The sequence below is a fragment of the Oncorhynchus nerka genome, linkage group LG7 (assembly GCF_034236695.1).
Source record: "Oncorhynchus nerka isolate Pitt River linkage group LG7, Oner_Uvic_2.0, whole genome shotgun sequence".
NCBI classification, from domain to species: domain Eukaryota; kingdom Metazoa; phylum Chordata; class Actinopteri; order Salmoniformes; family Salmonidae; genus Oncorhynchus; species Oncorhynchus nerka.
The window spans coordinates 49,207,556-49,279,644 of record NC_088402.1 but is presented as its reverse complement, the minus strand read 5'-3'; the positions used below and the strand labels follow the sequence as shown (position 1 = coordinate 49,279,644).

Sequence of the window (72,089 nt, the reverse complement as noted above, 5' to 3'; positions counted from 1 at the left end):
AATAAAAATGTATCTATATATATAAATAAATGGTGGGACCGGACCAACAGCAATAATAATAGTCGTAGTGGACATGGGATTACCATTAACAACTTCAACAACAATATTAATGAGAACAACAATACATTAAAGCAGTGGTAGTAGACCAGTGTCAACATGACTGAGAAGACACATGACATGGTATGAAAGACAAAACAAAACAAGATGGGAAATATTATCGACATTACTTTGCACTTTTCACTGGCTGTCCCTCAGGTTTTGGCATTTTGGCTTTTCACCCTATAAATATTTGATTTTTCTTCATCTTTTATAGTTTCAAATTCTTTGTATTGAATTATAATTTTGGGAAAGAAATATTATCTTAGGTCTGAGTATTTGTCACAGTGTAATAGGAAATGCAGCTCTGTCTCTACTTCTCCCCTGGAGCAGAGTGAGCACAGCCTGTCCTCTCTGGGCAGCCAGGTTTGTCTGTGACGAACGCTCTCTATAGCCAGGCTGTACTCACTGAGTCTGTACCTAGTCAATGTTTTCCTCAGTTTTCTATCAGTCACAGTGGTCAGATAGTCTGCCATTATCTCACATAAACATTCTGTAGAACTGTTGTGTGTAAATACTGGAGTCGTTCCACCAATTCGATGCCTTTTGAGAAGTGTAAGTTGGCAAAAAAATTTTTGTTGAATTCACCTAATTATAACATTGTCATAAAGAGCACATGTTAAAAAAAAATAGTTTTCCCATTTTAAAGTTAAATAAATAAAAAAGTGCCTATTAAGTGTCAAATAAAGTAACAGGGTTGACAATTTCATCTTAAATCAGCCATAAATCCTCTTGTGACAGGAATCTTGTGTGCAACAGGGAGTGGCAATTAAATGCAAGCTTCAACAAAAAATGAAATTATTAAAACAGTTCTAGCCTATCTATGGGTAACAGGGTTGACATGTTATGCTTGACCTGCTCAGTGATGTCTCTCTCTCGGAGGACCTGAGCCCTAGGACCGTGCCCCAGGACTACCTGACATGATGACTCCTTGCTGTTCCCAGTCCACCTGAACGTGCTGCTGCTCCAGTTTCAACTGTTCTGCCTTATTATTATTCGACCATGCTGCTCATTTATGAACATTTGAACATCTTGGCCATGTTCTGTTATAATCTCCACCCGGCACAGCCAGAAGAGGACTGGCCACCCCTCATAGCCTGATTCCACTCTAGGTTTCTTCCTAGGTTTTGGCCTTTCTAGGGAGTTTTTCCTAGCCACCGTGCTTCTACACCTGCATTGCTTGCTGTTTGGGGGTTTTAGGCTGGGTTTCAGTACAGCACTTTGAGATATCAGCTGATGTACGAAGGGCTATATAAATACATTTGATTTGATTTGATTTGTTCTTCCACAAAACACCAGAAAATGGCCAAATATAGTAGAACCAGCTCCCATGATTTTACTATGAATAAAAATCTAATTGTATTGGTCACATACACATATTTAGCAAATGTTATTGCAGGTGTAGCAAAAAGCTTACAAGCATTTCACTATTAGATGTCCAATGTTTCTTTTTAAAAAATCATTTAAAAAGGAACCATTTCACCATATTAAAGCAAGCATTCAGTTCACGTAACAGGGTTGACCTTAAAATAAAGTACAAAACCAATACTGACTGAGGTACTGAGGGCTAAATAACGATGGGGAGCAGGTGTGCGTTATGAAGGTGCCAAGACCGGTGGTTAATACACCGCTGACGTCAAGCATTGGAGAGGGAGTAGGTGTGACACTTGGAGACATTTTGGGGTTAAGAGGTGACACAGAGTTGATGGAGCGACATATCAAAATGCTGAATTTTGGCCCTTCAGCAAGTCTTTATTCATATTAAAAATTAGATTTATTGAATTCTCCATGTTGTCTAAATTAAAGAGCACTTCATATAATATAACAAGCTTTTAAAATGCAATATTGGTGCACGATTTCTACTTGAAATATCAAAGAGATGGAAAAGGAACCCATTTCGTGGAACGACCCACTTACTGTGTAATAAATCCAATACGTTTTCAATGACTAGATGTGTGTTTTTTGGAGGTAAGGAAGGGGTAGGGTGATTCATTACCTTCTTCATAATGTATATGCATGGAAGTTGGGCATTATGGACCCCTGATACATGCAATGACTTGAGGCATGTGAATGCATGCACAAAAAAACAACAACTGATGAACAGCACTGCAGTAATGCAATGTACATATGTATGGGTCAACTGTATTGTTTGAAAGGAAGTCATTGTAAGATACCGAACACTACTCTCTCTGCTCATCTTCATTCCAAAGCATGTCTATTTAGCTTTGAGTCATGTTGGCTCATTCTGGCTCAACATACTCACTGTAAAATGTCCTGATCGTCAACTGCACGTTGCATTGAGTAGAGAAAAAGTATTCCAGTAGATAGGATTTTGAAAGCAAAGCCCATCTATAGTGAAAGTACACACCTGAACTTTGCATATCTTAAAACACTGCCCAAGTGCATTTGTTTTTCACGCTATCTTCAACAATATTTCAACGCTGTGATGAGATTAGTCCTCCAACTATATTAGTAATGGGGAAATATAATTGCTTCATATGTTCAGGTGCATCCAACATGCATTGCAATCAGTGCTAATTTGAAGATACTGTATGTGTATAGCTGTTCCTCTTACTAGCCAAAACACACTGATTGTCCTGGTTTAAATAAGGGGTTGAGGTAGCTGAATATAAATGATTAAACCCAATCGATATCATGTCTGTTATAGCGTGAAGTATTTTGTTGACGTGAAGCTAACGTTAGCTAGCTAAAGGAAACAGAAGTGTCAATGTAGCGGAAGTGGTACTGCCCTGAACGATTCGAGGAGAGAGACGGAGGACGGAGGCTGCATTGTCCAGAGAAAAAGCAGGAATTAGAGCCGTAAAAATTGTGAGTTTGCATACTCGGGGATCCGAGAAAAGTTCATTTTTGTCTTATGTTTTTATTTAGTGTGTTCAATATTACACAGTATATCCGTTTCGGTGTAATTATATTCGTTAGCCATCATGCTAGCTCGCTAACTTTAATTATACAACGCTCCTCGGTGAAGTGTGCTGAACAAGGACTTGTTTTCTAGGTGGCTAGTAAGCTAACTGAGCTCCTGCCAAACTAGCTAGCTAGGCCATGTACGCGAATTGAAAATGGTTAGCTAACTTATCAGCTATAACTGATAAAGCGGGTAACATGAACTAAATCGTAGTGGAAAATAACCATTGACCTATTCCTACTGAAATGGACATGCGAAAAGTCGATAACCGCAGACATCGTATTTTACAGCTAGCTAGCTGTCGGCTAGCGTCTAACAGGCAGAACACAGGCCTTTGCGGCTGACCCGCAACGTTAGCCGGATAATTGTTTTGATTCAATAACAACACATATGTCTAAGCCAGCTAGTCAACTACTTTAAATTATATCGTTTGACAAGGATAGTAACCAACGTTACCGTTTGCGAGTTAAAGTTAGTTACATCAAGCCTCTTACCGCAACGTTAACTAGCTAGCAAATGCCCCGCCATTCAACCATCGTTGCTTTAATATCGCATTAAAATTGGCTAACGTTAGCTAGTAATAACCAACACGTTAACGCTAGATGGCAAAACAATATACATAACATATGCCCCACTAAAGAGGTTAGGTAGTTAATATATACATACACCAATCGACATTAACCTTCCTATATATGTATGTATTTATTGAAATTAGCTATATTTATTGATTTCAAACGGGGTAGCTAGCTAGGGGCGGGTGAAGACTCATCGAAAAGGTTATTAATGTCGATTGATTGTTCTGTCAGAATTGGATAGCAGTAGTAAAGTTAACTAACTTCTACATAACTCAACGATATGTAAAGGTAGCTTGCTAAATTGATGAAATTATTGACCTATTAATATACATCACTGGTTAGCAATTTTATGCATGTAGTCTTACAAGTTATGTAGTGAGTGGTGCCGCCCTACGGCCCCACTACGCATTACTGCCACTACTATCTAGTACAAGCTTGCGTGCAAGAACACATTCAGGACATGAACACACCACCATGCCTAGTTGTGTGGAACTCTTACAATGGCGGCCATGCACCAGTAAAACATTAAGGCTAAGTGTAGTTCTACATAGCTACCTGTTTTAGCTAACATTCAATTGCAATCATTCAAATTCATAGAAAATTGCATAATCATGGCGCAAATCACTGAAATCACTTATTTATCTATATTTCAAATGGCCTTAGTCCTGGTAATATGAAAGTAGGCAATATCAGAGTCCCCTAGACATTAATTCATAAGAATGGCCCAATCTATCTAAAAACCAAAAGAAGGGACATGAACATTAATCAGTTAGATTAATCTACTGCCCTGTGTCACCTCTCAGCAGTTTGAATAAATTCTGTAATTGACTAGTCATATGTAGGGTGCTATAGGTATATCTAATATCAATAGTCCTTTCCTTCATCTGCACAGATATGAGAAAAAGGCCCACCAGACTATTTCGATACACTCCTAACATTCTGCACTCTTTTTTTTCTTCTCACAGACTGAAAAATGGACAAGAACGACCTGGTACAAAAGGCCAAGCTCGCTGAGCAGGCTGAGCGCTATGACGATATGGCTGGGGCCATGAAGTCTGTGACGGAGCAGGGTGGGGAGCTCTCCAATGAGGAGCGCAACCTGCTGTCAGTCGCCTACAAGAACGTTGTGGGGGCACGCCGCTCATCCTGGCGGGTCATCTCCAGCATTGAGCAAAAGACAGAGGGCAATGAGAAGAAGCAAGCCATGGCCAAGGAGTACCGGGAGAAGATTGAAACCGAGCTGCAGGACATCTGCAACGATGTGCTGGTAAGAACTCTTGTGGTCCACCCTCTGAAATATAACTTTTAAATTTCTCTCTAGGTAGGTATGCTGATTTCAATAATTTTTGTCTTCTCTTTCAGGGACTTCTTGACAAGTACCTGATTGCCAATGCAACTGCAGCTGAGAGCAAGGTGTTCTACCTGAAAATGAAAGGCGATTATTATAGATACCTGTCTGAGGTAGCAGCTGGGGATGCAAAAAAGAGTAAGTAAACAAGACAGAGTTTATTTAGTTGTATGAAATACACCAAATCACATAATGACTGCTAATGGATCAGATGTCTGGATAGAGGAATATGTTAAAATATTCCCTAAAGATGTGATGAATTGTACTGCTACACACTAAGTGCTCAAATTCATCCTCTCCCTTCTTGTTGCCTTTAAAGCCACAGTGGATAATTCCCAGCAGGCATACCAGGATGCTTTCGACATCAGCAAGAAGGAGATGCAGCCAACACACCCCATCAGGCTCGGCCTGGCCCTCAACTTCTCTGTCTTTTACTATGAAATCCTCAACAACCCTGAGAAGGCCTGCACCTTGGCCAAGACGGTGAGAGAGCGACTTCAAGTGCCAAATCATGCCGCCTCAGCTTTCACCCCCAAGACAATAAAAAAAGTGCTTCACTCAAAGAATGCAGAGCCATTGTGACATGTCTTATCTTGCCAGTTTCTGCATTTGTAAGAAGGCACTTTGGCTCAGTTTGCAAACATGAAATTGGATCTAAAATTGTGCCCATCCTGCAGTTATTTCAGCATACCGCTATTTTAACAAATGACTGGCGTGACAATAACTTAATGCATTTGTATAGCAAAGGGATAGCTGTGTACTGGAATAACTGGTGGCAATTTAGCATTATATTCTTAGTGTAATTTCTTCTTTACAGGCATTTGATGAAGCCATCGCTGAACTCGACACCTTAAATGAGGATTCCTACAAAGACAGCACTTTGATCATGCAACTACTAAGGGACAACCTGACTGTAAGTCTTTTCTTTCTTTTTTTTGTATAATTATTAAATGGCTTGACACCAATTCCTCTTATTGTAATTTCTTCAAGTCAACCCATTGATGCTTCCAGTTACATGCATATGTTTTGTTCATTTCTATGGCATGGTGTAGAAGATACCAAATTCAGTTTGGGGAGTAATAATGTAACAAACTTTTTTTTTTGCAGCTGTGGACATCGGAAAACCAGGGAGATGAGGGAGAGACCGGAGAAGGGGAAAACTAATGGAATTGCACTGTTAATCTACCTACACTCTTAAACACAAACAGCTTATAAACATCCACCTCCACTCCATCAACCCCTCCCCCCTCTGTATGACAAGCAGCCGGAATTGTTCCTGACCAACTAGTTTATCCCTCTCAGGTCACTGAGGCGACAGGGTAATGTTCAGTTGATAGCAGGTTGTCATTTTGTTTGTGAAAATAATGTGGTTGTATTGAGTAGCGAGTCCATGTTGCTGTTATTTAGTTGTTTTTTGTGTGTGTGTGCGCTAAATTGGGTGTGTGAATGACTGACTGTGTTGGGGGCGGGGGTTGTTAATTCTAATCGTCCTTAATTCCTTTGTTCCACCTAGCTGGTTGTGCATATTTTGTTACGGTCATTTTTTTTGTGATTTGTCATGGTATTGCAGATTTAACGTATGGTTATTAAACTGGCAGTTAATTTTCACCAATACTGTGATGCTAAGTGTTATATTTTCTTCCCCACATCACTATTGCTTTTAAAATTCAGACAGTACAATCCTGTATTTAACTAACAGTGCAATTCTGCTGTGTGCTCATACAGAAAGGAGGCAGGCTGTATTGTGACACTGGCATCTGGGCGTTTTGCTCTATAATCACTTTCACAATTTCAAGGTTTGATTAAGGGACCCCTTCGCCATGTTAGATTTCCCCATTTTAAGACATTCCACCAGAATTGTATTAGGCTTTATGAAAGGCAGAACTATTTTTGAACAAAGTGGATTATTGTCCTAATGGTATAACTCACTGTTCATGATCAAGCGCTGCTTGAACTCAATACAATGAAAATTGTATGTGCTTAAATGTTCCATGTATTTTGCAAGATTGACTATCTTTCTTTAAAACCTAAAGTAACTGAACGTTTTTTTGAAAATGTCTTATCACACTGTATCAACCCTGCTTGCAAAATATTCCTCTTAAAGCGGTTGTTTTCTCCAATGTTTCTGTGCCTGGTTTTCTATTAGACACTTCAAAATGGAAGACTGTTCATGTCGCTTGTTTGACTGCCAAGAAGTTGAAATTAAGCTTAGACCGTCTTCTATTCTCTCTTAGAATCTCAACATATTTGTTATGTTTGTTCTATGGTTTGTAAGGTATGTCATAATTTGCTCTCATGCCCCTAAACTCCACTGCTTTGAACATAAGCCTCTGAAGCCATTGCTGTACAATTTATTGTGAAGCAGCAGATTGGAGACCCAACCCATACCACAACCCAAGTAAGAAGCAGTGTCACAAATTCACAATATCAACACAACCATTACATCTCACATAGTAAGACACTCATCTACATATAGCGGCCAGTCTGCTTTCTTAGAGTCAATTCTCATCTTTATCTGAATAAATAAAATGTGGAACAGGCTATCTTGCTTTGTTTTTACTGACCAGTATTCTTTCTTGACAAAAATGTGCTCCTATAACCAGGTTTCTATCAAACCTTTTCATGTGATTAAAGTATATGTTGGAGAATTGGTTTTAATGACAGGCCTGATGGAAACAGCTGATTTGTCTGTAAACTTTCCAAATGTCGACAAAACAAAATATGCCAGACAAGGAGGGCTCATTTTGTGTCGGTAAAATTGATTGTACGAGATGTGGATGGAAATGCTTTTATACATTAATATCGACAAAAGCATTATATCGAAGTAAACTTGCAGTCTCACGATATGTTGTGTGGTACTCCCACTGACTCAGGAAAGACATGATGGTTGCTGCCTTTTGATAAATGCAAATTTCATGTAGTATAGGCTATCCTACTTGCACTGTATCTGCGAGCTGTTTAGAGCACAGGCGCCAGAATACAATATAGCTGAAAATGTTTTGTGACGAAGTCATCAGTGAAGTCAATCATTCGATGGAAACCCATTCAACTTTTAGTCTTTATTTGGTACATGGGAATTTAAGTCGTTGTTTTTGTGTACTACGTCATCACGCATGTCAATTTGATGGAAACATCTGGGGAAAATGCACATTGTATTTATGTTTTTTAAAATAATATTATGAAAATCTGCCAATTGGGTGGAAACCTAGCTTGAGACCGTCTATTTTCACAGTGGCACATGGTTATCAAAAGTTAGAATAGCTAAAAGTAGCTATTAATGAAATTGGGAAAACAGGTTATAGATTAAATATGTCTTGCAAAAAACATCCCAGTTTCACTTAGGTAATCATTTGTAAACTGTCAAAGTCCAAGTGAAATAAGGTTCTGTTTAAGATTTTTTTTAAAGGCAGAATGTCTTCATCTTTATTATTCAACAGTATTTACAAAGTACATTATTGTACAATCATTGGTTTTTGCCAATTATCAAATCAAATTTTATTTGTCACATACACATGGTTAGCAGATGTTAGTGCGAGTGTAGCGAAATGCTTGTGCTTCTAGTTCCGACAATGCAGTAATAACCAACAAGTAATCTAGCTAACAATTACAAAACTACTACCTTATAGACACAAGTGTAAGGGGATAAAGAATATGTACATAAGGATATATGAATGAGTGATGGTACAGAGCGGCATAGGCAAGATACAGTAGATGGTATTGAGTGCAGTATATACATATGAGTATGTAAACAAAGTGGCATAGTTAAAGTGGCTAGTGATACATGTATTACATAAGGATGCAGTAGATGATATAGAGTACAGTATATACGTATACATATGAGATGAATAATGTAGGGTATGTAAACATTATATTAGGTAGCATTGTTTAAAGTGGCTAGTGATATATTTTACATAATTTCCCATCAATTCCCATTATTAAAGTGGCTGGAGTTGAGTCAGTGTGTTGGCAGCAGCCACTCAATGTCATTGGTGGCTGTTTAACAGTCTGATGGCCTTGAGATAGAAGCTGTTTTTCAGTCTCTCGGTCCCAGCTTTGATGCACCTGTACTGACCTCGCCTTCTGGATGATAGCGGGGTGAACAGGCAGTGGCTCGGGTGGTTGCTGTCCTTGATGATCTTTATGGCCTTCCTGTGACATCGGGTGGTGTAGGTGTCCTGGAGGGCAGGTAGTTTGCCCCCGGTGATGCGTTGTGCAGACCTCACTACCCTCTGGAGAGCCTTACGGTTGTGGGCGGAGCAGTTGCCGTACCAGGCGGTGATACAGCCCGACAGGATGCTCTCGATTGTGCATCTGTAGAAGTTTGTGAGTGCTTTTGGTGACAAGCCGAATTTCTTCAGCGTCCTGAGGTTGAAGAGGCGCTGCTGCGCCTTCTTCACGATGCTGTCTGTGTGGGTGGACCAATTCAGTTTGTCTGTGATGTGTACGCCGAGGAACTTAAAACTTACTACCCTCTCCACTACTGTTCCCTCTGCTGTTTCCTGAAGTCCACAATCATCTCCTTAGTTTTGTTGACGTTGAGTGTGAGGTTATTTTCCTGACACCACACTCTGAGGGCCCTCACCTCCTCCCTGTAGGCCGTCTCGTCGTTGTTGGTAATCAAGCCTACCACTGTTGTGTCGTCCGCAAACTTGATGATTGAGTTGGAGGCGTGCGTGGCCACGCAGTCGTGGGTGAACAGGGAGTACAGGAGAGGGCTCAGAACACACCCTTGTGGGGCCCCAGTGTTGAGGATCAGCGGGGTGGAGATGTTGTTGCCTACCCTCACCACCTGGGGGCGGCCCGTCAGGAAGTCCAGTACCCAGTTGACGAGCTTGGAGGGCACTATGGTGTTAAATGCCGAGCTGTAGTCGATGAACAGCATTCTCACATAGTTATTCCTCTTGTCCAGATGGGTTAGGGCAGTGTGCAGTGTGGTTGAGATTGCATCGTCTGTGGACCTATTTGGGCGGTAAACAAATTGGAGTGGGTCTAGGGTGTCAGGTAGGGTGGAGGTGATAAGGTCCTTGACTAGTCTCTCAAAGCACTTCATGATGACGGAAGTGAGTGCTACGGGGCGGTAGTAGTTTAGCTCAGTTACCTTAGCTTTCTTGGGAACAGGAACAATGGTGGCCCTCTTGAAGCATGTGGGAACAACAGACTGGGATAGGGATTGATTGAATATGTCTGTAAACACACCAGCCAGCTGGTCTGCGCATGCTCTGAGGGCGCGGCTGGGGATGCCGTCTGGGCCTGCAGCCTTGCGAGGGTTGACACGTTTAAATGTTTTCCTCACGTCGGCTGCAGTGAAGGAGAGTCCGCATGTTTTAGTTGCGGGCAGTGTCAGTGGCACTGTATTGTCCTCAAAGCGGTTAAAAAAGTTATTTAGTCTGCCTGGGAGCAAGACATCCTGCTCCGTGACAGTGGTGGTTTTCTTTTTGTAATCCGTGATTGACTGTAGACCCTGCCACATACCTCTTGTGTCTGAGCCGTTGAATTGAGATTCTACTTTGTCTCTGTTTGTATTCGGTCATGTTTCCAGTCACCTTGCCCTGATTAAAATCAGTGGTTCGCGCTTTCAGTTTCACGCGAATGCTGCCATCAATCCACGGTTTCTGGTTTGGGAATGTTTTAATCGTTGCTATGGGAACGACATCTTCAACGCACGTTCTAATGAACTCGCACACCGAATCAGCGTATTCGTCAATGTTGTCGTCTGACGCAATACGGAACATATCCCAGTCCACGTGATGGAAGCAGTCTTGGAGTGTGGAATCAGATTGGTCGGACCAGTGTTGAACAGACCTCAGCGCAGGAGCTTCTTGTTTTAGTTTCTGTCTGTAGGCAGGGATCAACAAAATGGAGTCGTGGTCAGCTTTTCCGAAAGGAGGGCGGGGCAGGGCCTTATAAGCGTCGCGGAAGTTGGAATAGCAATGATCCAAGGTTTTTCCCGCCCAGGTTGCGCAATCGATATGCTGATAAAATTTAGGGAGTCTTGTTTTCAGATTAGCCTTGTTAAAATCCCCAGCTACAATGAATGCAGCCTCCGGATATATGGATTCCAGTTTGCAAAGAGTCAAATAAAGTTCGTTCAGAGCCATCGATGTGTCTGCTTGGGGGGGGGGAATATATACGGCTGTGATTATAATCGAAGAGAATTCCCTTGGTAGATCATGCGGTCTACATTTGATTGTGAGGAATTCTAAATCAGGTGAACAGAAGGACTTGAGTTCCTGTATGTTGTTTTGGCCACACCACGTCCCGTTAACCATAAAGCATACGCCCCCGCCCCTCTTCTTACAAGAAAGATGTTTGTTTCTGTCGGTGCGATGCGTGGAGAAACCAGCTGGCTGCACCGTCTCTGATAGCGTCTCTCCAGTGAGCCATGTTTCCGTGAAGCAAAGAACGTTACAGTCTCTGATGTCCCTCTGGAATGCTACCCTTGCTCGGATTTCATCAACCTTGTTGTCAAGAGACTGGACATTGGCGAGGAGAATGCTAGGGAGTGGTGCACGATGTGCCCGTCTCCGGAGTCTGACCAGAAGACCACTTCGTTTTCCCCTTTTTCGAAGTCGTTTTTTGGGGTCGCCGGCTGGGATCCATTCCGTTGTCCTGGGGGAAAGGCAGAACACAGAGTCCGCTTCGCGAAAGTCATATTCTTGGTCGTACTGATGGTGAGTTGACGCTGCTCTTATGTTCTGTAGTTCTTCTCGACTGTATGTAATGAAACCTAAGATGACCTGGGGTACCAATGTAAGAAATAACACGTAAAAAAAACTAAAAACTGCATCGTTTCCTAGGAACGCGAAGCGAGGCGGCCATCTCTGAGCATTTCGTATTATTCTGTATGTAAATTATAGATAACATATAGTAAATAGACTTTCATATGGCATGTATTAATTTTGTGGATTCCCATCTCCCATTTCATATGATATGTTATGAATTCTAGCAAGCTGGCTAACGTTAGCTAGGCTAGGGGTTAGGGTTAAATTTAGGAGTTACAGTAATAAGGGCAAGGGTTAGATAAAGGGTTAGAGTTAGATAATATAAGTAGTTGCAAAGTAGCTAAAAAGTAGTAAGTATACTGAACACAAATATAAACGCAACATTACAGTTCATATAAGGAAATCAGTCAATTTAAATAAACACATTAGGCTCTAATCTATGGATTTCACATGACTGGGAATACAGATACTGTATGAATCTGTTGGTCAACAGATACCTTTAAAAAATAGGTAGGGGCACGGATCAGAAAACCAGTCAGTATCTGGTGTGACCACCAATTGCCCCATGCAGCACTACAAATCTCCTTTGCATAGAGTTGATGAGGCTGTTAATTGTGGCCTGTGGAATGTTGTCCCACTCTTCTTCAATGGCTGTGTAACGTTGCTGGATATTGGCGGGAACTGGAACATGTTGTAGTACACATCAATCCAGAGCATCCCAAACACGCTCAATTGGGTGACATGTTTGGTGAGTATGCAGGCAATGTAAGAATTGGGACATTTTCAGCTTCCAGGAATTGTGCATAGATCCTTGCGACATGGGGCCGGCCACGCATTATCATGCTGAAACATGAGGTGATATTTTCTGGCAAAAGCTCTGGTGGACATTCCTGCAGTCAGCATGCCATTTGCATGCTCCGTTAAAACTTGAGACATCTGTGGCATTGTGTTGTGGGACAAAACCACATTTTAGAGTGGCCTTTTATTGTGGCCTTTTATTATTTTATTAAGGTGCACCTGTGTAATAATCATGCTGTTTAATCAGCTTCTTGATATGCCACACATGTCAACTGGATGGACTATCTTGGCAAAGGAGAAATGCTGACTAACAGGGATGTAAACAAAGATAAATAAGCTTTTTTGAAAATGTCTGGGATCTTTTATTTCAGCTGATGAAACATGGGACCAACACTTTACATGTTGCATTTATATTTTTGTTAAGTGTAGTTGAAAAGTTGCTAATTAGCTAAAATTATGAGATTCAAACTCTCAACCTTTTATACACCCACCCATCCACCCTACTTTTCTTTTTTGCCTAAAGTAACCATATGTCTTATGTAACCATACAGTACCAAACATATTCTAATTTAGTATAACGAATTTACGTTTACGCTACGTCTAGTAGCGTAGTAGTAGTATATGAGACGAGGCTGCAGTGATGTATACACCTGTCACTCATTTGTTTTAAAAAATGTTGGACTTTTACTAAGTGTCCGGGACCCAGTTTTCTGTTTTTTCGAATCCCAGAGTGTAAGCTTTTCAATGTACGGGACTACTTTTTCACGCAGAAGATTTATTCGGGCCGCGTCGACATAGTTTATCATGGCCACGGCGTGACAAGGTTGGTGTTTCACAAGGGAACGCCGTTGGGGTCAAAAAAGATACATGTCAAAGAACACTATTTAAGGAGTCAGTAAGCTTTTACATTTGACACGTCAAGTCACAGTTCTATTATAGAATGTTGTGTGCTGGATTTGTGTTAGCAAAGCACCACTACTATCAGTAGCACTCAAAGCTGTACTAAAAAAGTCTGCGAACAACACAGGCAAACGGTGTGTTTACAATACCGAGTTGGTAATAAGGCATTATTTGTTAGACCAGATGGGAAAACGTATGTGTGAGCATTTGTAATAAGATTTTTTTTAAATGAAATATTTTTGATACAGATGTTATTAGCAACTTCTAGAGTAGCTAGCTAGCTTTAGCTTGGTACCTAGCTAGCGTCAATGCAACCAGCCTGAAACTGCAGTCATTTTCAATATTCTAAGCAATGATGTAGGAATCGTAAGTATTAGCTAGGTAGCCACTTGTTGTTCGCCTATTGGAACTGAACTTAAGTTTATGAAAAATAACTAGCTAGCCATCTACTTATTCCTGTTGCCCATGGCTAAAACCATAAGCAGCCAGTTAGCATCGTTCGTGGACGGTGGGTGTTCGCAGACTTTTTTAGTGAAGCTTTGACAGTGCTACTGATAGTGGTGCTTTGCTAACACAAATCCAGCATACACAAGATTCTATAATAGAACTGTGTTACTTGTGTGAGGTTCTGTGTTATACACTATAGCCCGTTACCATATCATATGTGATGTAATATTATTTCCTGTTGGCTTGTGTGGGTATATGTGTTATGCAACATAGCTGACTTGAGACATTGTTAACAGTTTCAGGGCCATGGGCCTTTCTTGTGATGGAAAAATACAGAGTAACATAACGTAGTGTAGGGAACAAACGGTCTTTTGTTAGATAACAGGAGCCAGGTGCCTGATAACTGTATCGAGCATGGGCGCATAGATATTCTACAACGACTGACCGCTGAAGCGCCTAGGGGGTGGGACCAGCTAGGGCGCCAACAATCAACGATAGGCTGAGTGAGTTTAAACCACGCCCAGTCTCTACTCTGACAGGCCGGCTCGGACGCAGGAACTACTTCTGTCAGAGTATATTATAATTTTGTCAGAAACAAGTCAGTTCTCTGTTTGCCCTGCGAGGTGTGACAGAGAGCCCGTATATACGAAAATTGCATTTACCACTTATTGCTTAGCTAATAAAAAGTACATAGTATACAATCGGTGACTCATTGTCATATTTATCCTGATACGAGATTCGATTGACGCAACCCTTAACACTTGACGTCTCAAATTTAAAAGCTTATTTGAAGTGTTCTATGACGTGTGTCTTTTTGACACGCAAAGACCCAAACGGCGTTCCCTACTGTAGTTTAATGACCAAAAAAAAACTACATTTATAGGCCAGCACTTCGTAAATTAAGTAATCTGACTGCTCTCTGTTTCCACCTTGGGCATTTGAATAAGGTCAGTGTTGGAGGATTTTTATCAATAATGACTAAATAGTGTATACATTTATGTGGAATTATAACTAACATTAATTAACAGAATTCTATGCTGTCTGAAGAGTAAGATGTTTGTACATAGACTAAGAGGAAGTGTTAACAGACAACTTGTGACCACAGTGAAACTAACAACAGGAGAAATGTCTGGTCCCCATCCAGGGAGGGGAAAAACCGTAGGACTTGCAATAGATTGTGTAACATGTGGTAACATAAGATAAACAATATGTGTGTGTTGGAATTGCATTGAAAAGTAGCTAAGTCATTGTCCAAGAGGAAGAGAGACATATTAAAAGCTATGACGCTATGTGTGATATAAAACCTAATGAACATGTGATTAAGAGCAGAGCTCTCTGAAAAAAATGCTACTGATTACTTTTAAGGCTGGTCTCTGTCCATTTTATGCAAATAAGGATCTTACAAATTCTTAGTGTTTTTAATTGAATTGGTTAATGAACATATAGGAATGAAATTCCTCGAACAGTCAGTCATTCTCCAATAATATAGATTTATAAATGCTATTTTCTGGAATTTATTTTGATTTCATCAGTGATGCTGGAATTGATGGCAATCACGAGTCCGCCAACTTGGCTAGTGACCGTACCTAGCTAGCTGACATTAGCCTAACGTTAGCTAACTAGCTATCTATGTAAGTTGCTAAATAGCTAGCAAGCCATGTAGCTAAGCAAACAAGTTGTATTTCAAACAAATGACCGAATCGTTTGAATGCTACCTGCTAGAAATCTGCAATCTGTTTCAACTACGAACGTTGTAGTTAATTTAACTCACTGCGTACCAAGCATCGATGATCATGTCACCAGAATAAGATCTTTGATTTTTATTGGAAAGGAGCATCAAGCAAATCCCCTTGCACTTTCAGCACCCTGGGAAGTTCATAATTTATTAGCCCTTATTTATCTGTAGCCTAATAAACAGCTCGCTTTCCTGAAGAGTTGTAGTGGGAGGACCACACAACATGCCATAGTGTGACTCCAAAGCCTTGTTTCCATTGGCATTTAAAATTAGGGCCAAGTTTGAGATGGCTCAAATGGAATTCTGAAATTCGAGCTGGGTTGATGGAAAACCAGTGCAGCCCAGTTTCACAACTGGTGCCAAAGGTGACAGCTCCCTCTTTTTCCCCTGCCCCGCTACAAAGTTTCTCCCTGCAGGCGGTCACTGAGTCCAAGGTGCTAAAGGAGCTCCTTGAACTTGACCCCAAAAAAACATCTGGGTCAGATGGTTTAGACCCTTCTTTAATGTTGCTGTCCATATCATCGCTAAGCCTATCCCTGGCCTTTTTAACCTGTCTTCTCTCTGGGGAGATTCCCATTGCTTGGAAGGCAGCCACGGTTAGTCCTTTATTTATTAAAGGGGGAGGTCAAGCTGATCCATTTACATTTACATTTAAGTCATTTAGCAGACGCTCTTATCCAGAGCGACTTACAAATTGGTGCGTTCACCTTAAGACATCCAGTGGAACAGCCACTTTACAATAGTGCATCTAAATCTTTTAAGGGGGGTGAGAAGGATTACTTTATCCTATCCTAGGTATTCCTGAAAGAGGTGGGGTTTCAGGTGTCTCCGGAAGGTGGTGATTGACTCCGCTGTCCTGGCGTCGTGAGGGAGTTTGTTCCACCATTGGGGGCCAGAGCAGCGAACAGTTTTGACTGGGCTGCGCGGGAACTGTACTTCCTCAGTGGTAGGGAGGCGAGCAGGCCAGAGGTGGATGAACGCAGTGCCCTTGTTTGGGTGTAGGGCCTGATCAGAGCCTGGAGGTACTGAGGTGCCGTTCCCCTCACAGCCCCGTAGGCAAGCACCATGGTCTTGTAGCGGATGCGAGCTTCAACTGGAAGCCAGTGGAGAGAGCGGAGGAGCGGGGTGACGTGAGAGAACTTGGGAAGGTTGAACACCAGACGGGCTGCGGCGTTCTGGATGAGTTGTAGGGGTTTAATGGCACAGGCAGGGAGCCCAGCCAACAGCGAGTTGCAGTAATCCAGACGGGAGATGACAAGTGCCTGGATTAGGACCTGCGCTGCTTCCTGTGTGAGGCAGGGTCGTACTCTGCGGATGTTGTAGAGCATGAACCTACAAGAACGGGCCACCGCCTTGATGTTAGTTGAGAACGACAGGGTGTTGTCCAGGATCACGCCAAGGTTCTTAGCGCTCTGGGAGGAGGACACAATGGAGTTGTCAACCGTGATGGCGAGATCATGGAACGGGCAGTCCTTCCCCGGGAGGAAGAGCAGCTCCGTCTTGCCGAGGTTCAGCTTGAGGTGGTGATCCGTCATCCACACTGATATGTCTGCCAGACATGCAGAGATGCGATTCGCCACCTGGTCATGATCCTATCTGTTATAGGCCTATTTCTATTTTGCCCTGTTTATCAAACATTTTCATCAAACATTTTGCTCTGTTTATCAAAAAGTTGTCAATAATCAACTGACTGGCTTTCTTGATGTCTATAGTTTTCTCTCTGGTATGCAATCTGGTTTCCGCTCAGGTTACGGATGTGTCACTGCAACCTTAAAGGTCCTCAATGATGTCACCATTGCCCTTGATTCTAAGCAATGGTTGTGCTGCTCTTTTTATTAACTTGGCCAAAGCTTTTGATACGGTAGACCATTCCATACTTGTGGGCTGGCTAAGGAGTATTGGTGTCTCTGAAGGGTCTTTGGCCTGGTATGCTAACTACCTCTGAAAGAGTGCAGTGTATAAAGTCAGAACATCTGCTGTCTCAGCCACTGCCTGTCACCAAGGGTGTACCCCAAGGCTCAATCCTAGGCCCCACGCTCTTCTCAATTTACATCAACAACATAGCTCAGGCAGTAGGAAGCTCTCATCTATTTATATGCAGATTATTGGTCTACACGGACAAGTTTTGGCCTGGTTTAGATCTTATCTGTCGGAAAGATATCAGTTTGTCTCTGTGAATGGTTTGTCCTCTGACAAATCAACTGTAAATTTCGGTGTTCCTCAAGGTTCCGTTTTAGGACCACCATTGTTTTCACTATATATTTTACCTCTTGGGGATGTCATTCGAAAACATAATGTTAACTTTCACTGCTATGCGGATGACACACAGCTGTACATTTCAATGAAACATGGTGAAGCCCCAAAATTGCCCTTGCTAGAAGCATGTGTTTCAGACACAAGGAAGTGGATGGCTGCAAACTTTCTACTTTTAAATTCGGACAAAACAGAGATGCTTGTTCTAGGTCCCAAGAAACAAAGATACCTTCCGTTGAATCTGACAATTAATCTTAATGGTTGTACAGTCGTCTCAAATAAAACTGTGAAGGACCTTGGCGTTACTCTGGACCCTGATCTCTCTTTTGAAGAACATATCAAGACCATTTCAAGGACAGCTTTTTTCCATCTACGTAACATTGCAAAAATCAGAAACTTTCTGTCCAAAAATGATGCATAAAAATTAATCCATGCTTTTGTCACTTCTAGGTTAGACTACTGCAATGCTCTACTTTCCGGCTACCCGGATAAAGCACTAAATAAACTTCAGTTAGTGCTAAATACGGCTGCTAGAATCCTGACTAGAACCAAAAAATTTGATCATATTACTCCAGTGCTAGCCTCCCTACACTGGCTTCCTGTCTGATTTCAAGGTTTCACTGCTAAGCTACAAAGCATTACATGGGCTTGCTCCTACCTATCTCTGATTTGGTCCTGCCGTACATACCTACATGTACACTACGGTCACAAGACGCAGGCCTCCTAATTGTCCCTAGAATTTCTAAGCAAACAGCTGGAGGCAGGGCTTTCTCCTATAGAGCTCCATTTTTATGGAACAGTCTGCCTACCCATGTCAGAGACGCAAACTCAGTCTCAACCTTTAAGTCTTTACTGAAGACTCATCTCTTCAGTGGGTCATATGATTGAGTGTAGTCTGGCCCAGGAGTGGGAAGGTGAACGGAAAGGCTCTGGAGCAACGAACCGCCCTTGCTGTCTCTGCCTGGCCGGTTCCCCTCTTTCCACTGGGATTCTCTGACTCTAACCCTATTACAGGGGCTGAGTCACTGGCTTACTGGGGCTCTCTCATGCCGTCCCTGGATCCTAGGACCATGCCCCAGGACTACCTGACATGATGACTCCATGCTGTCCCCAGTCCACCTGGCCGTGCTGCTGCTCCAGTTTCAACTGTTCTGCCTTATTATTATTCGACCATGCTGGTCATTTATGAAAATTTGAACATCTTGGCCATGTTCTGTTATAATCTCCACCCGGCACAGCCAGAAGAGGACTGGCCACCCCACAGCCTGGTTCCTCTCTAGGTTTCTTCCTAGGTTTTGGCCTTTCTAGGGAGTTTTTCCTAGCCACAGTGCTTCTACACCTGCATTGCTTGCTGTTTGGGGTTTTAGGCTGGGTTTCTGTACAGCACTTTGAGATATCAGCTGATGTACGAAGGGCTATATAAATAAATTTGATTTGATAGTGTTACACCCAGTTGGCCTCTCCCTGGATTTTGTGTTAAACTCTCTACAACAAAGCTTTCTTAGTTTCCAACAATCTTTCTCTGCCGTTAACCTTGTCCTGAACACCTCCAAAATGAAGGTAATGTGGTTTGGTAAAGAGAATGCTCCTCTCCCCACAGATGTGTTTACTTCTTCTGAGGCTTTAGAGCTTGAGGTAGTCAGTCACCTCATACAAGTACTTGGGAGTATGGCTAGACGGTACACTGTTCTCTCAGCACATATCAAAGCTGCAGGCTAAAGTTAAATCTAGACTTGTTTTCCTCTATCTAAGACTCCTGAACAGGTAATCAAATGGCTACCCGGACTATTTGCACCCCCCCCAAAACCTATTTTACGCTGCTGCTACTCTGTTTATCATATATGCATAGTCACTACCTCAATTGGGCTGACCAACCAGTGCTCCCGCACATTGGCTAACCGAGCTATCTGCATTGTGTCCTGCCACCAACCACCCGCCAACCCCTCTTTTACGCTACTGCTACTCTCTGTTCATCATATATGCAAAGTCACTTTAACCATATCTACATGTACATACTAACTCAATCAGCCTGACTAACCGGTGTCTGTATGTAGCCTCTCTACTTTTATAGCCTCGCTACTGGATATTGCCTCGCTACTGGATATAGCCTTTTTACTGTTTTATTTATTTACTTACCTATTGTTCACCTAATACATTTTTTGCATTATTGGTTAGAGCCTGTAAGTAATCATTTCACTGTATTGTCTACACCTGTTGTATTCGGCGCACGTGAAATAAACCTTGATTTGAAAAACCATCAAGCGCTATGATGAAACTGGCTCTCATGAGAAACGCTACAGGAAATGAAATCTGTCCTTTGGCCTGAGTCCAAATTTGAGATTTTTGGGTCCAACTGCCGTGTCTTTTTGAGATGCAGAGTAGGTGAACGGATGACCTCCGCATGTGTGGTTCCCACAATGAAGCATGGAGGAGGAGGTGTGATGGTGTGGGGGTGCTTTGCTGGTGACACTGTTTGATTTATTTAGAATTCAAGGCACACTTAACCAGCATGGCTACCACCGCATTCTGCAGTGATACGCCACCCTATCTGGTTTGTGCTTAGTGGGACTATCATTTGTTTTTCAAGAGGACAATGACCCAACACACCTCCAGGCGGTGTAAGGGCTATTTGACCAATAAGGTGAGTGATTGAGTGCTCAGCATATGTGGGAACTCCTTCAAGACTGTTGGAAAAGCATTCCAGGTGAAGCTGGTTGAGCAAATACCAAGAGTGTGCAAAGATATCAAGGAAAAGGGTGGCTACTATGAGGTTTCTGTGTTATGCACTATAACCCGTTACCATATATGTGATTGAATATTATCTGCTGTTGGCTTGTGTGGATGTATGTATGTGTTATGCAACATAGCTGACTTGAAACATTAACAGTTTCAAGGCCATGGGCCTTTCTCATGATGGAAAAATACAGAAGACAGGAACTGTTCAATGAATTGGGGGGGAGCATTCAGAGCGGGGTGTTGCGAGAACAAGCGGTCTTTTGAAAGATAACAGGAGCCAGGTGTGAGATAACGGTATCGAGCATGAGCACATGGATGTTCTTCACAGCAACAGTTACATCTATCAACAGAAGCGCCAAGAGTCGGGGACCCGCCTGAGCGCCTGCAATAGACTGAGCAAGTTTAAACAACGCCCAGTCTCTACTCTGACAGGCCGGCTCGGAAGCCGGAACTACTACTGTCATCAGGGTATATTATAATATCTTTGTCAGGAACAAGTCAGTTCTCTGTTTGCCCTGCGAGGTGGGACAGAGAGCCCGTATATACGAAAATTGCATTTACCACTTATTGCTTAGCTAATAAAAAATACATAGTATACAATCGGTGACTCATTGTCATATTTATCCTGATACCAGATTCGAATTTACGCAACTCTAACATGGTGACACCGACGTGATCTGGTAAAAGGACATCGCTGGACATTGGTGTGCCAGCCGATTGGCCAGTACTGTCGTCTCACAAATCCTGACCGGTCAACTAAAAAGGGTAAGCAGACACCTGTTGTGAAAAACTAAAGTTCTGCACATTGGAGTTATCCAAATTTAGTTTTGTGAGACACCTGTTTGATGTAAGTTACTAAATTTAAACTATTATGATGTGTGAGATTGGAAAAAATACATAGTATAAAATCGGTGACTCATTGTTATATTTATCCTGATACCAGATTCGAATTTACGCAACTCTAACACTACTTTGAAGAATCTAAAATACATTTAGATTTGTTTAACACTTTTTTGGTTACTACATGATTCCATAGTTTTGATGTCTTCACTATTATTCTATAATGTAGAAAATGGTAAAAAAATAAATAAAATAAAAACCCTTGAATGAGTAGGTGTGTCCAAACTTTTGACTGGTACCGTATATATGATTTGTATTTTTTTGTATAAGATTCAAACAGGTGAGGAGACTGGGGAGGGGGGACTCTTATGACATTGCCAGCAGTAAGATTTGAGTTCGACTTCCAAAAAGACAAGGAATTTAGCTTTCAAATGTCACTTTCCCACCAAACTCACTGGAAACAACCACTGAGTTAAATAGGTTAATGAAGTAGTCTTTGGTGATTTGTGAGGTTCAGACATTGTTGTGTAACATTACTCAAATGTTTATGGAGGGCAGGTGCTAGCATAGACCTCACACAACCAGTTCAGACATAACAGAGTTGCCACACTAGGCTTGATAGGCCATTCTGATCCTCAGCTCGTCAATTCCGTTATGTGCCACAGGTGACACCTCCCCTTCCACCCCCACCCAAGAGACAGACCATGTGTCTCAAGTTCCAGGTCAGATAAACTAACTAGCCTAAATCTGTAAGAGACTTGGTAACGTCATATAAGATAGCAGTCAATGAAATAGTGCAAAACAGTCTCCAACTCAACGTCAGTTTGTATTATGTTGTCTGCCATTTTCAGTCTCTATCTTCTTCACTCTCTCCGTGTTTGCAGGATGGACAGCACTGGTTAATCATACCCATTGTCCTCCCAGTACATAGGGGACCTTCACCTTGATGTCACAGAGGCCATACTCTACCAGAAGTTCTCTCCTGCTGGACCCATCATGTCCATCTTCGTCTGTCGTGTTGTCATCACTCGCAGGTCCCTAGGATAAGCCTACATCAACTTCCAGCAGCCCACTGATGGGAATTTTATTTTTCTATTCAGATTTTTACTACGTATCAATCATGGACAAATAGACATAAGCTGATGGTAACTGACACCATATGAGAGCTTTGTCTGTCTCTAACTAGAGCCACTCCAAAGGTCAACTACATTGAAGTATACATTGATATTTGCTTTGATCAGCTGGATGGCAAGATTAATCCTGCTAATTGATTAATATTCCAATGATAAAACCAATTAAATATATTAGTTTATTCATGGACATTTGTGTGTTGAGCTGATGTTTGATGCAGTGGATGTCTTTACTCTTAATTTTTTTTCTGCGGAATGTGCTCTGGATACAATGAAGGATGAGGTCCTCAAGGGTCGACCTACCAGGGCTACGGAAGTCTGGAGCTGGAAACATTTTTATCAAGAAAATGGACGAGTCCATTGACAACATGAACATGTGTCATATACAGTGGGGCAAAAAAGTATTTAGTCAGCCACCAATTGTGCAAGTTCTCCCACTTAAAAAGATGAGAGGCCTGTAATGTTCATCATAGGTACACTTCAACTAGGACAGACAAAATGAGGGGGGAAAAATCCAGAAAATCACATTGTAGGATTTTTAATGAATTTATTTGCAAATTATGGTGGAAAATAAGTATTTGGTCACCTACAAACAAGCAAGATTTCTGGCTCTCACAGACCTGTAACTTCTTCTTTAATTAAAACCTGTTAGGGAAGTGCTTCCCCTGTGGGAATCGAATTTGCGGAAATTTCAAGTGCACCACGCATAGTTTATGATAAAAATCAAAATTTCATAAAAATTGACATCCAATATACCAAATTAAAGCTACACTCGTTGTGAATCTATCCACCAAGTCAGATTTGTAAAATGCTTTTCGGGGAAAGCATGAGACGCTATTATCTGTACCATGCAGCCTCACATACTGCAACGTCACAAAACGACAGATTTTTCGTTAGCGCTCGCAAACGAAAAGGCTGTAATAAATATAAAACATTCCTTACCTTTGACGAGCTTCATTCTTGGCACTCCTAGATGTCCCATAAACATAATTTAGGGTCTTTTTCGATTAAATCGGTCCATATATAGCCTAGATATCGAGCTAGGAATACCTTGGAATTAGAGGAAAAAATTAGCATTTCATAACGTAACGTCATTTTTTAAAATGCCAAAAGTCGATGATAAACTTTCACAAAACACTTCGAAATACTTTTGTAATGCAACTTTAGGTATTAGTACACGTTAATAAGCGATAAAATACCTCAGGAGGCGGTGTGAAATCGTTAGCTTGTCCGTGGAGAAAAAGATGTTTGGAAATGGTCGTCCCAAAATCTGGGCGGTGCCAGTAGGAAAGTAGTTCCCTTGTTTGGGTTAGACCAAGAATCAATTGCGAAACTAATGACGTAACTCTAGACAGCATGGGGAAGCGGTAGCCAATGAGAACTCGGCTCTATTTAATTCCATTCGCTGTTAACAATTGTCTGTAGTCGCGGAAGGATATATGTTTCCATTTTCAGCGAACAGATTTTCATGCACTTTTCGATGGAACGCTAGTTCTGTAAATGCCACAGGCGTGATTTAAACAGTTTTGGAAAGGTCTGAGTGTTTTCCATCCATACACACTAATCACATGCATATGCTATATTCCTGGCATGAATAGCAGGGCGCTGAAATGTTGCGCAATTTTTACAAAAAAGCTGCGAAAAGTAGCGACTTCCTTATTAAGAGGCTCCTCTGTCCTCCACTCGTTACCTGTATTAATGGCACCTGTTTGAACTTGTTATCAGTCACACTCCAAACTCCACTATGGCCAAGGCCAAGACCAAAGAGCTGTCAAAGGACACCAGAAACAAAATTGTAGACCTGCACCAGGCTGGGAAGACTGAATCTGCAATAGGTAAGCAGCTTGGTTTGAAGAAATCAACTGTGGGAGCAATTATTAGTAAATGGAAGACATACAAGACCACTGATAATCTCCCTCGATCTGGGGCTCCATGCAAGATCTCACCCCGTGGGGTCAAAATGATCACAAGAATGGTGAGCAAAAATCCCAGAACCACACGGGGGGACCTAGTGAATGACCTGCAGAGAACTGGGACCAAAGTAACAAAGCCTACCATCAGTAACACACTACGCCGCCAGGGACTCAAATCCTGCAGTGCCAGACGTGTCCCCCTGCTTAGGCCAGTACATGTCCAGGTCCGTATGAAGTTTGCTAGAGAGCATTTGGATGATCCAGAAGAAGATTGGGAGAATGTCATATGGTCAGATGAAACCAAAATATAACTTTTTGGTATAAAAACTCAACTCGTCGTGTTTGGAGGACAAAGAATGCTGAGTTGCATCCAAAGAACACCATACCTACTGTGAAGCATGGGGGTGGAAACATCATGCTTTGGGGCTGTTTTTCTGCAAAGGGACCAGGACGACTGATCAGAGTAAAGGAAAGAATGAATGGGGCCATGTATAGTGAGATTTTGAGTGAAAACCTCCTTCCATCAGCAAGGGCATTGAAGATGAAACGTGGCTGGGTCTTTCAGCATGACAATGATCCCAAACACACCGCCCGGGCAACGAAGGAGTGGCTTCGTAAGAAGCATTTCAAGGTCCTGGAGTGGCCTAGCCAGTCTCCAGATCTCAACCCCATAGAAAATCTTTGGAGGGAGTTGAAAGTCCGTGTTGCCCAGCAACATCCCCCAAACATCACTGCTCTAGAGGAGATCTGCATGGAGGAATGGGCCAAAATACCAGCAACAGTGTGTGAAAACCTTGTGAAGATGTTTGACCTCTGTCATTGCCAACAAAGGGTATATAACAAAGTATTGAGAAACTTTTGTTATTTACCAAATACTTATTTTCCACCATAATTTGCAAATAAATTCATTAAACATCCTACAATGTGATTTTCTGGATTTTTTTCTCATTTTGTCTGTCATAGTTGAAGTGTACCTATGATGAAAAGATGAGAGACGCCTGTAATTTTCAAGTGGGAGAACTTGCACAATTGGTGGCTGACTAAATACCTTTATCACATTTACAAAAGTATTCAGACCCTTTACTCAGTACTTTGTTGAAGCACCTTTGGCAGCGATTACAGTATTGATTGTTCTTAGGTATGACACTACAAGCTTGGCACACCTGTATTTGGGGAGTTTCTCCCATTCTTCTCTGCAGATCCTCTCAAGCTCTGTCAGGTTGGATGGGGAGCGTTACTGCACAGCTATTTTCAGGTCTCTCCAGAGATGTTCGATCGGGTTCAAGTCCTGGTTCTGGCTGGGTCACTCTAGGACATTCAGAGACATGTCCCGAAGTCTTGGCTGTGTGCTTAGGGTCGTTGTCCTGTTGGAAGGTGAACCTTATTTGGTACCATTCCCCAGAGCTGTGCCTCGACACGATCCCGTTTCTGAGCTCTACGGACAATTCCTTCGACCTCATGGCTTGATTTTTGCTCTGACATGCACTGTCAACTCTGGGACCTTACATACACAGGTGTGTGCCTTTCCAAATCACATCCAATCAATTGAATTTACCGCAGGTGGACTCCAATCAAGTTGTAGATACATCTCAAGGATGATCAATGGAAACAGGATGCACCTGAACTCAATTTCGAATCTCATTGCAATGGGTCTGAATACTTATGTAAATAAGGTATCTGTTTTTATTTTTAATACATTTGCAAAAATGTCAACCTGTTTTCGCTTTGACATGATTGGATATTGTGTGTAGTTTGCTGATGATTTTCTTTTATTTAATCCATTTTAGAATAAGGCTGTAACGTAACAAAATGTAGAAAACATCAAGGGGTCTGAACACTTTTCGAAGGCACTGTATAGGCTTCTTTATGTTCTTGGTATCCCAGGCAGGACCCTCAGTGTACGGTTGATGATGTAAGAAAGGGTCCGGTCTCTTGGATTTGTAAACTATGGAAACCAATACTACCCTGAAGTTGCTCCCTTATGTGTAATCTCTTCATCAACCAGCATGATGTCATTATAATGTGAAAATTGGGAACATGACATTTAAAATTGGGCTTTTTGAGTCGACTTTGACTGCTTTTAGGCAGTTGAGGAGATGAATGGGAAAGAACTCGTTCCTGGTCGAGTTTTGTACGTGAGCCATGCTCAGAAGAGGATTGCGCAACAGGGGGAGCTGAAACGGAAGTTTAAGCTGATGAAACAGGAACGCATCCACCACTATCAGGTACTATGGGGAAATGCACACACCTGTGTCATGAAGAAAAATGTCTTTAACCTAAATTAATTGGAAGAAGTGTTTTGTGTTGATTCAGTGGGTCAATTTGTACATCAAGAACTTGCGAAACTCAGGAAGGAGTTTGCCCCTTACATCACCATCACAGGTGCCAAGGTAGTAATACCCATACTTTATCATAAGTAGCCATCCAATGATGTATCACAAAGGTGAACGAGATGAACGGTGACTGAGATGAACAGCCCCATCATGGCCACCAAGCCGCTGTACATGGCTCTAGCTCAGTGCGAGGAGGGGAGTAACAAGTACATGAAGAGGCTGGGCACCGTCGGGACCATGCCCAGCCCAGTTATCGACTCCTACCAGCAGGCAGGCTACTACATGTCTGCTGTGCCTCAGGTTCGTAGTACAGTTGGAGGGAGGAGGTAATCACTAGATAGCTCACAGGCTTGCTAATTTTGTCTGTTACCTTTAGTCTTTTATCTTAGGACTGGCCTGGAAGAGGCGACTCCGGGATGCTGGTCTTCGTGGCAGAGTTGCAAAGATAAAGCCATATCTGGCCAATAAAAAAAATGATTAAGATGGGCAAAAGAACACAGACAGTGGACAGAGGAACTCTGCCTAGAAGGCCAGCATCTTGGAGTCACCTCTTCACTGTTGACGTTGAGGCTGGTGTTTTGCGGGTACCATTTAATGAAGCTGCCAGTTGAGGACTTGTGAGGTGTCTGTTTCTCAAACTAGACACTCTTAATGTACGTGTCCTCTTGCTCAGTTGTGCACCGGGGCCTCCCACTCCTCTTTCTAGTCTGGTTAGAGCCAGTTTGCACTGTTCTGTGAAGGGAGTAGTATACAGCGTTGTACAAGTTCTTCAGTTTCTTGGCAATTTCTCAGAACAAGAATAGAATGACGAGTTTCAGAAGAAAGTGCTTTGTTTCTAGCCATTTTGAGCCTGTAATCGAACCCACAAATTCTGATGCTCCAGATACTCAGCTAGTCTAAAGGCCAGTTTTATTGCTGCTTTAATTAGCACAACAGTTTATCTGTGCTAACATAATTGCAAAAGTGTTTTCTAATGATCAATTAGTGCCATTGGAACACAGGAGTGATGGATGCTGATAATGGGCCTCTGTACGCATATGTAGATATTTCATTCAAAATCATCTGTTTCCAGCTACAATAGTCTACTCTGTATTTCTGATCAATTTTGTTATTTTAAATGGACCACTTTTTTTGTGCTTTTCTTTCAAAAACCAAGTGACCCCAAACTTTTGAACAGTTGTGCATATGTGAAAATAAAATCATGCTGTTTACAGTGGGTTATGTTTATTCTACCAGTGTTAAAATGTAAGGAAGAGTCATATTTTGTGCTTTAAACCTGTGTATCACGTCTCATTTGTTGTGGATCTGTGGAATGAAATCCCCTTCAATTTCTGTTATAGATCAATGAATAGTTCAAAACAAGTGTGTCAAGTGTGAAATTGTGGTAAGGATTGTGATGCGACTAATTCCTTGGAGAAGTAGTTAATGTTGATAATAGCCTAATACCCCAATGGGATCTTTCAAAGGTGAAAACAAACTAGAGGCAAGAGGGGATCATATTGAGATGGGAATAGTTTCTGAATGTTCCAATAATAACATCATGGAGACATTCAAACGAACCGATAGGTACAGGTACCAATTGAAACACCTTGGCTCATGCTGCATTTAAAAGTAACACATTAATGGTCAGTAACACAATTTAATGAAATGTTCTGTATGTAAGCAATAAGTATTACCTGCTGTCCTTGATAAAGGGCAATACCAGATTACAGAGCAGATGGTTTATTACTTAGGTGTGCAGTATAGCAATAATTGCACATGTTTAAACTCACGACTACATTATTTCACCATTGGCTCTTTCAACTGCAGGTATCATGCAACAAGTGGAGCACTGCACCTGACAACATTCATGTAAGTGCAGTAGAAATAAATGTCTAGTTGCAATGTTGTACATGTTGCACTGGTTTACCCCACTGAATAAGCCCTGAGTGCTTTAGGTTTCAGTTAGGTTTCACCACCGGATTGGTTTTCATACAAAGAAGAGAACCCTTCATGTGCTTCTTAAACTTCTGATCTCGTAGACCGTAGATGAGAGGGCTGAGCAGCTGGGGTAACATGTTAGTTATGATGTTATTGCAGAACAGTATGATGGAGCGGAAGTTGGGGAAGAGGATGATGAGGGTAGTGTCCATGACAGGAGTGACGTAGGATAGCATACAGAGTAGCAGCTGCACCCCATGCAGTAGTATAGTAATCTGGGCTTTTCTGGCTGAAACTGGATCGGAGGTTGCAGCTTTGGCTGAAAGCATCACCCTAAAGTAAGTGTAGATCAATGTGATCCACACAAAGCACATGTAAAGGATATTGGCGGCATAGTTGTTGTTATAATTGTGAACTGAGTCAAAGACATTCTGATGATAGCACATCCTACCGGTAGTGAAAAATGACAAAGGCTTTAAGACAAAGGCGATAATGACATCTATGAACCCAGGGAAGGCCCCTACAACCCAAATACAGGCGATGAGCGCATAGGTCCTACTCACTGTGCAGATCAGAGGGTGCTGTAAAGGATGACAGATGGCTACAAAGCGTTCAATAGACATGATTGCCAAGTTCAGAGGAGCATTCTTATGAGTGTTGCTTCCTATTAGAATCAGAATTATACACACAGACACATTTAGGAAAGGGCAGACATATGACATGACAAGCAAGAGCACAATGAAAGACATCTTGATGCTGTCATTGATGATCAGCTGCATGTACAGGATGTACCTGGCGTCGCTGTGGAAGGTCACATTGGTGAAGAAGGTGTACAACAAGGTCCCATTGATATAGTTAATAACAAGGCCAAACAGAACCACTGCGAGGTTCTTGAACAAAGCCTCCTCAAAGAAGTCTCTTCGCCCACTGGGGGAGGAGAAGTTGCTAGTCATCCCTGTGGCCTCTGGTGAAGAACCAGAGAACCAAACACCAACGATGAACCTGTTACCTCTCTCTCACTGCTACCTCTAAGGTGTGTGAAGAGCAGACACTATCGTAGCGTTGTCTCCAAAACACGATAAAGGAAGATGCATTAAGTACAGATGTGCAATGAAATGAATCAAGAAAAAGATCATGATAAAGAACACATGGCTACTGTTAACCATTGTGGTTCCTTGAAAATGGATGAGAAATGTCTTACCCCTCTTTGAAGGGGGCTGAAGGGTTTCTTATAGTCACTGGTGTAGAAAACAAGTCACCCACTGGTGATAGAACATAAGATGCATACATAGGATGATGTACTCAAGGGTCCCAGCCTAAATGTCAAGAACCAAGGTACAGTAAAGGGACCAACATTTGGGTACGAGTTCATGTTTATTAGTGAAGTCTGCAGGCTCTCAACAGATCACTGCTGACTTGGGACCTGTAGAGTTCTACAGATAAACATCTTATCGTGGGGGCTTAGGGGACCCAGTGACATTTCACATTCTCCTCAGAGTCAATCCCAAGCGACTCCTTAAAATGGTTATTACCAGAATGCATCACTGTCAAGCAAGATGCTGTTGACAAAAGTTAGGAATGATTTGATGCGGGTTTCATAATTGGCATTCATGGGAGTTAGTAGTGCTGTCCTAAGGGATTGAATTGTAAGTTGAGAAAAGTCAAGACTATCTGAAGCACAAAACTTCTAAATCTATTGACCAGTTCTGTACTGCTAAATGTATTGATTTATCAAATCAGTACCATACCCATGGTGTAACTGTGTAGGAATACAATTTCTACAGATGCAGGTTTACTCTATATTTAAACAGTATAATTATAAAGCAGGAGATGGGGTTGCGTAAACACCAACTTAGAGAATAAGACCAGCTGTTGTAAACCAGGTTATGACAAATACATAGGACTTTGGATTGTGTCATCTGGAATGGAGGGCAAAGTCATTAAGATGACAAAAAGAATCACATTGGCCCACCCGAATCAAGTTGATTACAAAATGTTAACGTAAAGTAGTCTCAAAACAATTAATATCTTTCTTGTAAAAAATAAATTTGTAGGCATTGTTTTTTAATTTAACACGTTAACTGACAAAAACGTACATGGCAAATGAACATTTCTAAAGCACAACTGAATGGCTAAATGTCCAATATAAATGCCCTAATGGGATGACAGCATATGGCAAACTGCAATTCGAGTCACAGGTTGGTTGAGCTGTCAAAATGTGTTGTTCTTCTGGGGTCGGTTTCAACAGAAATATACAGACTTCCCACTGTAAAACAAATCCGTACCCTATGTGCCCCTCCCCCCACCAAAACCCCAAAAGGTAGTATTTTCACAATGCAGGTTTAAACAACATAATTTGCTCAAATGCAGCTACAGAAATGTGTGACTACAGAAGAACTCAAGCTTAGCCTAATAGCTGTCAGACTGAACAAGAAAACATTGCGTGATGATAGGGTGGATTGGTACAGTAATTTGCTACGGTGTTCAATAAGATCCCAAAATATTGGCAAAAATGATGTACATTCTTGAAGCCAACAGGCAGTGTGACATCTACCCCATGCATGGCAGAATCATTGCCGCACAGGCATCAATAACTGGGCTGCAGTTACCGAATCAGGAAAAAGGTTATGGTAGGTCGGAAAAGGTACGAACGCTGCAGTGATCATTTTACCTACAGAGAAAAAAAAAAAAACATTCCATCAATACTTGTCAAATACATATATGTATTAGTCATGTATTAAATGTAGAAACCTGAGAGTTCAAAAGAACACAATCTAGCTACAGATTACAAATCAGCAGCAAAAATTCCCTAAACATGGTACTATTTCATTTTGGTTAATTCCCACCATCCCTAGCCACAAACATAACTGATTTAAATGCAAGGTATAAATATAAAATAATGACCATACATAATCCATTGGTACAAGGATACACACCAGCAAACCACCGCCCATGTAGCGCATTCACTGCAGCCATTGCTGTTGGGATTGTCGGGCATTTCATGTACACATTGCCCTAAAAAGGAAAGGAAGAAGGTAAGGGTAAACTATCAATCTGCAACAGACCATTTGATAGGTAAAAAAGTAGAAACATACATTTCTACATTAAACCATAATAGAAAACAAAGAAATGGTAACTGCATTTATCATTTATTTGCAAAGTGCGCAATTTGCTGGACCACCTTAGACCTATCCACTTCTATAAAGTTGTCATAAAGTTGCCCTGTTGTAGGGTTATGACTGCCATAAATAAATTTCTCCCTTCTCTCCACCCTACAGAATGGACTCTTGGAAAGCCCATTGTTAACATTAAAAAGGTTGGGGAAAGGTACAATATTTCTGTAATCCAACCAGTTGAAAGTGTCCGTTGGTACTTAAAGAATATGTCGTCAGATCAGTTGGTGTATTAGACATTATATCTGATGATAGGACGACAGATTGTATCTTGGAAAGGCTACACATTCTAACAGATTCACATGGAATTGTTGTGCAATTTAAAATGTTTAAATATGAAACGTAATTTTAGATTCTAAATGAGAGAATTGTTTTCATAAAGTAAACTATACTCACTCAGTGGCCACGCCCAAGTGAACAGACATTGGTTGAGAACTATGAAACACACCCCCTTCTCTCCCCCAATACAAAAGCCCGTTGATGGAAGTCAACTTAGGTTCTCGATGACGTGAGGACTGGTGTCCATACGTTTAAAACGGCTAATTTCAATGTGGAGGTGACGATCATCACGCTGGAAGGAGGAATTTCTACTAGACAAGCCAGAATTCAGCGCGAGCTGATTATGGCAAAATTAACTTTGAACTCATTCACTAAAGAAATGATAATGACTTCTAGGATGTATCAGCTGCAGCTGTAACCGTACGTGGCCTAGGAAGGGACAGAATCTCCTAATAAGAACGACAGGGTACAACATATCCAACCTACAACCAGAAATATTCTTCAAAGGACAAGGGCGATCTCTGCTGGGCAAACCAGTCTTCCATCTATCGAAGCACAGCTCAGTGTAAATATATATCTTGCATGATTATTAAACAAAGAAAGGGGGTTGGGCAGTTATTAGAATTCATAAGATTCTGTATTTATGGCAGCATAGCTTCTCAAGGACCCAATCCTTTTGTTCCTCAGTCTTCCCTCTCTTTCATTCAAACCCAACCCCCTTTCTTTGTTTAAATCAGCTGTCATATCGGTTTAGTCCGCTAGGGACTTTCTTTTATGACATGATTTGTAATCGATGTATGCTCCATCCTGTGTATATGTAATTCTGTGTGATCATTTACAGTGGGGCAAAAAAGTATTTAGTCAGCCACCAATTGTGCAAGTTCTCTCACTTAAAAAGATGAGAGAGGCCTGTAATTTTCATCATAGGTACACTTCAACTATGACAGACAAAATAAGAAAAAAAAATCACATTGTAGGATTTTTAATTAATTTATTTGCAAATTATGGTGGAAAATAAGTATTTGGTCACCTACAAACGAGCAAGATTTCAAATTAAATAATTTACCTTTGATGAGCTTTGGATGTTTTCACTCACGAGACTCCCAGTTAGATAGGAAATGTTCCTTTACCCCCCAAAATATTATTTTTGTCGGCGAAATAGCTCCGTTTGTTCTTCACGTTTAGCTGAGAAATCGACCGGAAAGTGCGGTCACTACAACAGCGAAAAATATTCTAAATTAACTCCATAATATCGTCAGAAAAATGGCAAACGTAGTTTATAATCCTCAAGGTGTTTTTCAAATATCTATTCGATAATATATTAACCGGGACTGGTGGATTCTTAGTAGGAGAGAGAGAAACAATGGCCGCATTTGTCCTTTACGCACAAAACACTGAGAGACTTCAGCTGACCGTTGACGTTCAGGCTCATTTTTCAAAATAAAAGCCTGAAACTATGTATTGTGACACTAGACATTAGGGAAGCCATAGAAAAAGGAATCTGGTTGATATCTCATTCACTGCTCAATAGGGACACATAGGAACGCAGAGCTTTCTAAATAAGAGTCCCTTCCTGATTGGATTTTTCTCAGGCTTTCGCCTGCAATATCAGTTCTGTTATACTCACAGACAATATTTTTACAGTTTTGGAAACTTTAGAGTGTTTTCTATCCTAAGCTGTCAATTATATGCATATTCTAGCATCTTGTCCTGACAAAATAGCCATTTACTTTGGGGACGTTATATTTCCAAAAATGAAAATAGTGCCCCCTAGATTCAAGAGGTTAACCTCTAGGGTAGGGGGCAGCATTCTGAATTTTGGATGAAAAGCATGCCCAAATTAAACGGCCTGCTACTCGGACCCAGAAGATATGATATGCATATAACTGGTAGATTTGGATAGAAAACACTAAAGTTTCCAAAACTGTTAAAATAGTGTCTGTGAGTATAACAAAACTGATTTAGCAGGCGAAAACCTGAGAAAAATCCATTCAGGAAGTCGTTTTTTTGTTGTTGTAGTTTTCTATTCAATGCCATTACAGTATCCATTGACTTAGGACTCCATTTGCAGTTCCTATGCCTTCCAATAGATGTCAGCGGTCTTTAGAAATCATTTCAGGCTTGTATTCTTATAAATGAGGGAGTAAGACCAGTCTGAACGAGTGGACCCTAACGTGACGCAGAGTTTCAGGCGCATTTCTTGTTTACCTTTTATATTGATGACGTTGTTGTCCGGTTGAAATATTATAGATCATTTAGGCTAAAAAACAACCTGAGAATTGAATATAAACATTGTTTTACATGTTTCTATGAACTTTATGGATACAATTTGGATTTTTTTGTTTGATTGACTGAGTTTGAGCCTGTGGATTACTGAAGAAAACGCGCTAACAAAACAGAGGTATTTGGATATAAAGAGACTTCAAACAAAAGGAACATTTGAGTAAATGAATTTCTTCTGATTGCCACCATATGAAGATCAAAGGTAAGGGATTAATTTTATCTCTATTTCTGAGTTTTGTAATGCTTCTGCTTGGCTGGTTACTGTTTGTAATAATTTGTCAACTGGGCTATGTTCTGGGCTAGGTATGCTTTCGCCGAAAAGCATTTTATAAATATGACACTGTGGTTGGTTTAACAAGAAGTTCATCTTTAAACCTATGTAAAATATGTTTTGTCTTCTGAATTTTTATAATGAGCTTTTCTGTAATTGAATTTGCCGCTCTGCAACCTCACTGGATGTTGGCCAGATGGGACGCTAGCGTCCCACATACCCTAGAGAGGTTAACGAGTTAATTGTTGCATGGTTTAATTCAATCATGTAATCAATCAAACGTTAGGTAATCGATTTGATAAAGTAGCCTGTCATAATTTAATCAGTCAGACACAACAAAGTGCATTTCAAAAGTGGATTACCTGAGGGGAGTTCTTGTCAAGGTATATGTGGACAATTCCACCGTGTTTGTTGCACTCCTCAATGACGTCATCTTGAATCTCGACATCCCAGCCAGGTTCCTTTTCCCTGGAAAAGAGGCAGGTAATTTCAAGCCATTCATCACAAACTCATCTGACCTAACCCAGCTTCAGGAAATGATCTGTTACATTAACATTAAAGTAAATACTTTTGGGCTCCCAGAAACATGCCATATTAATTACTTTACAATCATTCAGTATTTTCCCATTTCTATCCTAATCTTATATTTGGGAATGCATTTATGAATTTAGTTCAGTGAATTAAAGATCTAAAACAATGCTTCCTTTCATCATGAAATGATAAGGTTAAAAGCAGTGTCTCACAACTGAGGATTGAACATGTTGGACAGCTGTAGGCAGTGCGTAGCCAGTGGCTGCGTTGAGAGGGTCATGGCCTGGTTCATGCTTGGAGCCAGATTCAGTGAAAGGGTGGCAGGAGCTGTAAAAGGAGATGACAGTATCATTAACAGAGGTCCTTCTTACCAGAGCTGCTGTCAAGTGCATATTAATTCCTGTCTGTTGAATTGAACATCAGTTCCTGGACTGACTAGAATTTCAATGGCATTAATTGACCCCAACCCTGCTTCCAACTGAGAACATAAGATTGACAATCCTTTCCACCCCCCCCCCCCCCCCCAATGAATACATCTCAATGTACAGGACTAGTTTTTCCTGTGTCGTTTCAATGCACATTTGGACAATGTAGTTACACACAAGAACACCAGGGAAGATGAAAACGGACAGCTTGAGAATTTTATCATTTGGCTTAAACAAAAATAAAATGTTTGAAATCATTGCTGTCATGCATACCCACCAATACAAGAAAAAAGGACCATTGGAGAGCTCTCTCCGGTTTGAAACATGACAACTTGAAACAAAATGATTTATTTTAGATGAGCATTAAATAATGTGCAGATTTGAGAAGCTGTACACTTTTTCACATTCACCTTCAGGGGGTGGGTTCAGGCTGGCTTGTATGTCTAAAAGATTAGAAGAAGAGAAATTAAAGACGCACTTCAGTTAGAAAAGGTTGTGAGGATGGAACGATGCACAATGGATGAAGACCATTGACTTACTACACTGCAGTGCACATTAAGCCTATGTGCTAGAGGGGGACAGCCATAGCATTAGGCACACAATATTAGAGAAGCAATGGTTATCTGCATGCTAGTTCAATATCAGCATTCACATCTAACATGGTACTGTGATATTGTAGTGTGTTACATAGGTTTGAAGAGTCCCTTCACTTAGCAAGACAAACTGCTGGCTTTGGCAAGTCAAAACAACACACAGGTTGACTTGAATGATGTTAACTAATTTCTGGGTTTCGTACACGTTTCCCATGATATTCAATGTGCTCTTTTCAAGCAGGGCCATAGTGAGTGAAAAAACAGCTTTCTCAGAGACCGACTCTCATCAGAGACTGGCAGGATGTTGAAGTGATTAACATACCTCACAATGAGTGTTGGTGGCAATGCCAGATTGGCCTTTAGTGTTTACATGTAGATCTATTGGATACATGCGGAAGAGATCATAAAAAGGAGAAATGATAGTGAGAAAAGAGAAGTCTTACGGCAGTTCATTTGAGATCATATATTGGTGGTCATGGATGCAGATAATGTTAGCCCTCTTTGCACTGTTTTCTGACACGTCACAAACCAAATTAAGGGAGGAGCAAAAAGGTAACTGGAAATCATCCTGCCAAAGCAGGTGTGACAGCTTTCCTTTGCTACCTACCTTTAGAATGAGATTCATGATCAATAGCCAAAGCAAATTTAGTGGTGAATTTCACATTTGAATGAGGTATCAAAAAGCTCAAACTTCAAATGCCTCTCCTTTGAGGAGTCTGCAGTGTTCTTAGATGAGGCAAGTGAGTAGTTCATTCCACATGGATAATGAGCCTACCTGTACCAGCTGCCATGTTGAAGTGGATTGGAGTCGAGTGGATGGAACCACTCATCTGTAGAGCCTGCTGTGCAGCCGGGGGGATCTGAAGACCAGTACCTGAGGGAAACAAACTATTCATTAGCATCAAGTCTGTTCAAAGCTATTCAAAACAACTTGAGCACACACTGAAGCGATTATAGAAGTCAACTGGAGTAACACCTTGGTTGACCAAATCAGTTTTAGATTTCAGCACTAAGGAAGACATATCGAATAGTAAGCTCAACTTTCACTTACTGCTGACAAACCTAAATGGCAATTTTGAGCACCAAAAAGACCAAACTACATCCACTCAAAAACAGCAGTTAATATCGCACCCTCTGCCAGCCGGGCCATGAGCTGCAGGCGCCCGGTGGTGCCCAGGTCAATGCCTGTCCTCTCCAGTTCGTCGTTGTCCAGGAAGGAGCTGGCGGTGGAGGGGTCGGTGCGTTCCGTCACGTGACCAACCTTCATGGGCCGCCCGGCCAGCTCAAAGCCATTCAGCTGCTCCAGGGCCTTCTTAGCGCACTCTGCATCTGCAAACTACAATAATACAGCGTGAATCAGCTAACTAAAATGGCACACACCCTAATCTATTGCAAGTCTAAAATCAGGAACTTACTGAGATGAAACCATATCCTTTGGATCGTCCAGTTTCACTGTCATTCATCAGTTGTATGCTCTCAATCTGTTAAGGAAAACAGTTAAGATACAAGAGTTAGTGTAAAAGGAGGTTAAAATGTAATTGATAAGTAATGGTGTTTCCTCCTTACTCTTCTGAAAGGCTCGAAGACACCTCGCAGCATGTCCTCTGTGATGTTGAAGTGTAGCGAGCCCACATACAGCCGCATAGGGCCAGCATTACCCTTCTGAAGGTTGTTGGCCATTGCTGCAGCTCTGTTCTTCTCAGCCTGCACACACACAAAAAAATGGTGAGTCTATGCCATCTGCCAAGTAAGCGGTGAAAGATGACATCACATATAATAATTCCATCAATGCTAAATATTATAGTTAACCTCTCTGCGCACGGAACCCGAAAGTGGGCTGAAAATCCACAACATACGGTGATCGCCACATATTGTCATATTAAACATTCATGAAAATACAAGTGTCTCACATGTATCGAAAGCCTAGAATCTTGCAACTGCGTTGTCAGATTTAAAAAAAGGATTTACTGCGAAAGAATACGATGCGATTATCTGAGCATAGAGCCCTATAAAAATACAAATAAATTTAACCAGCACAGGCATAACATAATCACAAACTGCATTAAAATAAATCGTTTATTCGTCTGTTTGCAATTCCAATGCTCATTGTTACACAATGAATGATCTTTTGTTTGATAAAATCGTTTTTTATAGCCTAACACGAAACATTTTGTGAACTGCTTGTGTCGTAAATTCCGTCTCATTCCATTTTCGACGACACATTCCAGGTAAATAACCCACACAGAACGTGACTTTTCCAGTCATGTTTGGTTTCACTGCGATCAACTGGTTTGTTTGTAACACAATCAAACCTGATGGGCCATTTCGCGGGACGTATTGACTGAAAGAAACCGATTTGAAGACAAGTCATGACATTGTGCACCGATGATTTTCCCGCTGTTTTGTTGATTGACTGTCTTTTAACCCAATGACCACTGATTGTCTTGAAATCTAGCTGGGTAGATAGCGAATGAGCTGAGCTAAACGGCAATACGCTATGTTTATGTTTTGCAAGACCAACCCATGTAGTAAGCTCCAGCGTAAAGAGAGTCATGTGCTATTGCATTTTCATACCGGAAGGAGAAACACATTACGCATTGCATTGTTTGGTGAACGCGCAGATTCAGCTGTTTATATATCAATCATTATGGCGACTAAGTCAGGGAAAGCTAAATCTAAGTCTAGATATACAGATGTACACACAATTTTAGAATAAATTAATTGGGAAGGTGAGACAGATTGTTGTTGGACGATTCATTTAGCGATTGAAGGAATATTTTTTTAACGGGATCGGACATCGTTTTGGACTGGTAAGTTCTTATCATGCTAATGCCCTTGTTTGAAATTAATAATATAAAATATTATTTGTGATTTTTTTAAATTTTAGAAGCAATATATAAACATGTAATGTCATGAAATGTGAGATGCGTGTGTCTGCCGCCCCACCCCAACCCACATGAAATAGCCTATTTGAGGCTGTTGAGGAGAGGGCAGGACCACATCAATGGCCAAAGTGAAATGGAGACAGTAGATACAGCTGGTCTGTCATAATATAATAGAGACAGTAGATCTAGCAGGTAATAATAATATATTCAACCTTCAACTCATATATATCTGTTTATTATACCTGTTGATACAGGGCTCATATGTGAAACTATTCTAACTGAACATTTTCTTTCACAGTGACACTGACTCCGAATGGGAGTCTTATCCGGTGTCCTGTGTGAATTCAAGTATGCTCTCTCTAATTCTCTCTTGGAGGACCTGAGCCCTAGGACCATGCGTTAGGACTACCTGGCATGATGACTCTTGCTGTCCCCAGTCCACCTGGCCTTGCCGCTGTTCCAGTTTCATCTGTTCTGCCTGCGGCTATGGAACCCTAAACTGTTCATTTTTACTCAAGGTGCTGTCCTGTTGCACCCTCTACAACCACTGTGATCTCCACCCGGCACAGCCAGAAGAGGACTGGCCACCCTCGTAGCCTGGTTTCTCTCTAGGTTTCTTCCTAGGTTTTTGCCTTTCTAGAGTTTTTCCTAGCCACTGTGCTTCTACACCTGCATTGCTTGCTGTTTGGGATTTTAGGCTGGGGCTATATAAATTGATTTGATAGAGGACTGAGGGTCTTCCAAATATTGAAAGTGTGTAAATAGTTACCCATGTTATTTTGTAAATGTATATATATATATATATATATATATATATATTATTTTTAATCAATAATTATTTTGTATTTATTTTTCTCAAGTCTTGGGGGGGGGGTGTTAGAATACCATTTTGGTACTTTGTATATAGTTATTTGTTTCAAAATGTATACCTTCACCGTCACTTGGGTACATTTGGGCTACTTGTGTGGGACACCTGGGTGACTTCATGATAAATGTAGCACACTCATTTTGGAAGTTATCATTCTGAAACTTTGCACAAGTACTGCTGCCCTCATATTTTTCACTGAAATTGTCCCCATAATCCTATCTGAATGTTTGTTTGATCTTGTTCATTGTAAAGATACAAAAATAAAAAACGTATGGTTTTCTTCATTGTTTTATCTAAACCAGATCTATTGTGTTATATTCTCCTACATTCAATTTACATGTACACAAACTTCAGAGTGTTTTCTCTCAAATGGTACCAAGAATATGCATATCCTTGGTTCTGTGCCTGAGCTACAGGCTGTTAGATTTGGGTATGTCTTCAGGCGGAAATTGCACAAAGTAGGGGGAGCTGTAAGAGGTTAAATCCACTACCTGAGGGGCCTGTACGATGATGGGCACTCCTAGAAGTCTCTGACCAGTTAAGCCAATAGCCAGCGGGACTGAATTCACATCCAGAAACTCAATGTAGGCAATGCCCTTTGACCTCCTGGAGTTTCTGTCAGAGATCATCCTCACGTCTCTCACCTACAGGGGATACAATAGTAATAGTGTGTCAAGAGTGAGCACCTTCCTAATGACCATTAGCTAAATTCTGTCAAAATAAAGTCTGAATTATTTCATACGGCAAAGATAATGCAATCTACTTTTAAGTTTATGAACTGTAAACTGCGAATACTGACTTTCCCCACGGCTGAGAAGAAGTCCTCTAGGTCTCGTGGTTTGATTCTGGCTGCCAGCTGCATACAAAAACAGTGTGGGCATCCCTCTCCTCTGGGGTCAGGTTGTCAATTGGTTTTCTTGAAAAAAAAAGCACATATCATTTATGGATGGTGAGCAAAAAACAAAAAAACTGAAAACATGATAGAGCTTATAAATCAAAGTTTATTGGTCACATACACAGATTTTCAAAAGTTATCCTAGGTGCAGCAAAATACTTATGTCCAGCTCCAACAATACAACACACAAGTAGAAATAACAACAAGCAGTATCTGAACGATCAATGTCCACAATATAAATATGTATATACAGTATATGAATAGAAAAGGTGATTACAGCAGTAGTTATATAGGTTAAGCCATGACTAGAATACTATACATATACACACACATAGTCGTGGCCAAAAGTTGAGAATTACACAAATATTAATTTTCACAACGTCTGCTGCCTCAGTTTGTTGGCAATTTGCATATACTCCAGAATGTTATGAAGAGTGATTAGATGAATTGCAATTAACTGCAAAGTCCCTCTTTGCATTGCAAATGAACTGAATCCCCCAAAAACATTTCCACTGCATTTCAGCCCTACCACAAAAGGACCAGCTGACATCATGTCAGTGATTCTCTCGTTAACACAGGTGTGAGTGTTGACGAGGACAAGGCTGGAGATCACTCTGTCATGCCGATTGAGTTCGAATAACAGACTGGAAGCTTCAAAAGGAGGGCGGTGCTTAGAATCATTGTTCTTCCTCTGTCAACCATGGTTACCTGCAAGGAAACACGTGCCATCATCATTGCTTTGCACAAAAAGGACTTCACAGGCAAGGATATTGCTAGTAAGATTGCACCTAAACCAACAATTTATTTATCGGATCATCAAGAACTTCAAGGAGAGCGTTTCAATTGTTGTGAAGGCGGCTTCAGGGCGTCCAAGAAAGTCCAGCAAGCGCCAGGACCATCTCCTAAAGTTGATTCAGCTGCGGGATCGGGGCACCACCAGAAAAGAGCTTGCTCAGGAATGGCAGCAGGCAGGTGTGAGTGCATCTGCACGCACAGTAATGTGAAGACTTATGGGAGGATGGCCTGGTGTCAAGAAGGGGAGCAAAGAAGCCACTTCTCTCCAGGAAAAAACATCAGGGACAGACTGATATTCTGCAAAAGGTACAGGGATTGGACTGCTGAGGATCGGGGTAAAGTATTTTTCTCTGATGAATCCCCTTTGATTGTTTGGGGCATCCGGAAAAAAAGCTTATTTGGAGAAGACAAGGTGAGCGCTAGCATCTGTCTTGTGTCATGACAACGGTAAAGCAGACCATTCATGTGTGGGGTTGCTCCTCAGCCAAGGGAGTGTGCTCACTCACAATTTTGCCTAAGAACACAGAACATGAATAAAGAATGATACCAACACATCATCGGAGAGCAACTTCTCCCAACCATCCAGGAACAGTTTGGTGACAAACAATGCCTTTTCCAGCATGATAGTTATCACTTTTGCCTTATGGCAAGGTGCTCCAAGTGGCTTGGGGAACAAAAAAAATCTATATTTTGGGTCCATGGACAGGAAACTCCGCAGACCTTAATCCCATTGAGAACTTGTGGTCAATCCTCAAGAGGCAGGTGGACAAACAAAAACCCACAAATTCTGACATCCTCCAAGCATTGATTATGCAAGAATGGGCTGCCATCAGTCAGGATGTGGCCCAGAAGTTAATTGACAGCATGCCAGGGCATATTGTAGAAGTCTTGAAAAAGGGTCAACACTGTAAATATTGACTCTTTGCATCAACTTCATGTAATTGTCAATAAAAGCCTTTGACACTTGTAATTATACTTCAGTATCACATAGTAACATCTGACAAAAATATCTAGACACAGAGGCAGCAGACTTTGTGAAAATTAATATATTTGTGTCATTCAAAACTTTTGGCCACGACTGTGTGTGGTATGTATGTATGCATGCATGCATGTATGTATATACACATACACCTGGCCGGGTGGTGCCAGAACAACAACCTATCCCTCAACGTAACCAAGACCAAGGAGATGATTGTGGACTACAGGAAAAGGAGGACCGAGCACGCCCCCATTCTCATCGACGGAGCTGTAGTGGAGCAGGTTGAGAGCGTCAAGTTTCTAGTTTGTTGTTTATGTGGACAACTAGGATGGTCCAAACACACCAAGACAGTCGTGAAGAGGGCACGACAAAGCCTATTCCCTCTCCGGGAAACTAAACAGATTTGGCATGGGTCCTGAGATCCTCAAAAGGTTCTACAGCTGCAACATCCTGACTGGTTGCATCACTGCCTGGTACGGCAATTGGTCGGCCTCTGACCACAAGGCACTACAAAGGGTAGTGCGTACTGCCCAGTACATCACTGGGGCTAAGCTGCCTGCCATCCAGGACCTCTATACCAGGCGGTGTCAGAGGAAGGCCCTAAAAAATGGTCTAAGACCCCAGCCACCCCAGTCATAGACTGTTCTTTACTACCACATGGCAAGCGGTACCAGAGTCCCAAGTCTAGGACAAAAAGGCTTCAACAGTTTTTACCCCCAAGCCATAAGACTCCTGAACCGGTAATCAAGTGGCTACCCGGACTATTTGCATTGTGAACCCCCCCAAAACCACTCTCTTTTTATCATATATACATTGTCACTTTACCTATACATTCATGTACATACTACCTAAATTGGGCCGACCAACCAGTGCTCCCGCACATTGGCTAACCGGGCTATCTGCATTGTGTCCCACCCTCCACCCCCTCTTTTACACTACTGCTACTCTCTGTTCATCATATATGCATAGTCACTTTAACCATATCTACATACTACCTCAATCAGCCTGACTAACCGGTGTCTGTATGTAGCATCACTACTGTATACAGCCTGTCTTTTTATTTCTTTACCTACCCATTGATCACCTAATACCTTTTTTTGCACTATCGGTTAGAGCCTGTAAGTAAGCATTTCATTGTAAGGTCTTACACCTGTTGTATTCGGCGCACATGACAAATTAACCTTGAACGAACATACACACACCACACACACACACACACACGGTTAGAGCGTTGGGCCAGTAACTGAAAGGTTGCTAGATCAAATCCCTTAGCAGACAAGGTACAAATCTGTCGTTCTGCCCCTGAACAGGTAGTTAACCCACTAAGCCGTCATTGAAAATAAGAATTTGTTCTTAACTGACTTGCCTAGTTAAATAAGGGTTAAAAAAAAGGCCGTGTTCCTAGGCCGTCATTGTAAAAAGTTTCTTAACTTCTTAGGGCTCCAACCCCATTAACGGGATCGATATGACAACAGCCAGTAAAAGTGCAGGGCGCCAAATTCAAAACAGAAATCTCATAATTAAAATTCCTCAAACATAAATCCCACCAGTGTCCAATTTCAAATAGGCGTTACAGCGAAAGCACCACAAACAATTATGTTAGGTCACCACCAACTCACAGAAAAACACAGCCATTTTTCCAGCCAGAGAGGAGTCACAAAAAGCAGAAAGAGAGAAAATGAATCACTAACCTTTGATGATCTTCATCAGATGACACTCATAGGACTTCATGTTACACAATACATGTATGTTGTTTGATAAAGTTATTATTTATATTTAAAAAATCTGAGTTTACATTGACGTTCAGTAGTTCAAAAACATGCGGTGATATTGCAGAGCTACATCAATTTACAGAAATACTCATAATAAACATTGATAAAGATACCACTATTATACATGGAACTTTAGATAAAATTCTCCTTAATGCAACCGCTGTGTTAGATTTTTTTAAAACTTTACAGAGAAAGCAAACCATGCAATATTCTGAGAACAGCCTTTAGACAACAAAGCAGCCAAAAAGATACCCACCATATTGGGTAGTCAACATTATTCAGAAATAGCATTTTAAATATTTACTTACCTTTGATGATCTTCATCAGAATGCACTCCCAGGAATCCCAGGTCCACCATAAATGTTTGATTTGTTCGATAATGTCAATCAGTTATGTCCAAATATCTTCTTCTGTTTGGGCGTTTGGTAAACAAATCAAAATCGGATGACAAGTTCAAAAAGTTCCGTTACAGCCCGTAGAAACATGCCAAACTAAGTATGGAATCAATCTTTAGGATGTTTTTAACATAAAACTTCATTAATGCTCCAACCGGACAATTCCTTTGTCTGTACAAAGTGGAACGTAACTACCTTTCACGTGAGCGCGCCAGAGGCTGTGACACTCTGGCAGACCACGCACTCAAAGAGCCCTTATGAGCCCCTCCTTTAGAGTAGAATCCTCCAAACAGGTTCTAAATACTGTTGACATCTAGTGGAAGCCTTGGGAAGTGAAACAACTAATATCACCCTGTATCTTCAATGGGGGCTGAGTTGAAAATCTACAAACCTCAGATTTCCCACTTCCTGGTTGGATTTTTTTCTCAGGTTCTTGCCTGCCATATGAGTTCTATTATACTCACAGACATCATTCAAACGGTTTTTAAAATTTCAGAGTGTTTTCTATCCATATTTACTAATTATATGCATATTCTAGCTTTTACGGCTGAGTAGCAGGCAGCTTAATTTGGGCACATTTTTCATCCAAGCTACCCAATACTGCCCCCTACCCCAAATAAGTTAAATGAAGGTTAAATAAAAACATAAAAAAATAATAATATTTTAAGTGGGTTAAAACAGTATGTAAGCATTGTTAAAAAGTGACCCGTGTTCAATGACTATGTACATAGGGCAGCAGTCTAAGGTTCAGGGCAGGGTACCAGCTGGCTAGCGAAGGCTATTTATCAGTCTCTCAGTCCCAGCTTTGATGCACCTGTACTGTCTCCACCTTCTTAATGATCATTTTTGCCTTCCTGTGACTGTAGATGTCCTGGAGGACAGGCAGTGTACCCCCCATAATGCACTGGCTGACCGCGCCACCCTATGGTTGCGGCCGGTGAAGTTGCCATAGCAGTCGTTGAGACAGCCCGACAGAATGCTCTCGATGGTGCATCTGTTGAAGTTTGTGAGGGTCTTGGGGGCAAAGCCAAATTTCTTCAGCCTCCAGAGGTTGAAGCGGCGCTGTTGCACCTTCTTCACCCCGCTGTCGGTGTGCAGGAACCATTTTAGATCCTCTGTGATGTGCATGCTAAGGAACTTGAAGCTTTTGACCCGCCCCACTGTGGCTTCTAAGATAATCCGGCTGTGTATCTCACCTTACTGGACTCTTGTCTTTCTTCAAGAGGCTACGACTTCTTGAGCGTTTCCAACTGAAAAAAGGAACAATCACAACGTTTAGTTCTTACCCAGACTTTACATACATACTTTATTGACAAGACATCCAACAGGCAAACTGTAACACGTCACATCACAAAGAATTATAAAAATAAAAATAAACTTTGTTTGTTGGCATGTGGTGGACCAACCTTCCCTCCCGGAACACCACAAAATTTCAGCTCCAAACTAGGGTGTAAAACAAGGTTCAGCTCAGTATGTACGCCTACAATGCCAAACTGTATAGGTTTTTAATACATAAGTATTATTCTATTCAACGTACTTTCCTTCCCTCATTTGGGCCTACTTTTTGTACTCTACTTCACTTGAAACACATCAGCCCGGTCACAAACAGGGAGGGGATTGACCTGAGGACACAAAACCAGGGCTATGGCTTTAAGTTCAGATGACAACAGTAGTAGGCTTGATTACCAACGATGACTAGACAGCCTACAGGGAGGAGGGGAGGGCTCTGGGAGTGTGGTGCCTGGAAAACAACGTCAACAAAACAAAAAGGAAATTATCACGGACTTCAGGAAATAGCAGAGGGTGCACCCACCTATCTACATCGACGGGACCGCAGTGGAGAAGCTGGAAAACTTCAAGTGACTTGGCGTACACATTACTGAAACTGAAATGGACCATCCACACAGACAGTATGGTGAAGAAGGCACAACAGAGTCTCTTCACCCTCAGGAGGCTAAAGAATTTTGGCTTGTCACCTAAAACCCTCAAGCTTTTACAGATGCACAATTGAAAGCGTCCTGTCGGGCTGTATCACTGCCTGCTACGGCAACTGCAAGGATCTCCAGAGGGTAGTGCGGTCTGCCCAAATCACAACAGGGGGGAAACTACCCACCCTCCAGGACACCTACAGCACCCAATGTCACAGGAAGGCCAAAAAGATAATCAAGGACATCAACCACCCGAGCCACTGCCTGTTCACCCTGCTATCATCCAGAAGGCGAGGTCAGTACAGGTGCATCAAAGCTGGGACCGAGAGAATGAAAAACAGATTCTATCTCAAGGCCATCAGACTGTTAAACAGCCACCACTAGCACATTAGAGGCTGCTGCCTATAAGCATAGACTAGAAATCACTGGCCACTTTAAGGAATGGAATACTAGTCACTTTAATAATGTTTACATATCTTGCATTACTCAGACCATATGTATATACTGTATTCTATACCATCTTTACCAGAAACAAGGCTCTCGCCGTTGCTGCTTGTTATAGACCCCCTTCAGCCCCCAGCTGTGCCCTGTACACCATATGTGAATTGATCGCCCCCCATCTATCTTCAGAGTTCGTACTGTTAGGGGACCTAAACTGGGACATGCTTTAACACCCCGGCTGTCCTGCACTAAGCTAGATGCCCTCAATCTCAAACAAATTATCAAGGAACCTACCAGGTACAACCCTAAATCCATAACCATGGGCACCCATCCTGACCAACTTGCCCTCTAAATACACATCTGCTGTCTTAAACGAGGATCTCAGCGATCACTGCCTCATTGCCTGCGTGTGTAATGGGGCCGCGGTCAAACGACCACCATCATCATGGTCAAACGCTCCCTAAAACACTTCAGATAGCAGGCCTTTCTAATCGACCTGGCCCGGGTCCCCTAGAAGGATATTGTCCTCATCCCGTCAGTAGAAGATGCCAGTACTCTTCAAAAGTGCTTTCCTCGCCATCTTAAATAAACATACCCCATTCAAAAAAACATTAGAACTAAGAACAGATACAGCCCTTGGTTCATCCCAGACCTGACAGCCCTTGACCAGCACAAAAACATCCTGTGGCATTCTACATTAGCATTAAATAGCTCCCGCGATATGCAACTTTTCAGGGAAGTCAGAACCCAATATACTCAGTCAGTTAAGAAAGCTAAGGCTAGCTTTTTCAAACATAAATTTGCTTCCTGGGACACTAAAGTCCATGGAGAATAAGAGCACCTCCTCCCAGCTGCCCACTGCACTGAGGCTAGGAAACGGTCACCACTGATAAATCCACTGTAATTGAGAACTTCAATAAGCATTTTTCTACAGCTGGCCATGCTTTCCACCTGGCTACCCCTACCCCGTCCAACATCTCAGCCCCCCCCCCCCCCCACTTCTCCTTTACCCAAATCCAGACAGCTGATGTTCTGAAAGAGCTGCAAAATCTGGATCCCCACAAATCAGCTGGGCAAGACAATCTGGACCCACTCTAAAATTATCCACGTAAATAATTGCAACCCCTATTACTAGCCTATTCAACCTCTTTCGTATCGTCTGAGATCCCCAAAGATTGGAAAACTGCCGCGGTCAATCCCCCCCTTCAAAGGGGGAGACACTCTAGACCCAAACTGTTATAGACCTATATCCATCCTGCCCTGCCTTTCTAAAATCTTCGATAGCCAAGTTAACAAAAAGATCACCGACCATTTAAAATCTCACCATACCTTCTCCACTTTGCAATCGGGTTTCCGAGCTGGTCACGGGTGCACCTCAGCCACGCTCAGGGTCCTAAACGATTTAACCGCCATCGATAAAAGACAGCACTGTGCAGCCGCCTTTTTCGACCTGGCCAAGGCTTTCGACTGTCAATCACTGCATTCTTATCGACAGATTCAATAGCCTTCACTTCTCAAATGACTGCCTCGCCTGGTTCACCAACTACTTCTCAGATAGAGTTCAGTGTGTCAAATCGGAGGGCCTGTTGTCCGGACCTCTGGCAGTCTCTATGGGGGTGCCACAGGGTTCAATTCTCGATGTCGCTCTCGCTGCTGGTGATTCTCTGATCCACCGCTACGCAGACGACACCATTCTGTATACATCTGGCCCTTCTTTGGACACTGAGCTAACAAACCTCCAAAACGAGCTTAGACACCATACAACACTTCTTCCGTGGCCTCCAACTGCTCTTAAATGCTAGTAAAGCTAAGTTCATGCTCTTCAACAGATTGCTGCACACACCCTCCCGCCCGACTAGCATCACTAAACTGGATTTTTCTGACCTAGAATATGTGGACAACTTCAAATACCTAGGTGTCTGGTTAGACTAAACTATCCTTCCAAACTCACATTAAGCATCTCAAATCCAAAATTAAATCTAAAAACGGCTTCCTATTTCGCAACAAAGCCTCCTTCACTCATGTTGCCAAACATACCATCTTACCGATCCTTGACTTCGGCGATGTCATTTACAAAATAGCCCCCAACACTCTACTCAGCAAACTGGATGTAGTCTATCACAGTGCCATCCGGTGTCACCAAAACCCCATACACTACCCACCACTGTGACCTATATGCTCTCGCTGGCTGGCCCTCACTACATATTTGTCGCCAAACCCACTAGCTCCAGGTCATCTATAAAAGCCTTTGCTAGGTAAAGCCCCACCTTATCTCAGCTCACTGGTCACCATTGCAGCACCCACCCATAGAACACTCTCCAGCAGGTATATTTCACTGGTCATCCCCAAAGCCAACACTGCCGTTGGCCACCTTTCCTTCCAGTTGTCTGCTGCCAATGACTGGAACGAATTGCAAAAAAAATCACTGAAGATGGAGTCATATCTCGCTCTCTAACTTTAAACATCAGCTGTCAGAGCACTGTACCTGTTCATGGCCAATCTGTAAATAGCACACCCAACTACCTCATCCCCATATTATTACTTACCCTCTTGCATCCCAGTATCTCTACTTGCACATCATCATCTGCACATCTATCACTCCAGTGTTAATGCTAAATTGTAATTATTTCACCTCTATGGCCAATTTATTGCCTAACTCCATACTCTTCTACATTTGCACACAATGTATATAGATTTTCTATTTTTTTTCTATTGTGTTATTGACTGTGTGTTTGTTTTTATTTTTTTATTTCACCTTTATTTAACCAGGTAGTCTAGTTGAGAACAAGTTCTCATTTACAACTGCGACCTGGCCAAGATAAAGCATAGCAGTGTGAACAGACAACAACACAGAGTTACACATGGAGTAAACAATTAAGTCAAGAAAAAGGAAAAAAAAGAGTCCATCTACATTGTGTGCAAAAGGCATGAGGAGGTAGGCGAATAATTACAATTTTGCAGATTAACACCGGAGTGATAAATGATCAGATGGTCATGTACAGGTAGAGATACTGGTGTGCAAAAGAGCATAAAATAAATTAAATATAAACAGTATGGGGATGAGGTAGGTAAATTGTGTGGGCTATTTACCGATAGACTTACAGCTGCAGCGATCGGTTAGCGATTGTTTATGGGTAACTCTTGTTTTTGTCGCACTGCTCTGCTTTATCTTGGCCAGGTCGCAGTTGTAAATGAGAATTTGTTCTCAACTGGCCTACTAGGTTAAATAAAGGTGAAATAAAATTATACTGTATCTTAGTCCGTTCCGCTCTGACATCGCTTGTCCATATGTATATAGTCTTAATTCATTTTGCTACACCCGCAATAACATCTGCGGGTGTACAATTTGATTAGAAAGGCAACAAACTACGACACTTAAATACAAAACCAGGTTTCATTTCATCATCAACACTAAGTTTAGACAACAGCTTTCACAGTGGAAAACACAAATTATGTCCAAGGAGGAGACATAGCAGATTATTCCAACCCATTTTTGTCTGTAGACAACACAAGACATAAGGAAGCCCAAAAATTGTGACACAGGAAAAAAAAATAAGACATAAGCGTTTCCCAAACTCAGTCCCCAGGAACCAAAGAGGTGACGTTTAGGTTTTTACCCTAAACAGCTGACTAAAATGATCCAAGCTTGATGATCAGTTGATTATTTGAATCAGCTGTGTAGTGCTTGGGCAAAAAATGAAATGTGCACAGTTTGGAAAAGCCTGCAATACGTACAAGGGGCCCCGGCGTCCTCTGTAGCATCCAGCATGTTCCCTGCTACGGGAACCACTGCGCCGGCGTTCTTTACTGCGGCTGCGTTTCTTCTCCGGACTCTTCTTCCCATCTTTGCTGTAGCACTTGTCAGAGCTCGGGCTGCGACTACTCCTACGATGGCTCCTCTTTTTCCTGGAACACAGGATGACATTCAGGGTGCAGTCACACAACACAATTGGAAACGGATACTTCAGACATCTAGCCATCACTGATGCCGTTTCCAAAAGGTTACATGATTGAAACATGACTTGTAGCAACTGACAAGATAAATCAAAACTAATTTTATTTGTCACATGTGCCAAATACAATAGGTAAAATGCTTACTTTTACAAGCCCCTAACCAACAACGCAGTTTAGAAAAATAAACAAAAATAAATAAAAGTAACAAATAATTAAAGAGCATATAACAATAGCGAGGCTATATACACATGTGTTACCGGTACGGAGTCAATGTGCTGGGGCAACGGTCAAGGTAATGTGTACATGTATGTAGAATTATTAAAGTGACTATGCAGAGATAATAACAGAGTAACAGCAGCTGAAGGGGGGGGGGGGGGGTCAATGCAAATAGTCTGGGTAGCCATTTGACTAGATGTTCAGGATTCTTCTGGTTTGGGGGTAAAAGCGGTTTAGAAGCCTCTGACCTAGACTTTAGCGCTCCCGTACCGCTTGCTGTGCGGTAGCAGAGAGAACTGTCTGTGTAGAGATGGTTTAGCAAAGAGTTTAAAAATCAGTACTTACTTCTTACTACTGCGCTCTTCATTTCCATTAGCACTAGAGGACTTTATTTCATCCTAAGCAGGGTTGATAGAAGAACATCATGAGGATGTAGAGGAAACATTGCAAGTCGTCAGGGGTGAGGGAGGGAACAAGAAAATACAGAACATAACCATTAGGTTAAAATACTGTTAACATTAATATGTTTGGACAAGTATGTAAGGGGGTCCTTCTACAGCCCCTGTAGAGTTCCATTCCAATTACTCCCCCTGCTGTTATAACTACATATCATACAGTACTCAATCCAACCAAAAGTCAAAGTATATGGGAAAAATATATACTATTTTGGCATGATACAGTAAGTTATGGGAACAGTTTGGTCATCTCAACCCAACCCCTCCTTTGTCGTACCAGTACCACTATCTGTTCCTAAGCCCACTGAGACCATGCTTGGCCCACAGCCGCTAAAAGAGATCCTGTGGTTGATGTCAGTCCAGTGATCTTCACCCATTTTCCTTCTTGGACTGTAAGAGTTCGATGCCACCTCTGTCACATCTCGCCCTGAAGCAAACAGGGATTCACACTGCTTAGTAATATGGACTCCCAAGTAAAACTGAAGAAAAAAATCTACTAGTTTAGCCTCATGTTAAATGTCCTATAATTTTTTTGTGCCAGCTGAATGGAGATGTTTGTATTTGAATGGCTTGAATTTTATGAGGGGAAAAATACTCATACTGGTGAAATCATTAACTAAATGTATAATAGAAATGAAACCTTGAAATAAATCTTTCAAATAAATAGTAAGAAAATACACGTAAAATATTACTGGTGTTAAAAGGCATGCAAAGTCAAGATGCTGATTTACAAAATCAGAAACCATCACAATAGACTTGGGCAGGGAGACAGTATTCATATTTTAAAATAATCAATAGCTTGTTTTGTTGACCTTGGCAAAATCATGACTACACATTTAAGCCTTATTTGTTAAGTGATATACTATAGATAAGACTAATCTACTATAGCCAAATGTAAGGGTAAAATAGGTACTTATGCATGTAAGGCCTATTTTAGGTCAGACTTACTTGATTGACACTGATGCATAACAAAAGGTCACGTATATAAATAGAATATGTGCCAGAACTACTGGTACCACAGTAATTATATTTCTATGGGTCAATCCAACTGTAACATTAGGTGTAAACATTGTGAAAATGCCTTTAGCTACCATGTCAACAGAAAATGTGAATATTGTCTCCTTTGCATGTGGGGTAAAATGTGCTGATTATCATCCATTTGCATTCACCTTGTTGCAACCAAACAGGTGATAGGATGTTCTAAGATGAAGCTCTTTTTGTCCTAGGGGATCACAGTACATCAATACATTGCTAAATTACTACCTTACACTCTCCCCCCAACACACAGTTCTCACTCGAATCAAAAGGTGAGAGAAGAGGGGAGATATCGTTAGGCAAGTCTACAAAGAGAGAGAGTTGGGCATTTATTCAGACTTCTAAGGATTATGTCAATGCATCACACACCTCATTCAAACGCTGAGAGGCACAAACAACCATTTAACCATAAATAATAGCAACATATCTCTGAGCAGCAAGATGATACAAGACCAGCAAATAGTGAATGCGCAAAAAAACATAGCTACAAGCCTGGCAATTCTAGCTTACCCACCTTTTTGTATGGAGCCTCTATCATAGCCTCAACATCAAAGTCGTCTGCCATGGTCTCCTGAAAGAGAAAACCCAATACAATCAAGTCAGAACATCAGTCATGAGATATACATATTTCTGTGTTTATCTAGATAGCTAGATACTACAACTGGCACAGAAAATAGGGGTTAGCTGACAACGTCACGAAAACGATGTGCACACTTAATTGGGGCAGAAGTCTGTGTTGTTGTGATTCTGGATGGCCAGATAGCTAGCAACAATGACAAGAACCTGCCATGTGGGGAATCGTAGGTGGCTCGTTTCAGCTTGTTCTTGATACCATGTCTTGTTTTGACTGGTGTCACGTCTATGTTAATATTGCTAAAATTCGTTAGCTAGCTAACCAATCAACGATGTATGAGAGACAAGTGCTCATTGTGAAAATGTATTTACGTTTTCAATAAACATTGGAGATAAAACATGTTTACATGTTGTCAATCTAGCCAAGCCGATAGCTTGCCTAGCTAGTTGGTCTAATTTGAATAATATACTAGTCAGAATAGATTCAGACCCTTCTTGCTTACAGCTGCACTGAGTTGGACAGGTTTCCTGCTTAAATTAAGACACCACGGTGCCGGTGTTGTGCCGAAAATCCCCCCCACCCTTCGCGTGAACGCGTACACACTGATCTTAGAAGCAGAAAGCATTTTATATTTGTGTCCTTCAAGGCAGATGTCAATGAGCACGTTAGGCTGCCTTTCCCTTTTTTTTAATGGCGGATTGATGAAAAAGTTTTTTTTTTTTTTTTAAGTATTAGTCTATAAATAAATCTTTGCAAAAATTCGTAATCTCTCCCATGTCTTATTCGACTGGTATAATGAGACACAAGTGGCACCTTACTCGTCAGTGTAAACTCCCAGTTCTGCATAAATATGTAAATAATATGGCCACCTTACTTTATATGAATGGCCGTAACATGCTGTAATTTTTATTCCGTAGATGAATTACCACATTAAGTATCTGATTTGCATAAAGTAGTATAAAAAGTTGTATTCTAATTTCATAAATTGTTAAAAAATCAGTTTTGCATAAATCATTTTGATTTGTTAATATGACCACCCTACCTTAAATTGGTCTTAAATTACTCTAGTTGTGTATTCCATACTGCCTAATTTGTATAATATAGCATTTTACTTTATTTGAATCAATTGTGTTCTACATCAGCTCTGAAAATGACAAAACAATATGACCACCGTATCTTGAGATATTGGACAAAACGTGTTGAATTTTTTAACACAGACAAGTGATTTGGTGCCATTATTGACTAGGTATTAACATTGGCCTGTCTGCAACCTTTTTGACTTTCTCTGATAACTTAAAAATAATATCTCAGCAATGGTAAATCCTATTCTCATGGAATAAACTGTTCGATGTTACCATAACATGGAATATAAAGTATAACATCAGAACCAAAGTTGAATTTTGTCCCCCAGCACCCTAGGAAGCCTGTCCGACCCTAGAGCAGCTGTAAACAAGCATAGGGCGAATCCATGGCGAAGCTAAACTCATATTTAGTAAACGTCACCGAGTCTAACAGTCATCATGTGCAAGCCGTTAACTCTTGTCAGTCTTTCGATATAAAATTGTTTGACAAATTAAAACGTGTCAGTATGTCACTTTCACGATGTTGGAGTAATAACACGTCCACAACTACTTATGACATTAGCTCAAATCTAGGTTGTGCATTTTAAGATTTCGAGAAGAACTAAGGAATAATCTCATTGCCTTCTCAAACCCCGGTTTGTGTCGCAAGCGTTCCCGGAAGTCTCGCCTCTAGGTTTAGAAACTCCTGACAGTACGGAGCCTCACATTACATCAGCCCTTTACAATCTGCTAGCTAGCACATTACTGTCCCTTTTTTTAGACCAGCAAGAACCATGTGGAACTTAACTAGCTACATGGCTTACTACCAATATGTTTTCTAGTAACGCTAGCTAGCTAAACAACGTTAGCCAAAATCTGCGAGGAAGATTTGTAATGGTAACGTTAGCTATCTTACCGCAGGGATTTGTCCCAACGTCTGCTTCTTCTGTGACCAGAAACAATTAAGTTAGCTAGCAAACTTATAAAACCAGCCAGTGAACTAACGTTAGCCAACTACGTCTTCAGGATAAAATTGGCCAAATATTACCTCGGATTCGCCTGCTGCTGTTCTTCCCAACAACACACAACAGCTTAAAAAGAAATGCTCTCGTTCCGCGCTACTGTACAGTAGCTAGAAAACGAAATTATTAACAGCAGACAGTAATGAATTCAGCCTTATATTACCTATCTATAACGTGTATAACTTGTTTTGCGTTTGAAGTTCATTGGCGTCTCTAAAATGGCGTTCTTTCGTTTTATCAACACGCGATGAGCGTGGTCCTATCCAGTGTTGGCAACTCCGTAAGGAAAGCAGCTATTGCAGCTATCAGTAAGGAAAGCAGCTATTGGCTGTCCTAGAAGTCGCTAAATTACGTCATCACCGCATTTGCATAAGTGGCCTTGTGCATGTAATTGTGATGGAAGCTGAAGGAGAGGAACAACGTTGTGGGGGAGACAAAAAGTGAGTAAAAAAACACCCTAAATATGTTAAGAACTACAGATGAACTTTCTTCTGTTGTTTCTTGTTTTTTTTAATGTCACAATTACAACCCTCCTCCTTTATCCGGGCTTGGGACTGACAAAAGTGACCCAAAAGAGACACTCTGGCAGAGTTGCTTAGTTTTTTATTATTAAAAAAAAAAAAAAAAGTTTCTTAGTTTGGTTTTTCACCTTATGGTCCACTTAGGAGCCTACAACAAGTCACAGTAAAACATGAACATTTTTAACCATTAATTATTTTTTATTTTTTTATACAATCTAAATGGACCAAAAAGACACAATAGAAAAAACTCTCAATGGCAATGTGTGAGAATTATGGTGACTAGTCTGGCCCTAATTCATGTTAATTTTTTATGTATGCCAGGGTGGGATCAGTTAGGGTCGGCATCCCGCATGCGCGATTAATTTGCAGTCTCGGCGGGGTGAACATCTCCTGCTCTGACTGCAGCTGGGAGGGACTGCTGTGTGAGGACTGGGCCGCCTGTGAGTGCTTTGAGACGGGGGTGGGGCCCACGGCAGCGCTCGTTGAGAAGAGTAAGAACGATACGTGCTTTCACTTAAGAGTCTCCAATAACACCAGAAAAAGTTGCTAGATTTGTCGCCAGTCGCTTTTTTGAAAATGTGTCGCTAGAGGGGTCTGAATACTCGCTAAATATAGCGACAAAGTCGTTAAGTTGGCAACACTGGTCCTATCTAAAAAGGGATTAGTGCAATCTGGGATCCTTTGGACTTCCCTACCTTAACCCCCTTCTACTTATTCTATGGTATATTGGCGATCACACACTGTAATATGCATCCCGCCACCTACTTTGCGGGATGGAAACAGAATTCCCTTAAACTGAACTACCAAAAAATAAATAAAACATATCTGATCCCTACACAGGCTCAAGGGGAACCTGGGAGGGCGGGGTCTTCCGGCACCAGTACCCCTTGCAACTCTTCCAATGTTAAGTTCTTGCGTCCAGAACACTTTTCTGCTGCAGCCACAATAATGTCTAGTTTCTTCGACTTCTGCTGTACAGTTTATAACTGTGGCAATGAACACAAAATCCCCCTTTTTGAGGCACAGGGTACCTTTTGTCTGTCAGCAAACATTTACTACAGGCTGTGGGGTATCCACTAGCATTACTTGTTTTTGCAAACCTTTTAATCGCCTCTGCATATGAGATTCGATTGACTGCTCTAACTTTTGACACTTCAATTTCCCTCACCCTTACAGGGCACTCCAGGAACTCGGCATCATGATATCCACCACAATTGCAACACCGTCGTCCTTCTACATACCTTTCTTCAGAATAATATTTTTGTCTGCATACACTTGAAACATGGCCCAATTCTTACACTGCAGTGATTTGGAGACGTAAGCTCTTACGTCGTATCTTACAAAACCAAGCTTCACATACATAAGTACTTGCTCTTTATTTAAAAAACAACAGGACTGACAGACTTTTGTCTTTTTCTCCATTCACCCAGCGGGTCAGATCCCGGGCACCAACCACACCAGGAATTCTCTTCAACTATTCAACCTGAACATCCGTTGGCACCCCTGAGATGACTCCTTTGACCTGTGCTCTACTCCGAAGTTCAAAACACAACTTCTGTGGTCCGGATTCTTTTGAGGCTCACTGCAATCTTCCTCTGCTCTTCAGAAATACAATTAATTAAAATAAGACCACTCCTGTTCACTCTGACAGACTCTTCCAAGCGCATACTTCACAATTTGACACCTCAAACGGGTTTCCCACATATGCATCCCAACAAGAAGTGATTCATTTGCACACGTATTCTCCATTCCAATGTTAGGACAATTTATTTTTTGTTCCAGTTTTCAATATTACTGTTGTCCATTCAGAACATTCGCCTTCACCAAATTTACTTAACGCGCTGATCCATTTGAACTCATCAACCATTTCTACGATCTTCCTCCCTTAACCCCCTACCATTTGACATGTCAACTTCAATGGGGTAGGGACGTCCCAAGAATCCAGATAGCAAAAGAGCTGGTTAAAAAGGGTACTCCACTGCCTCACTATGGTACTTTACCGCGTCTACTGGAAGATCAGATGAATTCACACAAAATCAATGTGGAAAAACAAATGCCCCATAGGACTGCATTACCACCTGCACATAAGTTTACGTTTATAAACAACTAAAAATTGACATGGATTTCATCAGCCAGTGAGACAGACTTGCACACTATAACATTTGAAAATAAGTACAAAAGCAAATTAGAATGGTTCATTTAGTTAAATCATTGTGTGTGTGTAACACTTTTATTGTGTGTGATTGTAAATACAGAAGTGCAAGAAAGAGAAATGGACAACAGAGTACATTATCCATGACTGAGGGTTTCTTCTATTAAACTGAACAAATATACAATTATTTTCTAATCAATTTGAATCAAATTAAACGTATTTATACAATTTAAATGCATAGCTATCACTCTATTGTGCTGTCGAATCAGTTCTGATTTGACCATTTAGACCCATCGGACAATCAGTCTCTCAATACACCTAGTGCTGCCACTCCGATAGTGGAGAACACAGATGCCAGCTGGTAGAGGGCCTGTCCCCTGGCACTGCGCCCCAGAAGCTTAGGGTCTCCTTCCATAGGTGCCCTGTGGCTAAAGATCTCATACATACTGGGTCCATACACCTCAGTGGCTGTCACAATGGCACATAACCCCTCAGCGCTTTTTGCAATTCTCAGTGCAGAAGGTACATAAAAGCCCTGAAATCCTTAGATCAGAGAAAGCCTGCAGGTCCTGATCTTCTTGATCCCTGCTTTTTAAAACTGGCAGCTGATTTCATAGCTGAACCAATTACATATTTGTTCAATCTAACCCTGGAATTTAATGAAATTCCAAAGATTGGAAATCAGCATTTGTCCTACCACTTTTAAAAGGGGGAGATCCAACTATTTTAAATAATTATAGGCCAATCTCAAAGCTGTCACCCCTGGCGAAAATACTTGAAACCCTTGTCCATAAAAACTATTTTATCTGTTCACTAACTCTATTTTATCAATGTACCAATCGGGCTTCAGAAAGAAGCATAACACAATTACAGCAGCCATGAAGGTTTGAAATGATTTCACTGAAGCCCTTGACAAAAAACAGCACTGTCTCACTTTTTATTGATCTCTCAAAGGCTTTTGATACAGTTGATCATGCTATACTGAGGCAGAGATTGTGTCTGTTAAATTGTCTCTCTAATGGTGTGCCCCAGGGCTCTGTACTTGGTCCCCTCTTATTCACTATTTAAAAAAATAAGTTAGTCAAATGTGCAAAATGCACAACTTCACTTTTATGCTGATAATGTTGTTATTTATTGTTGTGCCTCATCTCTCACAAAAGCTTTCCAAAACTTGCAAACTGCTTTTTATATTGTTCAACATACCTTGTGTCAATTGAAGCTTATCCTCAATACTGACACCTAAACTAATGGTGTTTCCTAAGGCAAAAAATAGACCTCTGAACCTTTCACCTATTACTACCTGTCAGGGCAATGAGATTGAGACTGTAACCTCGTAAATATCTTGGAATTTAGTTTGGTAAATGGGCTTTTATGTACTCTGCGCCATCGGCTTGGAACACCTTACAAAATACTTTTAAATTGGAAGAACTTTTTTTTAGTCATTGATGACATTTTCAACCTGAGTCTGTAATACCAACATATTTCAAACAGACCACCATAGTCCCTGTGCCCAAGAACACTAAGGTAACCTGCCTAAATGACTACCGACCTGTAGCACTCACGTCTGTAGCCATGAAGTGCTTTGAAAGGCTGGTCATGGCTCACATCAACACCATCATCCCATAAATCCTAGACCCACTCCAATTGTCATACCGCCCCAATAGATCCATAGATTATGCAATCTCTATTGCACTCCACACTGCCCTTTCACACCGGGACAAAAGGAACACTTATGTGAGAATGCTATTCATTGACTACAGCTCAGCATTCAACACCATGGTGCCCTCCAAAGCTCATCACTAAGCTAAGGACCCTAGAACTAAACACCCCCTCAGGCAACTGAAAAGATTTGACATGGGTCCTCAGATCCTCAAAAGGTTTTACAGCTGCACCATCGAGAGCATCCTGACCGGTTGCATCACTGCTTGGTATGGCAACTGCTCGGCCTCCGACCACAAGCTTCCTGCCATCCAGGACCTTTTACCAGGCGGTGTCAGAGTAGGGCCCTAAAAATTGTCAGACTCCAGCCACCCTAGTCATAGACTGTTCTCTCTGCTACGGCATGGCCAGCAGTACTGGAGCGCCAAGTCTACGTCTAAGAGGCTTCTGAAACAGCTTCTACCCCCAAGCCATAAGACTGCTGAACATCTAATCAAATGGCTACCCAGACTTTTGCACCCCCCTACGCTGCTCCTACTTTCTGTTATTATCTATGCATAGCCACTTTAATAACTCTATCTACATGTAAATAATTATGTCAATTACTTTGACACCGGTGCCCCCACATATTGACACATTGACTCTGTACTGGTACTCCCTGTATATAGCCCCGCTGTTGTTATTTACTGCTGCTCTTTAATTATTTGTTATTCTTATCTCTTACTTTTTGGGGGGGGATTTTCTTAAAACTGCATTGTTGGTTAAGGGCCTGTAAGTAATAATTTCACTGTAAGGTGTTGTATTCGGCGCATGTGACAAATAAAATTTGAATTGATTACCCCCAAGCCATAAGACTTCTGAACTGCTAATCAAGTGGCTACCCTGACTATTTGCATTGCCCCCCTTACGCTGCTGCTACTCTCTGTTATTATCTATGCATAGTCACTTTAACTCTACCTACATGTACATATTACCTCAATTACCTCTACTAACTGGTGCCACCGCACATTGACTCTGTACCAGTACCCCCTGTATATAGTCTAGCTATTGTTATTTTTCTGCTGCTCTTTAATTATTTGTTACTTTTATTTAACATTTTTTACTTAACACTTATTTTTCTTAAAACTGCAGTGTTGGTTAAGGGCTTGTAAAGTAAGAGTTTCACTGTATGGTATTCTGTTGTATTCGGCGCATGTGACAAATAAAATTGGATTTGATCTATCTGTAAAGCAGGCATTGAATATCCCTTTGAGCATAGCAAAGCTATTAATTACACATTGGATGGTGTATCAATATACCCAGTCACTACAAAGATACAGGCATGCTTCCTAACTCAGTTGTCAGAGAGGAAGGAAACAGCTCAGGGATTTCACCATGAGGCCAATGGTTACTTTAAAACAGTTAGAGTTGAGTGGCTGTGAGAGGAGAACTGAGGCTGGATCAACATTGTAGTTACTCCACAATACTAACTTCATTGACAGAGTGAAAAGAAGGAAGCTTGTACAGAATAAAAATATTCCAAAACATGCATCCTGTTTGCAATAAGGCACTAAAGTAAAACTGCAAAGAAATGTGGCAACGAATACAAAGCTGAATACGAGGCTTTATGTTTGGGGCAAATCCAACACCACATCACTTTTCCTATTTTAGCAACCAACTTGACAGAGCTTGAAGAATTTATTGTACTATATATTCATTCAGCAAACACATGCTCTCAATATAATTAACGCAAGTCATCACAACCTAAACTCAAAGAGCACACCTTTCTCCAGGTGCAAACACTAAGCCTCAAAATTGTTAACACACCAATCAGAATAGCAGAATCAATAAATAGGGCCAAGAAGCATGTCCATGTGCATTGGAACAATGGATCCTTACAATGCTGAAGTTGCAAGACAGTAGAGAGGATGAATATGAGGACAACGACAACAACAACAAAGCCAAGTAATCTCAGATGAAATCCGTGCCACCATAGTTCATCATGTGCTCATACATGGGAGGACTATGAGAGAAGCTGGACAGCTAGGCATGGTCATAGGGCTCAGGTCCTCCTAGAGAAGAGAGAGAGAGAAAGAGAAAGAAAATAGAGAGAATTAGAGGGAGCATACTTACATTTGCACAGGACACCGGATGAGACAGGAGAAATACACAAACTCTGCTTGTAACCCCACATATTGTAACCTGACAACACCCATGCAACTAGGCGTCACACACACCCCAAGGGGGTAGAGAGAGAGGATATACAGTGCCTTGCGAAAGTATTCGGCCCCCTTGAACTTTGCGACCTTTTGCCACATTTCAGGCTTCAAACATAAATATATAAAACTGTATTTTTTTGTGAAGAATCAACAAGTGGGACACAATCATGAAGTGGAATGACATTTATTGGATATTTCAAACTTTTTTAACAAATCAAAAACTGAAAAATTGGGCGTGCAAAATTATTCAGCCCCTTTACTTTCAGTGCAGCAAACTCTCTCCAGAAGTTCAGTGAGGATCTCTGAATGATCCAATATTGACCTAAATGACTAATGATGATAAATACAATCCACCTGTGTGTAATCAAGTCTCCGTATAAATGCACCTGCACTGTGATAGTCTCAGAGGTCCGTTAAAAGCGCAGAGAGCATCATGAAGAACAAGGAACACACCAGGCAGGTCCGAGATACTGTTGTGAAGAAGTTTAAAGCCGGATTTGGATACAAAAAGATCTCCCAAGCTTTAAACATCCCAAGGAGCACTGTGCAAGCGATAATATTGAAATGGAAGGAGTATCAGACCACTGCAAATCTACCAAGACCTGGCCGTCCCTCTAAAATTTCAGCTCATACAAGGAGAAGACTGATCAGAGATGCAGCCAAGAGGCCCATGATCACTCTGGATGAACTGCAGAGATCTACAGCTGAGGTGGGAGACTCTGTCCATAGGACAACAATCAGTCGTATATTGCACAAATCTGGCCTTTATGGAAGAGTGGCAAGAAGAAAGCCATTTCTTAAAGATATCCATAAAAAGTGTTGTTTAAAGTTTGCCACAAGCCACCTGGGAGACACACCAAACATGTGGAAGAAGGTGCTCTGGTCAGATGAAACCAAAATTGAACTTTTTGGCAACAATGCAAAACGTTATGTTTGGCGTAAAAGCAACACAGCTCATCACCCTGAACACACCATCCCCACTGTCAAACATGGTGGTGGCAGCATCATGGTTTGGGCCTGCTTTTCTTCAGCAGGGACAGGGAAGATGGTTAAAATTGATGGGAAGATGGATGGAGCCAAATACAGGACCATTCTGGAAGAAAACCTGATGGAGTCTGCAAAAGACCTGAGACTGGGACGGAGATTTGTCTTCCAACAAGACAATGATCCAAAACATAAAGCAAAATCTACAATGGAATGGTTCAAAAATAAACATATCCAGGTGTTAGAATGGCCAAGTCAAAGTCCAGACCTGAATCCAATCGAGAATCTGTGGAAAGAACTGAAAACTGCTGTTCACAAATGCTCTCCATCCAACCTCACTGAGCTCGAGCTGTTTTGCAAGGAGGAATGGGAAAAAATTTCAGTCTCTCGATGTGCAAAACTGATAGAGACATACCCCAAGCGACTTACAGCTGTAATCGCAGCAAAAGGTGGCGCTACAAAGTATTAACTTAAGGGGGCTGAATAATTTTGCACGCCCAATTTTTCCGTTTTTGATTTGTTAAAAAAGTTTGAAATATCCAATAAATGTCGTTCCACTTCATGATTGTGTCCCACTTGTTGTTGATTCTTCACCAAAATATACAGTTTTATATCTTTATGTTTGAAGCCTGAAATGTGACAAAGGGTCGCAAAGTTCAAGGGGGCCGAATACTTTCGCAAGGCACTGTATTACATACAGTTATGTCATTGTCTTTCATACCTGTTGTAAAACAATGAAACGTTAAATATTTGTTAAACTTAGAAATGTCCTTGTTTTTGAAAGAAAAGCACATTTTTTGTCCATTAAAATAACATCAAATTGATCAGAAATACAGTGTAGACATTGTTCAATTTATTGTTTGTTTTTCATATTAATAATAAAAAATTCAAAACAGAAATAATTTATTTCCATAAGTATTCAGACCCTTTACTATGACACTCAAAATTGAGCTCAGGTGCATCCTGTTTCCATTGATCATCCTTGAGATGGTTCTGCAACTTGACTGGAGTCCACCTGTGGTAAATTAAATTGACTGGACACGATTTGGGAAGGCACACGCCTGTCTATATAAGGTCTCATAGTTGACAGTGCATGTCAGTGCAAAAACCAAGCCATGAGGTCGAAGGAATTGTCTGTAGAGCTCCGAGACAAGATTGTGTCGAAGCACAGATCTGGGGAAGGGAACAAAAAATGTCCCCAATAACATAGTGGCCTCCATCATTCTTAAATGGAAGACGTTTGGAACCACCAAGACTCTTCCTAGAGCTGGTCACCTGGCAAACTGAGCAATCGGGGGAGAAGGGCCTTGGTCAGGGAGGTGACCAAGAACTAGATGGTCAGTCTGACAGAGCTCCAGAGTTCCTCTGTGGAGATGGGAGAACCTTCTCTACAGCCCTCCATCAATCAGCAGATTCCTACATTTGAGGTCATCGATCCCCTCCATCTTTCCTCGCACCCCCAGAGGCCTTGATGAGCTTGAGAGATGGAAGGCAAGAGAGTTCTGTCAGTTTCCACTGTACATGGGGAAACTGGTGCTGAAGGGAGCATTTTTATGTTTGAAAACTACCTGCAGACAATCAAGAAGATGGTGCGATCTGTGTAGAGTCCCCTAGCTCAAATATTCAACAGACTGGAGGAGAGTCTGACCAGGCCAATTGAACAGCCAAAAAGCCAAACCACAAAAAAGAGCAAGGACCAGACCAAACCTTTTGCAAGATGGAGAGAGCTTGTGGTGGTGGTTGGGAAAGAGGGAAAGGGGCTTTGCAAACTGTACCACCTACCAGAACCTCTGTTCTTGGAGTCATGCAGCTCATCCCTGATTGGTATGTTCAAATACCACAGGAGAAACACTGTTGTAAAATGAATACCAACCACAGAGATCTGGCAGAGGGCCATACGAGTGGAGAGAGGACAAAATACAATTTTTATTGCAGTACTACATCTGAAGATTCCTGCTGTGGAGATTAACACACTGACACAAACACAAACAAACATGGTGGCTGACCTAGCTGAGATCTTGACGAATGGAAGTTGTTCCATTGCCACTAGTGGCACAAACATGGGCCTGACAAAGCTGACCTCTGAAGATGCAAGGTTGGAACTCTCTGGAGAGGAGATGCCGCTGTTAGAGGAAGGAAGACATGCCACTGCCAAGTAACTCTCAGAACTCTCTGAACTCTCAATCTGAAGATGCCTGCTGTGGAGACTAACACACACTGACACAAACACGGTTGCTGCCCTACCACATATGAGATCTTGACGAATGGAAGATGTTCCACTGCCACTAGTGGCACAAACATTTGGTGAGAACACAAAAACCGTATGCCACAGTGCCATGGTAGTGGTCACTGATCAAAGTGATCTTTTAAATCTAATTTTATTGATCACATACACATGGTTAGCAGATGTTAATGCAAGTGTAGCGAAATACTTGTGCTTCTAGTTCCAACATTGCAGTGGAATCAGAACATGATTTTGTGCATACGTGTGTCACGGTTTGGGGTTTAGCTTGCCCAAAGCCTGATGAATTTCTAATGAGCTTATTTGAACATATTCTTCATAAACATTGAGACACCTCACCAATGATCACATATAACTAAAAGATATTCACTATGAACTCACCAAAAGGGATTCACCTTGACATTGGATACAATTCTGAAAGTAATCAAATGATCATGAAATAATGCAAATGCACACTTATTCTTTTTGATTGTCCATGATCAGGCGCAGTGGGTCCTGGAGGTGGAGGAAGGCAGGCACCATCAGCCAGAGACTGGCAACACACTCGTCTTGTTCCAGGACAGAGAAGAGAGTGACTAAATGCCACCAATTGAGGAGTTTTTGTATGGAGGTCAATGAGAGAGTATTGAATTTGGTCAGCAAAAAAATGTAATTGCTCATTTACTATATGAGGTGAGGCTTATTTGATGTTTAAGTTTTACGAATGTACTGATACAAGTAGACAAGGTCACAGTGGATAATGACTTGATTTAAATACTTTTAAGTGTGGAACTGCACTGCTTGCATTTTGTCTACTTGTATACTGTATGTGCTCACAGACAATGACAAACCCTCAACACCATTCTCAGATTGACTGTACACAGCCGCCCAGCAAACAGCTCACTTCCTGGCACCACAGATTCAATTAATTCATGCTATTTTAACCTTTTATTTTAGGTTTAGTTTAACCTGAAACATTTATTTTATACTTCTCAAGTACTGTATTTTTATTAATGTGACTTGCAACATTGAAAATGTGACTCTACATTCGCCTCCTTTCACGTGCCTTCCATGTTTTCTTAAAGTTTGAGGACATGTATTTCCATTAAGGCTAAGTTCTTTGTTAGAACCTTTGTAGGATGGCATCGTTAAATCTCCAAGCTGTTTCCAAGCTATTTCCAAAAACCATCGTTACTCATGTTGCACTTGAAAATGCTCTTTATTTACCGACTGCCTCAGACCACTCGTAGGACAGCTAAGGGCATTATTATACACAAGATATGCGCTATACACGGAATCAATATGTTTTTCTGTCTCTCTGTGACCACTGTTAACTTCAGAACAAAGTTGACTACAAATACAAAGTTGCCAATGTCTTTGGAATTGTTACAAACAACCAAAGGATACAAATATACTTAAAATGTAAACTGAAAGGACTGCAAAGCAAGATAATTAGGCAACATGGGCCTATATATTTAAAGCATATTGAAATCAATTTCATGTTTAATCAAGTTATATTTTCTATTGTACTACATTTTCGCCCTAAGCATTTAGAATAAGCCACCTCACTATTTGCAGCCATAGGTGTAATGTATCTTTAGGGGCTGATCTGTTGTCAGTAAATAATTATAATGTTAAGGTAAGATTTGAATGGAGAAAACTGTTCAGAGAGCAGCCCTGGATTTCTTTCGATCCTATCAGTATCAACACATATCTTTCTTGTATGTTGGAAGCATTGTCATACAATCTGCGATGGGAGCTTTAACAGTACATGGATAAGGTTGATAGAATCCATGTGTGATCACTGCCATGCAGTCATGGGTGAACAGGGAGTACAGGAGGGGACTGAGCAACAGGGAGTACAGGAGGGGACTGAGCATGCACCCCTGAGGGGCCCCCGTGTTGAGGATCAGCATGGCAGATGTGTTGTTACCTACCCTTACTACCTGGGGGCGGCCCGTCATGAAGTCCAGGATCCAGTTGCAGAGGGAGGTGTTTGGTTCCAGGGTCCTTAGCTTAGTGATGAGCTTTGAGGCCACTATGGTATAGAATGCTGAGCTGTAGTCAATGAATAGCATTCTCACGTAGGTGTTCCTTTTGTCCAGGTGGGAAAGGGCAGTGTGGAGTGCAATAGAGACGGCATCATCTGTGGATCTGTTGGGGCGGTATGCAAATTGGGGTGGGTCTGGGGTTTCTGGGATAAAGGTGTTGATGTGAGCGATGACCAGGCTTTCAAAGCACTTCATGGCTACAGACGAGAGTGCTACGGGTTGGTAGTCATTTAGGCAGGTTACCTTGGTGTTCTTGGGCACAGGGACTATGGTGTTCTGCTTTAAACATGTTTGTATTACAAACTCGGTCAGGGACAGGTTGAAAATGTCAGTGAAGACACTTTCCAGTTGGTCAGCGCATGCTTGGACCACACGTCCCGGTAATCCATCTGGTCCTGCGGCCTTGTGAATGTTGACCTGTTTAAAGGTCTTACTCACATTGGCTACGGAGAGCGTGATCACACAGTCGCCCGGAACAGCTTCGGTGTTGCTTGTCTCGAAGTGAGCATAGAAGTCATAGAAGTGTGGTAGGCACGTATCACTGGGCAGCTTGCGGCTGTGCTTCCCTTTGTAGTCCATAGTAGTTTGCACGTCCTGCCACATCCGACGAGCGTTGGAGCCGGTGTAGTACGATTCAATCTTAGTCCTGTATTGAGGTTTGATGGTTCGTCTGAAGGCATAGTGGTATTTCTTGGTTAGAGTCCCGCTCCCTGAAAGTGGCAACTCTACCCTTTAGCTCATTGTGGATGTTGCTTGTAATCCATGGCTTCTGGTTGGGCTATGTACGTACGGTCACTGTGGGGATGAAGTCATCGATGCACTTACTGATGAAGCCAGTGACTGATGTGGTTTACTCTTCAATGCCATCGGAAGAATCCAAGAACATATTCCAGTCTGTCAGAAAAACTGTCCTGTAGTTTAGCATCTGTGTCATCTGACCACTTCCGTATTGAGCGAGTCACTGGTACTTCCTGCTTTACATACAGTATTCTTATACACAGTGCAGACCTGAGATGACACAAAGTTAAAAAAATAGCTCAAAAGTAACAGATAAATGTTCCACAACACACAAACTGTGAACACATTTGTGCGTTTGAGGTTCTTGTTGTGGGTGGGGGGGGGGGTTCAATCCAATGCACTTACAATAAAAAACACTCAAAACATCATCACTGTGTAATGAAACCATGCAAAGATGAGATCTGGTGTTTGTTACTCTTGCACACGTGCAACCTGCCTAAATGACTACAGACCAGTAGCACTCACATCCGTAGCCATGAAGTGCTTTGAAAGGTTGGTAATGGCTCACATCAACACCATTATCCCAGAAACCCTAGACCCACTCCAATTTGCATACCGCCCAAACAGTTCCACAGATGATGCAATCCCTATTGCACTCCACACTGGCTTTTCACACCTGGACAAAAGGAACACTTATGTGAGAATGCTATTCATTGATGTGGAAGTACCACCAGAGGGCAGGCTGGGCTCACGGATAGTAGCCCAACAAGGCATGGGAGACAAGGTAACCAGAAGCAATTAAGCACAGCTGACGGTACTAATGACATATTCTCCTTCCCCTATAAGAGAGAGCATGGAACCAGCAGAGAAGGGGGGAAAACTATCTCTGGAAGATGGCCACCGAGGCAGAGGAGCTATCCATGAAGAACCACTAAGACGGTGACAATCCCATGACTTCTGTTGTAGTTTAAAGATAATCGTATTGTGTTCCTGTTCTGGAGAAGATGTATGTTTTTTTCCTTGGAAGATTTTCATTGATTATGTGTAAGTGTTTGTGTTGACCAAATGCCATCAATAGAGAACTGTGTTCAATCAAGAAAACCTACTCCTGGCTCGTTTATTCCACCTTTCCGCTTTAGTGACGCCCAATTACTTGGTCCGCTCACATTGACTACAGCTCAGCGTTCAACACCATAGTACCCTCAAAGCTCATCACTAAGCTAAGGATCCTGGGACTAAACACCTCCCTCTTCAACTGGATCCTGGACTTCCTGATGGGCCGCCCCCAGGTGGTGAGCAACACATCTGCCACGCTGATCCTCAACACTGGAGTTCCCCAGGGGTGCGTGCTCAGTCCCCTCCTGTACTCCCTGTTCACCCACGACTGCATGGCCAGGCACGACTCCAACACCATCATTAAGTTCGCAGACGACACAACAGCCTGATCACTGACAACGACGAGACAGCCTATAGGGAGGAGGTCAGAGCCCTGACCGGATGGGGCCAGAATAACACCCTATCCCTCAACGTAACCAAAACTAAGGAGATGATTGTGGACTACAGGAAAAGGAGGACCGAGCAAGCCCCCATTCTCATTGATGGGGCTGTAGTGGAGCAGGTTCCATGGTGTCCACATCAACAACAAACTAGAATGGTCCAAACACACCAAGACAGTCGTGAAGAGGGCACGACAAAGCCTATTCCCACTCAGGAAACGAAAAAGATTTGGCATGGGTCCTGAGATCCTCAAAAGGTTCTACAGCTGCAACATCGAGAGCATCACTGCCTGGTACGGCAATTGCTCGGCATCCGACCGCAAGGCACTACAGAGGGTAGTGTTAGGGCTAAGCTGCCCGCCATCCAGGACCTCTACACTAGGCGGTGTCAGCGGAAGGCCCTAAAAATAGTCAAAGACCCCATCCACCCCAGTCATAGACTGTTCTCTCTACTACCGCATGGCAAGCGGTACCAGAGTGCCATGTCTAGGACAAAAAGGGTTCTCAACAGTTTTTACTCCCAAGCCATAAGACTCCTGAACAGGTAATTAAGTGGCTACCCGGACTATTTGCGTTCTTCTTTTTACGCTGCTGCTACTCTCTGTTTATCATACATGCATAGTCACTTTTTAACTATTCATTCATGTCCATAATACCTCAATTGGGCCGACCAACCTGTGCTCCCGCACATTGGCTAACCGGGCTATCTGCATTGTGTCCTGCCACCAACCACCTGCCAACCCTTTTTTTACACTACTGCTACTCTCTGTTCATCATATATGCATAGTCACTTTAACCACATCTACAAGTACATACTACGTCAATCAGCCTGACTAACCGGTGTCTATGTAGCCTCGCTACTTTTATAGCCTCGCTACTGAATAGAGCCTGTCTTTTCACTTTACCATTATTTCTTTACTTACCTATTGTTCACCTAATACCTTTTTGCACTATTGGTTAGAGCCTGTAAGTAAGCTTTTCACTTACTTACAACACCTGTTGTATTCAGCGCATGTGACAAATAAACTTTGATTTGATTGGATTTGAATTTGCTTAAATTAATAAGAAATACACACCTGGTGTGAACAAGAAACGACTTGTTCAGAGATTTGAACTATTATTATTTGAGAATTGAGCCAAACTATTGAGAGAACCTGTAACATACACAACACATCATACAAAAGAATGCCAAAACAGCTCCTACACCATTTTGCATGTCTATTTGAATGTATGCGAGACACTGTTCTTTGTTACCTTTTACATGCACAGAAACCCGAAAAAGTGTTTTAAACACCAATATGAAGAACCACATATTTCAGAGAACTTCTATTCTGTTTGAAAACACATTGTGTGTTTCAGAACATTTAAATTGGCTTTACAGCCTCCAAACACCAGAACTCATCTTAAGTACATTATTTTGCATGGTTTCATTATACAGTGATGGTGTTTTGAGTGTTTAATTGAGGAGGAGGGAGGAGGCAAAGAATAAGAGTCCCTGATGAAATTAGAGCCACAATTGTGGACTGTGTCATCAAGCACAAGACATTTGCAATGTGGATATAGCTAACAATTCCATCAGGCTAAGAGGGATCCAAAGTGCAATCATAAATGACAACATCATTGCAAATATCAATTCTGTCAGCATTTCCACTCTAGACGGAGCTTTGAAAAATAATCAAATGACTATGAAACAACTCTACAAGGTGCCACTTGAGAGGAATAGTGACTGAGTGAAGGAGCTGCGTTACCAGGATGTCCAGGTAGGAGCTGCAGTAGCAGGATGTCCAGGTAGGAGTTGTGGTACCAGTATGTCCAGGTAGGAGCTGCAGTACCAGGATGTCCAGTTACCAGTATGTCCATGTAGGAGCTGTGGTACCAGTATGTCCATGTAGGAGCTGTGGTACCAGTATGTCCATGTAGGAGCTGTGGTACCAGTATGTCCTGGTAGGAGCTGTGGTACCAGTATGTCCTGGTAGGAGCTGTGGTACCAGTATGTCCTGGTAGGAGCTGTGGTACCGATATGTCCAGGTAGGAGCTGCGGTACCGGTATGTCCAGGTAGGAGCTGCGGTACCGGTATGTCCAGGTAGGAGCTGCGGTACCGGTATGTCCAGGTAGGAGCTGCGGTACCGGTATGTCCAGGTAGGAGCTGCGGTACCGGGATGTCCAGGTAGGAGCTGCGGTACCGGGATGTCCAGGTAGGAGCTGCGGTACCGGGATGTCCAGGTAGGAGCTGCGGTACCGGTATGTCCAGGTAGGAGCTGCGGTACCGGTATGTCCAGGTAGGAGCTGCGGTACCGGTATGTCCAGGTAGGAGCTGCGGTACCGGTATGTCCAGGTAGGAGCTGCGGTACCGGTATGTCCAGGTAGGAGCTGAGGTACCGGTATGTCCAGGTAGGAGCTGAGGTACCGGTATGTCCAGGTAGGAGCTGAGGTACCGGTATGTCCAGGTAGGAGCTGAGGTACCGGTATGTCCAGGTAGGAGCTGAGGTACCGGTATGTCCAGGTAGGAGCTGAGGTACCGGTATGTCCAGGTAGGAGCTGAGGTACCGGTATGTCCAGGTAGGAG

At 41.8% G+C, this 72,089-nt stretch overlaps 2 protein-coding genes, 1 long non-coding RNA gene and 1 pseudogene across 3 annotated transcripts; 2 read left to right on the top strand and 2 right to left on the bottom strand.

Annotated features, from left to right (window-relative positions):
- Positions 1–2,836: 2,836 nt before the first annotated feature.
- Positions 2,837–6,155, top strand: LOC115131835 (14-3-3 protein beta/alpha-2-like). The gene is made up of 6 exons (XM_029663859.2): positions 2,837–2,925; positions 4,563–4,864; positions 4,960–5,083; positions 5,265–5,428; positions 5,763–5,858; positions 6,053–6,155. The coding sequence occupies exons 2-6, from the start codon at positions 4,571–4,573 to the stop codon at positions 6,107–6,109; spliced, it is 735 nt and encodes a 244-aa protein (XP_029519719.1). The 5' UTR covers positions 2,837–2,925; positions 4,563–4,570; the 3' UTR covers positions 6,110–6,155.
- A 21,914-nt stretch (positions 6,156–28,069) lies between these two features.
- LOC115131837 (odorant receptor 131-2-like) lies at positions 28,070–30,630 on the bottom strand. The gene has a single exon (XM_029663866.2). It carries the CDS (start codon positions 29,623–29,625, stop codon positions 28,693–28,695), a length of 933 nt encoding a protein of 310 aa, XP_029519726.1. The 5' UTR covers positions 29,626–30,630; the 3' UTR covers positions 28,070–28,692.
- An 85-nt stretch (positions 30,631–30,715) lies between these two features.
- On the bottom strand, positions 30,716–55,611 carry LOC115131836 (RNA-binding protein 39-like; annotated as a pseudogene).
- A 160-nt stretch (positions 55,612–55,771) lies between these two features.
- Positions 55,772–61,063, top strand: LOC115131839 (uncharacterized). Its single transcript, XR_003864010.2, has 3 exons — positions 55,772–55,942; positions 57,200–57,340; positions 57,454–61,063. It is a non-coding gene; the product is annotated as an uncharacterized LOC115131839 (long non-coding RNA).
- The last annotated feature ends 11,026 nt before the right edge of the window (positions 61,064–72,089 follow it).

What these genes read in the sequence shown, in the direction of transcription:
- LOC115131835 (XM_029663859.2), top strand. Translation starts at nt 4,571, where the DNA reads ATGGACAAGAACGACCTGGTACAAAAGGCCAAGCTCGCTGAGCAGGCT. An exon ending in CCTGCACCTTGGCCAAGACG is followed by an intron (nt 5,429 to 5,762) that starts GTGAGAGAGCGA and finishes TCTTCTTTACAG; the next exon opens with GCATTTGATGAAGCCATCGC. An exon ending in TACTAAGGGACAACCTGACT is followed by an intron (nt 5,859 to 6,052) that starts GTAAGTCTTTTC and finishes TTTTTTTTGCAG; the next exon opens with CTGTGGACATCGGAAAACCA.
- LOC115131837 (XM_029663866.2), bottom strand. Translation starts at nt 29,625, where the DNA reads ATGACTAGCAACTTCTCCTCCCCCAGTGGGCGAAGAGACTTCTTTGAG.